Source organism: Chelonoidis abingdonii, chromosome 7 (genome assembly GCF_003597395.2).
Source record: "Chelonoidis abingdonii isolate Lonesome George chromosome 7, CheloAbing_2.0, whole genome shotgun sequence".
NCBI lineage: Eukaryota > Metazoa > Chordata > Testudines > Testudinidae > Chelonoidis > Chelonoidis abingdonii.
In genome coordinates this window covers 32,918,866-32,990,954 of record NC_133775.1, presented here as the reverse complement: position 1 = coordinate 32,990,954, position 72,089 = coordinate 32,918,866, and the positions used below count along the sequence as shown (strand labels likewise).

At 43.0% G+C, this 72,089-nt stretch overlaps 1 protein-coding gene across 2 annotated transcripts; it reads right to left on the bottom strand.

The window, feature by feature from the left end:
• Positions 1-12,032: 12,032 nt before the first annotated feature.
• Positions 12,033-50,598, bottom strand: ZNF326 (zinc finger protein 326). 2 transcript variants are annotated; one of them, XM_032778538.2, is made up of 10 exons: positions 50,449-50,596; positions 44,099-44,228; positions 41,571-41,976; positions 38,597-38,792; positions 25,182-25,296; positions 23,612-23,759; positions 22,309-22,408; positions 19,564-19,694; positions 18,037-18,132; positions 12,033-12,791 (listed from the first exon to the last, which is right to left on the bottom strand). In XM_032778538.2, exons 1-10 carry the CDS (start codon positions 50,462-50,464, stop codon positions 12,600-12,602), a joined length of 1,530 nt encoding a protein of 509 aa, XP_032634429.1. In that variant the 5' UTR covers positions 50,465-50,596; the 3' UTR covers positions 12,033-12,599. The 2 variants fall into 2 exon arrangements, with proteins under 2 accessions (XP_032634429.1, XP_074923885.1); XM_075067784.1 differs by lacking the exon at positions 41,571-41,976 and having other exon boundaries at positions 50,449-50,598.
• Positions 50,599-72,089: the final 21,491 nt, after the last annotated feature.

The following is a 72,089-nucleotide window of genomic DNA, read 5'->3' as shown; positions in this document are numbered from 1 at the left end:
GATAGAGAAGCTATACAACAGGGAGTACAGTGACTCTAAATCTGTAGGCATTATGCAAAAAGAAAATGCAGAGTTTGGTGTCAAGGGAGCTCTCCAGAAGCAATAGGACATTTTTGTAAAATCTCTAAAGAATAAATTTAACAGTTATTAAAGAACAACCCCCTGTTATTGCAGTCACTGAACTTTACATCACAAGGAAAGATGCAAGGGATTTTCAGGAAGACATCTGTCATTTAACAGTGACAGTGACCTCAGCACTGACAAGCAATTCAAATCTCCAGTGATGGAAACACGTTAACCCTTTGGTAAAGGATGAGTTGAGACCTCTAGCATTAGTGCTGCTGCATGTTACTACAGCACATTCTACTGAGGCTTTTAGCCTCAGAATAATAATAAAATAATAAGTAAAATAATAATAAAGAGTGTTAGAATATAGTTTAATTAAAATTGCTGCACACAAAAGATTATTCACATATTAATTTAATTTCACTTATACAAAATGTACTGCCTGATAAAGGGGCATTAGGATTTGATGGGCAGCATTACGTTCCTCATTCAAAAAATTTTATAAACGTGCTACTAAAAAAACCTGGACATGCACATTAAGGGATTGAACTCCTACATTAAAGTTAGCAGTTCAAAAATAAAAGACAATAATTTGTTACACTAATCTGGAATTCAGCCAATCAGATGCAGTATGAAGATGCTCTGTAGATCCTGATGGATAGCTGCACAGTTTTTTTCATTGGTAAAGGCTAAGATCCAGTGCTGCAGCCTAATCAGCACAAACTAACCCTTACACTCATGCAGAGTCCCACTGAAATCAATGGGGCTCCGCACAGGCACGGAAGTCTGCTCAGAAGTACCACACACTTGATGGATGTGCCAGGAAGGAATCCTTTCACAGGCCATGGAGGCTACCCTAACCCAATGACTCAAGTAGTCTCAGTAAGCCTTTGGCAGGGAAGGGCAAGAAGATCTGAGCAGAGATGGAACCTCCAGCCCTGCCCTCCCCAGGCCCACTCTCTGTGCACTATCACACAGGGAGCTAGCATAGACCAGGGCACCATGAAAGATATGCATCCTCAAATCCAACCCCCTCCCCCTCTTTAGGCAGCAGAATCATGCCACTTCTACAACCAAAGGGGATCCACAGCCAAAGAGGGGACTACTTTTTCCCCATAATGAATTCTGTTGTAAAATGACAGGTTTCAGAGTAGCAGCCGTGTTAGTCTGTATCCGCAAAAAGAACAAGAATACTTGTGGCACCTTAGAGACTAACAAATTTATTTCAGCATGAGCTTTCGTGAGCTATAGCTCACTTCTGTGCATCTGAAGAAGTGAGCTGTAGCTCATGAAAGCTCATGCTGAAATAAATTTGTTAGTCTCTAAGGTGCCACAAGTACTCTTGTTCTTTCTGTTGTAAAACTTAATAATGTGCAATTGGATAGTGCTTTCCTTCCAGAGATTTTAATGCACTTCATAAACATTGAGTTAACTTCATAACACCTCTAGGAGCCTATGGTTAAGTCAGGAATAGGACACAGGAATCACTACATCAAATTCTATAGCCTGTGTCATGCAGGAGGTCAGACTAGATAATCAGAGTGGTTCCTTCTGGATCTATGAATTTAGAGTAATCTGTCACTTGCTAAAATCTAGGGCAGCCTGCCTATACCCTACCAAGAGCTGAAGGCATGACCCAATCAATTTAGGCACCCCCACCCTTTCCCTTCTTGTGGGGTTCCAGAAAGTGGGTGGGCTTGTCTGGTAAAGGTCCCTCCCACAGCCTATGGGGAGGATCTATCAGACCCAGAACTCAAATAATTACTTGGGACAACAGAAAAAACAACAAGGACAAGTGTGAAGGTCAAAGGGTCAAAAGTAGGAAACCTCTGCTCTGTATCCCCTACAGAAACCCGGAGAGCACCCACTGCTCCTCAAAGGTGTCAAGGGAGCCAGCGGATGCCACCCAGAGGAACTCTGCCTGGATATGTGAGCGAAGGCAGGAACGGAAATAGGCCCCACAGTCGCAGGAAACCCCCTCAGCCAACCTCCTCTCCCTGGTGTTACAAATGGCTACTTTGGCCAGTGCTAGGAGGAGGCTGACGAGGAGGTCCTGTAACTTTGTGGGGCCACAGATAGGGTGTGCACATAGAAGAAGGTGTGGGGGGGAAGTGCAGCCAAAAACATAAAAGGATATCCACGAGGAATGGGAATAGGGGCTGCAACCCGGCACACTCATGGTAGATGTGCACCAGGGTCTCCCTCATGCCACAAAAGGGGCTGGCGTCAAGGCCAGGGCTGAACTGCGCCAAGTACATGCCTGTGCTCACGACTTCATGGAGGAGCCACCAATTGATATCCCAGCCGAGGGCTCAGGGAGTAAAGCACCTATTCTTACCCCCAGGGCTCAGGAAGAAACCTAGTCAATTTAAGTACCCGCCCTTTCCCTCAGAGCATAGGGCACTACAGGTCTGTGGAACCTTTTCCCAGTGAAAAAGCCTTACACAGTTGTGTTCTAAACCTCTACTTATTAGCAGCACACACAGAATATGTATACCAAGCAAATCTCTTATGCTCACCACTTTCAATATAAAGACAAATTTCACCCAATGGCTAGTCAGGATCCACTCATCTGGGGGTTCCCGGCGATGCCTCTGGATGTCACGGTCGTGCAGAGGGTCAGAGTTCCAGCAGCTTGATGTTGAACTGCAGTCTGGAAATGGTTCCCAAAGAGCATTGTTTTACCTATATAATGTAAATTAAAAACAGTCTTCCCTCCTTCAAATTTACTAAACCTATCACATTATCCCACGCTCCTAAACAACAAAAATGTTAACCAATTACACACTGGCAGCGATGGGTACTCCTTCCTACCCATTTTTTACATTTTACCATTCATGCCCAAATTGTAACTTAGTTATGACCTTGTCTGTTTATGCTGATGGTCAGCATAAAAACACTGGGTAGAGCTTATTTTACCATTTATTGAGTCTCTCTCTCTGTATCCTCCCTAATGTCCCAGCATCTGGGTGTGTCTACTTTACAACCTTGGTGGTTATAACTCTTGTTAGAGACATTCCTGAGGGGTGTGGGGGAGGAAGGGGGTGCTTTATCCACAGCAGAACATTCTTTTTTCAGTTTTGGTGATGAACTCCCTGAGTTTCACATAAGCCTGGTTTGGGGGGCAGGGTGGGGGAATTGATCAGGTCTCAGGCCTACAAATCCAAGTGAGGGCTTACCATTATATACATAATGGTACCGTATTTTCAGTGTAATTTTTCATCCCATTGCTTACTGCATAATAACTTTGTTTACTTTATTGGCCATCGCTGCACATTGAGTAGGTGTTTCATTCATCTCCCCACAGCAATGCCAAAATCTTTTCCTAAGTTGTTTTAGTTCATTTAGAACCCAGGAAGCTGTACAAGTAGCTCAAATTATTCATTCTAATGCACATTACCTTGCATGTATCCACCCTGAATTTTATCAGTCGTATTCTCCATTCCCCTAGCTTTGTCAGGTGTTTCTAAAGTTCCTCAGAATCTTTTCCAGTCTCGATTACCACCACAGAGATGCCTATGAATAAAAAAAGAAATCAAAGGGTATGAGAAGTTACATGACCAAGGAGGACAAATCGTTCTTTCCTGGCATTGGAACAAAGAGCCCCCAGAAGGAGAGAGATGTGCTTGGCATGAAAAATCAAGTTGCAGTGCAATGAAAATCTTAATACTAAGGGACTGTGAACTGAAGTAGGGAAACTATCCCAGAATTGTTAGTGTACTTGTATACTGTAAAAGCCCCTTGAAGGGTTACTGTGACCAGCTGAGGCACCCAAGCAAACAGTCCTCTGGCTTAAACCAGAAAGAACTCGGGGCAGGCTGTTCACAGGGAAGAGGACTTCGACTGTAGAATGATTTTTATTCCTTTTTCTACTAAGCCATTTGGTGACTTGACCTACAAGTCCCACTGTCGACGTTTATCAGTTTGCTCAGGCTTTTTGCAGGGGTAAGTTGAATAGACAGGAGAGTGCTTTTGTGGAGGGAGATAAGACTCTCTTTGGTTTTAGGCAATAGATCAATTTGTTATATTTTTATTATTTATGAAGAAATGTACCCCATGCTCTATATGCACTTGACTCTATTTAAAAACATTCAAAATCTTATTTAAACTGTATCATCCTGAGGTGTAGGTGCTCAGCTCTTCTAAAAATAGAATTACTTTTATTTATGTTACTGCATATGATTTGAGATGCCTAGAATTTTAGGCACTCAGGGCCGAAATTTATTACAATTCTTATAACTTAAGAGTCCATCTGCGTTACCTAACTCTCCTGACCAACAATGACCAAGCAAAACAATTCTTTTCGGTCACAGAATCTACCTGTTGCCAAAGAATTGTGCTCCAGTACCAAGCTAAGCTTTTATTTTAAAAAGTTTACAGTCTACCGGGTTGTGAAGGTAACCTTGAAAACAATAATGCAAACAAACACTGTGTTGTCTTCCCAAGTCATCAGACAGTTTGAAACAAATGCTCAGAGGTATGAACAGTCCCATTAATCTCCATAAGTTGTTGTCTCAAGCCTAATGACAATTAAAACATGAATATGAAACATTTTATTCCTGTTTCAAGAGAAACATTCACCTAATGTGGTTATCCTACAACCCCCACATAAAAAACTCCCAGACTGTCCCCAAGTCAGCTTCCAAAATCTCCAATTTCCCCTCCATCTTCTACAGTACAATCATGCATGGTCAGAAGAAAAGCCTGTACAACACTGAAAACTGAAAATGACAAAAAAAAATGAATTTAATATCAGAATAAACAGGAGCTACTATACTATTATGTATAATATAAATAATTCATTCATTTTCATATTTAATTCATGACAAATCTCCATTTTTATTTAAATGAATCTGCTGCAGAATTTCAAGTCGGTTACACCAGCATGCCACAAAAATTCAAAGGTTGTTGCAGATTTTAGACCCTACTCACTACAGAGGACACACGGAGGAAAAGAGACTCTGCTTCTGACTGGTATGGAATCTTTTCTGACAAAGGTTTTCCCTAGAGTTTTAACAACTGCAGCGTGCAAGACCACATTTAGGTGGAACAAACCTATCTGAAGAGAGGCTTTGTTATTCATATCCCAGGGTCACCTACAAAGAATATGCAGTAATAAGACAATTTCTAAGGTTTGCTCAGCAAATTTTTGCTTATTGGCTTCTCAAAAATATTGGAAGAATGGACTGATATTTGAAGCAGAATTGAATCTTCCTGAGCCCTTCCTTACTTTCTGGCTCTCCCCACTTCCCTGGGTTTGCCAGCCCCACACTCCCACCTCACAGGAAGTAAGCGCCGGCTCCAGGCCACAGCACACCAAGCGCGTGCTTGGGGCGGCACGCTGCGGGGGGCTCTCTGCTGGTTGCTGGGAGGGTGGCAGGCGGCTCCAGTGGACCTCCCGTAGACATGCCTGCGGCAGCTCCACCAGAGCCGCAGGACCATCGGACCCTCCGCAGAAATGCCTGAGGCAGGTCCACCGGAGCCGCAGGACTGGCAAGCGGCAGAGCGCCCCCGCAGCGTGCCGCCGTGCTTGGGGTGGCGAAATTGCTAGAGCCGGCTCTGCAGGGAGTAACTGTAGGCTACTTGCCTTTGTAGCCCTCAACACACCTCCCTTCTCCCACTATTAAACCATGAAGCCTCAGCTGCTCTCAACTCCTCCTGGGCATTATAGAGCCCCCATGTTCCTGTTCAGCTGAGCCTCGTCTAATTGACTCCCTGGCTCTTCTTCCAGCTGCTGTCTTGGCAATTAGTTGGCCCATCTAGCCACCTTAAGCCCATCACCATGCCTTATCTGGGATGGACACCCCATCACAAGGACCCTCTTGCTTCATTTGTTGGAGACATTAGGTGTGTGGTGAATGAGACAAGGGATTGCAGGAAAAGACAGTGTGGTCTCATGGTTTAGGCAGCTGAATGCTACCTTGGAAAACTGGTTTCCACCCCTATCTTTGTCAGAGTCCCTGGGTGACGCTTCACAAGTCACTTAAACCAAACTTTTCATGGGTGGTCACTGTGTGTTCCTCATTTTTTTGGGTGCCCAATTTGAGACCCTAGGGTCTGATTCATAGAAGTGCTGAGCACTCAACTGCAACTGGAGTCAGTGGGAACTGTTCTGAACATTTGCTAGCAAAATGGCAAGTACTTTGAAAAATCAGGTTCCATCTGTAAATGGCGATAATACCAACCCCTCGTGAGACAGTGGTGGTGTAAAAATAAATTAATGAATGTTTGGGAAGCACTCAGATACATTAGTGATGAGTGCTATAGAAAAGCTGATTAGGAAATTAACAATGCTGCATTTAGCGCAATGTGTTGATGGAGAACAGTAAATAAAGCTTTGGGCCACACAATTAATGAAGATAAAAATATTGAATAGCTACACATTCAGTGAACACCAGCTACCCTTCACATATCTCCCCGTACCCAGGGCAGTCATCTCTTGCTATTCAGGTGTTATGCTGAGAGAGATCAGTTTCCTAGGCTTGTGTCTAATAGGAAGTTGAATTGCTTGGACTAAGTGTGTGTATGGGGATGTGGATAGGGTCACATTTAAATTAATAATTCTTGCCCACTCCCAGCACAATCTTGTAAATTGCCCTAAACCAGGAAAGTATTGGAGAAAATAAAGAAAGCATCTTAATTCACAGTGCAACATCATGTCTACCCTGTCTGCTTCTCTTGTCCCTCTAAAGCTGCAAATCTGTCTTGCCATTGTTTCTAATGCAAACTAATCAGCCTGTAGTTTTCCAATCTTGGATACTGTCAATTGGAAGACCCAAGTGGCCTGGTGATCACTTTTCTGGGTGTTTTGTCTTTCAGCTGAGGCAAGGAGGCACAAAGGGAACTAAGTTGTAAGTTCTGGTACAGTTTGGTTCCCTTTGTGCCTCCTTGCCTAGTGGAAGATAGGTTATTATGGTGCATCACACAGTAGTGGTCGCCTGTACAGGCATGGTTGTATCTCTTTCAGAAGTCAGCCTCTTATCTCCAAGAGGCTGATGCTGCTGTTCTTTTTAAGCAGTTTGTGAACATTGCCCTTGTTTACTGAGGCAGGTATTGTGATAGGGTCTCTGAAAACAGGATATGAAGCCTCTGAAGACTCCCTCAGGAGCAATCAGCATGACCACTAGCACAAATAGGGTATAGAACTGTCTATCTGTAAACTAACTCTGTCTTGCACATATCGTTCCCCAAGCAACTTGCTGTGAATGAACCTTTAAAATGTTCTGATGTACCCACTGTCCAAAGTAGTACATGATGCAGCTTTCCCTCACCACCAGAAGAGTCTCAAGATCCTTGATGTTGGTTCTGGGATATCATGATAGTGATGATTGACTTTTGCTAGACCAATTTGACAGAACTCAGTTGATTTATTTCTTTCTTAACTGATTTAACTCCCAGTATGTGAACTGTTTGAGGCAGTACAATTGCCCTTTTGGGAACTGATGGTAAAGCCTTGTTTCAGAAGTGCTCATAGTTCTTTGGTTGGCGTCTCCTGATAGTTGACATCTCAGATATGTCATTTAGAAATGACTCCAAGGGGATGGTACACTCCTGTGTCTGACTGTGACCAGGACAGTTGTGAATGGCCGAGCTTTGACAGAGAACATGAAAGTAAACCTGAAGAGCTTCTTGTGGCTTTCTGATAGTGAAATGTACACATGCCTTCCTGATAGCTGTGTAAGTACTTGTGGTATATTCTAGGGTGGTGTCAGCATCTCCATCCCAAACTTCCTAGAGTTGTTTGGTTTATTTTTGTTGAGATTCTAGGACTAAAGTAAGCCAATTTCAGATTGGCACTCTTGGGGAAGTGTGTAATCGTACCAGCAATTTGCACTGTCTGGAGTAGGGGAGCCTGAAATCACATTCTGTCTCTGAGGTTCCTATCGCCGTACTTTTCCTCAGGACGGTGGAAGACCCATTTGATTGAATCAGACGGAACAGATACAAAAAGGAATCCTGTTTTTCATGGAAGGGCATGTGGCAGAGCCCACTTTTCTTTCTTTGCATTACACCTGCAATGACATTGTTGAGTTTTCTGAAGTTGGGTTGAGGCTGCCACTTAATGTGCCTCGTAGTTGTTTTCCATATACTGCCCCCCAATTGTCGCCCAGGTTCTTCATTGATTGCCACTAAGTTCAAAGATGCAAAGAGATTCTTAGAGTCTGTAGTGGAAGTGGCAACTAAGGAGAAAGATATTTAGAGTTTGTTTAGAAGGGTTTATGAATCCTTGCCCTATAACAGGAGCAGCTTCTTGACCTTTCTGAACCAGGCCAAGAATACATGTGCAAAGTACATGGCAGAAGATACTTACAGAAATCTATCAGCAGCACAATTCCTCAGTTTTCTTGTCAACTATCTGAGGAATAGGTTTTGACATGCTATCACAGTTCCTGTTAGTTTCCACCACTGCTTCTAAAGATTATTGTTGGAGCCTTTTACGAGGGGTCAAATTATTCTTTGATTGCCTGTTGATCCCACTTAAGCAGGGCCAATGGCTTGTAAGCAACCCCCCCCCCCCAAACGGTTACCTACCTTTCGTAACTGCTGTTCTTTGAGATGTGTTGCTCATATTCGTTACAAGGAGGTGTGTGCGGGCTGCATGCACAGTTGCTGGAAGGTTTTTTCCCCTTGTGGTAGTGCCAAGTTCAGCTGTGGACCCCCCTGAAGTCGTGCCTTAATGGCGGTGTACATAACTCCCTGACAATCCACCACCTCTTCAGTTCCTTCTTGCCGGATACTCTGACAAAGGGGACGCGGGTCGGTCTTGGGATGGACATGAGCAACACATGGCAGAAAGCTGTTTTTTCTTCAAGGGATTGCTCATGTTGACTGCAAGTAGGTGACTCCCAAGCAGTCCCTAGAAGGGGGTCGGAATTTACTAAGTTGCAGACTGTAGCACTGCTCTGACAAATGCGACATCATCTGTAGCCTGCTGTGTAATGAAGTGCGATGTAAAGGTGTGAACAGATGACCACATCGCCACCCTGCAGATGTCTTGAATAGGAATCTGCGCCAGAAATGCAGCAGACAAAGCTTGCGCTCTTGTGTAGTGCGCCATTAATACTGGGGCTGGTATCTTTTCTAGGTCACCGCTCGCCCTGATACATGCTGTGATCCATGAAGAGAGCCTTTGGGAGCACATCAGGAGACCCTTCATTTGCTCAGTAATCGCAATAAAAAAAAAAAAATGTCAATTTCTGAAACAGCTTTTTCTGCTCAGTGGTCAAAGCTAATGCTCATCTGATGTCTAAGGAATGGAGCATCCATTCACGGTTATTAGCATGTGGCTTAGGAAAGAAGACTGGAAGAAAAACGTCCTGGTTCACTCAAAACTGCAAGAGCACCTACAGGAGGAAAGCTGGGTGTGGCCACAACTGCACCTTGTCTTTACAAAACACAGCATTAAGGGGCCTCATACGTCAAGGCCTTGAGCTCCGACACCCTCCTCACTGATGTTATAGCAACTAGGAATGCCACCTTCCAAGAAAGGTCAAAGAGAGGGCATGTTGTTAGGAGCTCAAAGGGCGGGCCCATCAGCCTTGAGATTCTGTGGAGGAATCAGCTGCCTTACTTGTGGGTACAGTCTATCTAGCCCTTTGAGGAAGCAGCCAACCATGGGGTTAGCGAATACTGACCATCCAGCTGAAGTAAATACTTCAGGGTGAAGGGAATCAATGACTGCAACAGAGGAGTGCCCTTCAGCAGAGACCAAACTGAAAACCTTTTCCACTTAAGTCAGATAAATGGCCCAAGTGGATGGCTTTCTGCTGCCAAGGAGAACCTCCCTAACCCCAGTCTGAGCATGCAAGCTCTAATGGGTTTAGCCATGGAGTTTCCATGCCATGGAGGTGAAGAGACTCTAGACTGAGATGCTGGAAGAGACCGTGATCCTGTGTGATCAAGTCTGGGACTATGGGCAGAGTTAAGGTATCTAGCAGACTGACAGGTCTAGCAGCTGATGTGGCCACGCTGGTGCTATCAAGATCATTGATGAGTCCTCTCGTCAAACCTTGAAGATGAGCAGGAAAGGCAGAAATGCATACAGCAGGCACCCCTTCCAAGGAAGGAGAAAGGCATCCGCGCGCAAGCCTGGGCTATGATTCAGGAAGGAGCAGAATTGCTGACACTTCCTGTTGCGATGTGTCCCAAACAAATCTATCTGGGGAAATCCCCATCTTTGGAAAATGTTGATCGTGACATCCGGGCAGAGAGACCACTCGTGGCCATGAAGACTTGCTGAGGTGATCGACCAATTTGTTCTGCAAGCCCGGAAGATACACCTGACCGGAGAGAGCACCACCCTGTCTGTTTATATAGAACATTGCTGTGGTATTGTCTGTCAATACCAGTACACATCTCCCCTGTAGATGGGTTTGAAGGGTCTGGCAATTGAGGCACACCGCAGACTGCTCCCTGACATTGATGTGCAGCGAAAGTTCTGCCTGGGACCAAAGACCATGAGTCCTGAGTTTTCCTAGATGTGCCCCCCATCCCATTAACAATGCATCTGTGACTAGAGACAGCAATGGCTGAGGTCTGGAAAAGGGTATTCCCGCTTACAAGTCGAGCTACCACCGGAGGGACTCGAGGACCTGAGGAGTGTGACCAGTCTAGGTGGTCCTGGTTTGGCCTGTACACCCGGGCTAGCCAAGTCTGCAGAGGCCTGATCCACAGCCTGGCATGCTATACCACATATGTGCAAGCAGCCATAATCCTGTGTAGTCTTGGGCAACTCCGTGCTGTAGAGGTAAGAAATCTTCTGAGATCCTCTATGATGGAGTTTATGGTGAGGAAGCTAGATTCCGGGAGGAATGTTCTGGCCTGACTGGAATCCAGGAGGGCTCAGATGAACTCTATTCTTTGAGTGAAGGTTATGGTTGACTTTGCTACATTCAGCATGAGGTCAAGCCTGTGGAACGTTGTCCACAGGCTCATTTGGTCCTCCACTTGGGCCTGGGAGCAGCCCTTGATTAGCTAGTTGTCTAAGTATGGGAATACTTGCACCTGCTGCTTCCGCAGGAAGGCTGCCACAATGGCCATGCACTTGGCGAACACTCGAGGGGCTGCCAAGAGGCTGAAGGGGAGGGCCATGTTGCTGACCACGAATTAGCGGATCCGTCTGTGGCACAGAATTATGGACACGTGAAAGTACAAGTCCTTCAAGTCGAAGGCAGCGTACCATGTCCAGTGATACCTTACAAGACCCATCTTGCATAAAGTATATGTTATGTCATATCTATATAAAGATAGTTTCATAAAGAATATGGAGCACAGTGTCACAGTGTCAATGATCACGTCTTGAATATGTTTTAGTTTCACAGACCACTTACCTTATATTTTGCAAGAGTAACATTCTCTTTCAGCCAACCCCTGCTCACCTTTTCACTCCAGATTGTATCAGTGGTCTAGAAACTCCAACCTGGTCTATATCACATAAATTATCTCTTAGTTTCCACCATCACTAGTTTCCTCCCTCCTCCTCCTCAACTCCTTTATTCTCAACCTTGTCTGCAATATAAAAATGGCAGTGAAATAGCTACAAATTAACAATTTGTTAATGTGTTTTGATTAATCCAGTTCAAAAGAGGACTAGATCAAAGCATATTAAATGTTAATGCATGTCACAAAGGCCCACAAGGACAGATATTCCACAGCAGGTTAGCACAGGGCTTTCACCCCAACTGGATAGAACTGTATGCACAGTGTGCACAAACACACACACTCTCCCCACGTATACATACAAACCAGGTGGAAGCCTGGAATGCATATTGATAGGTGGGGACTGAAACTGTGAAGCATCAAATAAAGGATGCCATGTCAAGCACTGAACTGCAAATGGAATAGTAGGTTTGCAAATTGAGTTAGTAGGATTTATATTTGAATTTTTACTTACAGACATTTCCCCAAAATTACTGAAAAAATTATTTTTTGTTTGTATATAACTACACAAAATAAGAACACTCACATTTCTAAAACATTTTATTGCTACAAACTGGTACATTTTATCACAAAAAGCTGCAAGGCATGTTTATAACATGTACACTACTATACAGTGTGCAATACAGTCCAAAAAATAGCCACACTCACAGCACAATTTTTAAGTTTATGCATCGTAGCCCTAAGGGGTAAATATTATGAGCTGCATAATGTATTGTGTCACACAGCACTTGGAATATTTACCCTCAAACTACCTTTCTCAAGTGATTAGAACAAACACTAATAATATAGCCAATTTTCAACGCTAAAAAAGGAAAAAGAAAGCTTAAAAAAAATATACAACACAAAATGTTTTAATCAGCTCTAACAGTATGGTTGCTATAAAAGCTCAACTAAAGTCATCTTAATGTCATTTTAAACAAATGGGAAACACAGAAGTTATATAAACAAGTTCTCCGCATAATGGAATGCATGCATAGGGTGGTGATGCTACACAAGTCTCATCTGTGAAACTATTACAAAGTCTTACATTTAGCCACTTCAGAACAGAAATAAAAAGCTGTTTTTCAATTTGAATTTTTTTCATTTTCATGCATTTAGTTATCTTCTGTTTGGTCAAGGGTGAAGTCAGTTTGTTCTTCTGTTTCTTCCTCCTCCTCCTCCTCCTCCTCCTCCTCCTCTTCCTCCTCAGCAGGCTCGTCAGCCTTGTCTTCTTCTTCTTCTTCTTCTTCTTCTTCCCCTGCCTGCTGATCCTGAGACTGGTCAGTAATTTCAAAAGGATTTTCACCCTAAAACAGAGAAATTAAACTGTTTAAATATTTTGAAATGTAAGACATTAAAAATGAAACCTTAATTTTATTTAGCAAAAACATGCACCGTCAAGTCATGTAAGAGAAAAAACTGTTGAAATAATGCCCACATTTGTTACAGTATTTCTGGGGCACAGAGATCAAAAAATGGATTTTTGAGGTTCATGATGGACATCTAATTTTTATATTTTAAACAGACACCATATGAGTATAAAGTGAGAAACGAAGTACAAATCTCTAGATGTTAGAAATCATGATCTCAATACTTGGCTCCAATGAAATCAGAACTGGCACTTAACAGATTGAGCTGCTGCACACTGAAAGCACCCCAGTGTCAGATATGCAGATAAAACCTCAGTATCATTTCAGCATTAACAACTCAATAGATAAAACAGCATGCTTAAACGTCACAAAGAAGCAAATCTTCATGTAGCTCCAGCAGCTTTGCTCCCGGGATTGAAGGGTGAATTTGAAAAAACTGGTTTCCTTCTACCTTCTCTTATTCACACTAAGTCAGTCTATTCATTCTCAAGAAGACAATTCTATTCTATTAAAAAAGGTGAACTGTAAGGCAAAATTAAAACCAAGTTAAACCCAGAATTACAAACCTTTTAATGGTCACTGAAATTGTCTGATCTGAAATTCATATTCTTGGTTATCCTCAGTGAACCAGGAAGTGACAAGCAGATTTCAAAGACCGAAGTTTATTTTAAATAGATTAGTCAAAACTTAATTTTCTCCTGAATGCTCTCCCTGTTTAGTAGTGACATCCAATACAGAACATTTCTCTTTTGCTGTACACCTTTAAGAACTATGTATTAACAGTAAGCAGTAAAAACAATGGAATTACATGAAATGTAGACAGCTGTTTTGCACAAGCTACTAATTAAAGCACAACTAGTTTTCCAAGAGTATTACTTAAAGGTCATCTGAAAATGAAAAAAATATTGGGCTTCTCCCTTTTTTGCTTATGATATGTAAAGAAAGCCATATACATTTGGAGTTTATTTTTTAAGATGTTTTTCAAGCACCACAGTGTTATTCAAGGTCAACTTTGGAGGACAACAACAGACATGACTGGAACTTCATAACATCAATATTTTTAACTGTTATGAGGCAGACGGGCCTCCCTCCTCTGGGGTGAGTGAGGGAGCGTTACCCGCCCCACTCACCGGAAGGAGAAGGGTGGGGCCAGAAGCATAAAAGACCAGACCCGCAGCCCATTCAAGGGGAAACCTGCAGAGGGGAAGGACGTCCCGCTGGGTCTGAAGCAGCTAGAGGCAGATCCGCACCCAGCCCAGTCCATGCCCCAGACACGGACGATGACTGACCTGGAGTACCCACTGCTGTTTACCCGGAGGAGCTGGACAACGCCTGGACGCAGGAGGTACCCACCCCAGGAGAGGCAGAAAATGGCCCAGGGGCAGCTGCTGTAGGGCTCGCTGCAAGGCCCGGACCCCCAGCGTCAGCGTGTTGTGGCTGGATCCCCGCCAACCCTGGGGCAGCTAACTCTGCCCTGCCAGGGCCCTGGGCTGGGACGCAGTGGAGGAGCGAGGGCCCGTGTCCCCCTGGCCGTCTCACCCTGAAGAGAAGTGACCCCAGCCTACCTGTAAGACTGTTGTTTGCTGGCTGCCTGAGCCCTGCCCAGGCTACAGCCAGCCCTCTTAAGACTGTGTTGTGTGCTGGCCACCTGAGCCCCGGCAAGCCCAGTACTCATATAAACAGAGACAGGCCTGGAGACAGGCTATCGCGGCCCTCCAGGAACCTCCCTCCTCTGGAGTGAGTGAGAGAGCGTTACACTAAGGTTAAAAAAGCAACACTTGAGTCTGGATTTATGCTCCTTTTTTGAGATACACGCACACAGCCTGAAAACAGAGGTTACTTACCTTACAGTAACTGGAGTTCCAAGATGTTTTTGTCCACATGGATCCCAATGCAGACATGTGCACCTAAGACGTGGAAGTGTCCACTGGGGTTGTGAATGCACTCTGTGTACCTTCATGGATGGTTCTTATAGGAAAGGTATAAAGCAGCCCAAACTTACAATCAGTTCTTTCACTAATACAGAAATCCAGCTAAGAACTCTGTATCAGTGGAGAAGGCAGGTGGGTCCTGGGATCCATGTGAACAAAAACATCTTGAAGAACTCTGGTTACTGTAACAAGTAACCTCTCTTCTTCAGGCATTTATCCACATGGATCTGACTGTAGATCGAGCAGTTATCCTTCAAGGAGGTGGGTGACAGAGTCCTATCTAAATGACAACTGTAGAACTGTCCTACCTAACTTGGCATCTGATCTAGAACCTGTCACAATGAAGCAATGATTGGTAAATGTATGAACAGAACTTCAAGCAGCTGTTCTACAAATTTCAGAAATAAGAAATTTCTGAAAGAAACCACAGATATCAACTGCATCTTATAAGAGTGTATCCTATCTTGAGGAGGAAACAGGTGATTTATTCAAAAGAATAGGAAATTTTAATGCAGTCTAACCTATTTACAGAGACTGAGAGGATGCAGCCTGCCCCTCAGACTTATTACCAACGCTACAAAAAAAGTCTAGATGATTTACAAAAAGCCTTTGTTATGAAGAGATAAAAGGGCATATCCCTAAGTATGTCTAAATGTGTGGAGTTTAGCCTCCACAGAAGAGAGTCATGAGGCTTAAGAAAAAATACCAGTAAGGGAAGAAAGTGATTTATATGAAAGTCCAAAATTACTTTTGGTAAAAATCTTGGATGTAGCCTGAATGTAACTCTGTCCTTATGAAACAGCATATGGAGGGTCAGTCATCAAAACTTGAATTTTGCTCACCTTGTGTGCTGAGGTGAGCAAAATTCACTCACTTTAAACAGAGAGGCAATAAAAAGAAGATGACAAGTTCAAATGGAGGGTCCATTAGACATAAGAACCACGCTCAAGTCCCAAGTAGCAAATGGTTCCTTAATATTGGCGGAAATATATGAATTAGGCATTTTAAAAACATAGGGTGATGGGAAAATAAAATGATCATCAACATACGGATTATATGCTGATCTGCGGCTAGATGGACTCTAACAGAGCTAACTAAAAGTCCTGAGTGCTTCAAAGCCAGTAAGTATTTCATAACAATTAATTACAAATACAAAATAATGTATTACAAAATTATTTTATTTATTTTGGTCTTGATCATGTTTAGGCATCAATGAGGAGACAGAGTACCAACTAGTAGTTGAAGCTTTGCAGAATACCACCACAGAAATCAGGTTAGGTTTAATGAAAAGAAGGCTGTGGGGGAGATATGATTGCTCTCTATGAATACATCAGAGCGATAAATACCACGGAGGGAGAGACATTATTTAAGTTAAAGTCCAATGTGGACACAAGAACAAATGGATATAAACTGACCGTGAACAAGTTTAGGCTTGAAATTAGACGAAAAGTTTCTAACCACAGAGAAGTGAAGTTCTGGAACAGCCTTCCAAGGGGAGCAGCAGGGGGCAAAAAACCTAACTTACTTCAAGACTGAGCTCAATAAGCTTATGGAGGGGATGGTATGATGAGATTGCTTACAATGCCACGTAGCTCAGGGATGGCCAACCTGAGCCTGAGAAGAACTCAAGTTGGCCACCCTACTCACTATCACAGGCAGTTAGAAGGAACTGATGACAGTTGGTGCTTCTCCGCCTTTTATACCCTTCCTGTGAGAGGTGCAAAAGTACACTGGTTGCACATGAAGCCCAAAGTGACACTTATGGCTAAAAGATTTCAGATTTATGTGCACACACCTACAGTGAGATCTGTCTGCACGAATTCTCAAAGAAGTATAGTTTGTTTATTTTTTTAAAATTCCTTTGCAGGTCAACTGTAGGTTGCTATTATGTCCAGGTACAATCACAACTCATCTTTGACAGCAGTGAAATGAATATTTAATAAATCAGTAAGTGTGAAGTGTATATAACTCAAAATTCTTCTTTAAAATTGTTGTACATGTTCAATATTACCATCTGCAACTTCAGGGAAAGACATTTAAACTATTAGCTTTAAGAACTAAATACAAGAAAACCAAGAAATTCCAAGTTGAAAGTATAGAAATGCACTTTTAAAGTCACCTAAACAAATTTACTTCTATTCTCTCTTCCCGCCCTCCCCGCCTTAGCTTGCATGCTAGAAATGTTTTGCTAAGGATATTGAACTGTAAGTCCAAATTCTGTGTATTTGCAGAATTTAATTAAAGACTCAAGAGGCTGGAGCTCGTGGTTTCAACTGATGCATCCATGCTAACTCTCACAGCATCAGAACAATTTGACATTTTAAATGCTGGTTATTTGGCATATTGATTGCAATCTTGTAATTTTTCCTGAAGACTTTACTCTTGTCAGTATAGATTGAAAAATCTGTATTATTTTGACACCTTTGTACGGACAAAATGATGACTATTTTGACACCTACTTATAGTTACTCTCACTACAGTTTAAATCAAAGGAAGGTATATTTAGTTGATCCAGAAAATTAGGCATTATATATGAAACTCCATTGACAGGCACCCCAACAGATGCCCTGCTCAAGGGCTGCAAAGGTACTTTAATTCTAAGTTTATGGTGGCACCGACTGCTATCGGTAATGCTGATTTATTTGGACGCTGAAATAAACTATATCAGACTAGTCATTTTCTTCTGCAGCAAACAGAAGTGGAATAATCAAGTGGTCTCTGGACATATTAGCAAATTAGTATGACCGTTATGAGACGTGCAATGGAATCTTTGAATTTATGTTACTGATGAAGTAGGATATTTGGGCAAAAGGATCAGTGCAGCTTTAACACAAAGTCACAGAATCTGAAACCTCTGCAAGAGTCGGTGTCATACATACTGTTATTTACTAATAGAGCATCACACTGCACCTAATTTACAAACTCAACATGAATCTCTGCTTAAAAACTAAAAAAGAGACAAGACTGGATAAACTAGGTCACCCCAAAATGGGAATACAATAGGATTTTTTTTAAAGTGTTAATAGCTGACTTATTGGCATCACAAAATTTTTGTGAGGTACTTAAAAGAGGGTAAAGAGGTGGCTCAGTGAATCAAGAGGGGAGGGTATTCTGGGATTGGGATGGTCTGTAAGAAGGCAGAGGAGACAAACATGCACTAAGATTAGCATCAATGGAGGATGTAGAGAGAACAAGGTGACTCCGTAAACAAGATCAGAGATGACAGTATCATTTTTCCATTCATTTCTTACCTTGACATACAGCTCATATCGTGCCTTCACTATTGGGTTATTCAAGATGCTGGTAGCAGTCAGTACACTCTCCCTTTTTATTTGTTCTCTGTAGGCCTATGAAATGGATTTAATTGCCACTATTACAAACCTGATCTATTTAAACAGTCATGTAATACAAATTTAATTCATGATATATTGGTTAGGGGCTGCCACATTAGCTAATACTTTAGAGCTGTTGTTACACATTTCTTGTCAAAGCAGGAAACACTAACTCTTGGCATCAAAGGTCCAACCAACACAATAAATGAAATCAGAGGAACTGGGTACAACACAGCTGTATTTGGATGTGGGTGAGTGGACTAGCCCATGGCTTTAGCCTTGTTTAGGGACAGTTAAGCCCTCATCTACACTACAAACTGCAACCATGTAATTGGTTTCTCTGAATGTATTTAATGCACATTTAAACTGACATTGGCCACTAATTTTCTGTAATTTATTATTATAATTATTAAAAATACACACAAATCTCAGTAACTGTACAATGGACAAGGTATGTCCAAACTACTGCAGATTTATATTATTCTCCAAGCCCCACTCACCAGCTACCACCATTTTTCCAGTCATGTTCCTCTTTCAACCATTCACCTTACTAGATTAGTTAAATTAAAAATGCAGCATTTTAAGTTGCAATGGAAATTCTGTTTCTGTGGATCACTACTACTTCTCAACTGTTCTAATTCTTTCTATATCAGACTCTTCCTTCTGATTAAAAAAGTGCTTAACAATGACAAGAAACACCTTGGCTTTAAACAACAGCAAGGTGGCATGCATATGTCTATATAAAACCTGCAGAGGAATGATGGCAGCAGCAACACCCAAAATATATTAATGGAGTCCTTGCACTAGGTATACATTAAAGTCTGCTATAGATAGGAAAGGCCAATGAGCTATTAATGCAATATCACTATAAATAATTACCTAAATTAATGCTCTAAACTCCTATTTATAAATTTAAATAACTATTGTTCCAACAATTCCTTTCAGTTATCTCATGCATTCAACCAAAAACAGAACACCTGAATATTTAATGCAGTAAGTTTTCTTACTAGTTTCAATTTCTAGTAGAGGAATTTAATAGAGAAGTATGTCACCACTGATTTTCTTTTGATCCTTATTGGCAGCCTTAAGCACCTTATTATTAATGTATACACTGTTACCGGAAAGTTGAACCTTCGTAAACCATTACTTTCACTAAAAAAACTAGCGTATCAGAGTGTATACTTATTAGTCAGAATATAAATCTAAATCTTACACTGAATCACAACTAAAAAACCCTGCAGCTACAGATCACAAACTCAACCCTCTTGTCAAATAGAAAACTTACGTTACTGCTCCTCATCAGATGCCCAGTATCAAAACATAATATTCTAAAGTTAAAAAGGAAATCTGCATTCTATTTTCTCTTCAGATTAGACTGTACCTTCAGCAGTTCACAGAACAAGTAAAGAACTGAGCATTACATACTTCTAAAATACTAAATCTTACTTGTTTTCCCTTTGTGTGATCAGGAGATTTTAAGTGCTGTTGAACAGAACTGTGTAGTGCAGGAACATACACACTGCAAGCACTGCAGTGAACAGTCTCAACTTTCATCATATGGTCATCAGCAGTAACGCCTAGCAAAGAAAACAAGGCATTACCACAATTATGAGGCTCTATTGTCTATATCAATCATACACAAGCAAACATTTACAAAGCTCAGTTCATGCTAATTAAATTTGCCAAAGTAAGACACAGTTGCATAACTGAAAGTCATAAAGATGCTCCTGGTCAAATAAATCAAACTCACTTTAATATTTCAAAGATCCGATTTATTTAAAAAACAAAAATACCAAAGACTCAGGTCTAGCACTCTTAAATGGAGCTGGTGGATGACAGTCTGTATGTTTAGAAATCAGAACCAAAGGCAGTCCTGACAGATCCTTTTTCTTATGCATTTTAACCACATGCCCGGGGGTCTTAAGTGGTCCTGAGTCCTTCAGAATTGTGAGCGAAGGCTCACCTGACCTAGATAGAGTCAGGGAGAGGTCTCTTCTTTTAGGAGTAGACCTGGATGGGGATCTGTCCTTGTATCTATGAGAGTACCTCTCTTGTGCAAAGCCCCTGGTGACAATTCCTGGGCTTAGGAGCTCTAGGCTCCACTCTCAAGCTTGTCCTCAGAAGATTGCTGCTCATCAATTAAAGTCAATACACAGGGGAGTCTCCCTTGCCTGAATCCAAGTGAGATCTCATGGCCTTCTCCATGAGGTGTTTCCCCAAGCAGAACATCATGAGCATCACATATTCATAGGGGAAACAAATTTCAAATACTGCACTTTGCTGAGATATGCATCTTCCCCAGACAGCAGTGGCAGCACTAGTGCTAACTGCTCATGGAGAAGGAGCGAGGGCAAGATATCCAATTCTTGAACCCTGGGACACCAAATTGGGAAAAGCTAAGACAAACTAACTATATTATCACAAAACTTTAACTATGCTAAATATTAAAACTATTTACAATATATATTTACAAGCTGCTATGAAACAAGCTGGGGAAAACTGCGGACCCAGAGGATTCTGAGGGCAGGTCTTCACTACCCGACAGATCGGCGGGGAGGGATCAATCTATTGGGGATCACTTTATCACGTCTCATCTAGACGCGGATAAATCGATGCACGAAAACACTCCCTGTCGACTCTGGAACTCCAGCTTGCGAGAGGCAGAAGCGGAGTCGACCAGGGAGCGGCAGCGGTCGACTCACCACTGTCCTCACAGCCAGGTAAATCGACCTGAGATACGCTGACTTCAGCTACACTATTCACGTAGCTGAAGTTGTGTATTTTAGGATGACCCCCCCAGTGTAGACCAAGGCTGAGTCAGGTGATGGAGCAGTAAGATTGAACAGGAGAGATGTCAGCCTGCACTGACTCTTATGCTTTCGGTCTGCAGAACAAAGATAGCAACTTTGCATGTGAAGGCCACCAGACAATGCTTACTAAGAATTTCTGGACTCGGGTACACAGCATGCATAGGTACCCATGTGTGGAATACACCCAGGGACCAGCACTCAAAGAAGAACCTAATTTTATTTAGGGTACTTGGATATTTTTAAAGTTACAAAAAGAAAAAAAAATAATTTTCCATAGGATTGATCCTATTATAGTAGATGTATGAATTGCCACTCTGCCCTACATAAGGATATATGAATCCCCCCCACCTCCCCACAGGAAAACTTGCAGGACTCAAATTCTACTTAAAAACTTACAATATTTGCATTCAAGGTTATCTGTTAACAAGCTAACATGAAAAGGTTTTCCTATACACACACACACAAAAAGAATTTAAGGGGGTGACTTTTTAGAACTGCTGTAAATAATTTAATTTAAACTATTGTCAGTGTTTTATAGTACACTGTAATTTATACCGCATTTAGCAGATATGACATCCACTGGACCAAAGGTCTAAGGGCTTGCCTACACATGAAGCGTGTGGATCTTTGATCCAGTGGATGTCTTAACTGATAAGTGCTGTGCTAACTAAGACAAGACAAAGATCAAGGGTAAGATTCTGGCCACTATATGCTCTACAAAAGGGCCAGAGCAGCATGAGGGAGGATTCTTCTTAGTGCACACACTCTGGAAAACAGCCACAATGCTGCCTCCGGAAGACCCCTTGTAAGACTTGGCATAGAAGCTACACCTGGACTGAGAAGGGTGTTGGGGCAGGGCTGCTTACACAGCACCGCAGCTCATAAGGGAGGGAGGTCACTGTAATTCAGAACAGTCTCTAGGGCTAAGTTACATAAATGGCTTCTCTAGCCCCTAGGACAGCTACAACAGTGGCTCGGAAGTCATTTTAGCCCCAACACCTCCCCGAGTTGCGAGTTTAATGCTGCACTTCTTAAAGGCCCAGAACAGAGTCTCATCCCTAAAGAGGATGGGGGTGGAATAAATGATATATAATGTGACTCAAAATCTTAGTAATAGTACCTAGTTTTGGAAGGTTTTGAGAGCTTTAACACTACAGATGCACTGGAGATCAGAATTGTAGAACTAAAAGGAGGAGACTTGCCTTTGGAGTAAAGAGCTTTAAAAAAGAGTTCAGCAGATTTTATAAAGTGTACTGGAACTGATTTTAATCTAAACATCAGATCAGCATGTTCAAATGAGAATAAAATTAAATTAAAAGGAAAAGAAAAAAGACCTGGGTATTCCCAAAACATGTGCTTTCATATGGAGTCTGTTACTTGCCTTCCATTACATCTTTTTCAACAACTTGGACATTTTCAGTTTGGTTGTTGGTCTGCTGTTTACGCATAGCTGTCTTTTTGAATTTATTCACCATACACTCCTAGAATGCAGGAAACACAACATCAGTTTTAAATCAATGACATATTTTATAACCTACACAACACCCCAAATCAGAAACATACTAAATTTTGAAAGTTACCCAGCTGTTTCTACTCTTGATTATTAGATGTGTATATACCAACTATTATTAGTTCCAAGGGAATGTTCTGGCATAGTGACTAACAAAGACATTCAAAACTATTAGCTTCAATAATGGCTTATTTTGTTAACTAGCTGTGAAGCAATGCTACTTGTCATAAATTCTGAACTTGCCTTTCTGTTCAGTAGTGTTTACTGTGGACAACCCTTTTCCTAAGTGAAATGATCTAATGAAAAATTAAATACATGTTTTGAAGACAATAAATGGTACAATTTAATTTAAACTCCAATATGCAAGTGACCTACAAATCAAGATAATTTAGATGTATTCAAGTTGGTAAGGTCTGACAAAATTCATCCAAGGGTATTCAATCTCAGAACTATTAACAATTACCTTCAAGAAATCATAGTGGACAGAGCCCTTCCCCATTATCTCCCCTGCTCCCTCCCTGTCCCACCACCACTGCTTCCCCTACTCCCTTCCCCCCCACCCATCAGAACCTTTCCCTGCCCCACCGCCATCGCCTTTCCCCACTGCCTCCTCTTTTTCACCATGGGAAACCGCTTTGGCAATCCAGGCAGCTGGACACTACACTACTAAAACTTGAAGTGTAGACATGGGAGGCACGGCACAGGCATGTAGAGAGCCATGTAGGGTATATATCCTAGGGGTTCAGGGCATTTACTCTATTCTACCTAAGCCAGGCCTCACTGCATACACTGTATTTTTACTGGTGCTAGCTTTGCATGCTGTGACTGAACTCTACATACCACTGTCAGTGCACATATAAAGAGGACCACAATTAATTGTTCTCCATGTCCACTGAAGGTAGGACAAGAAGTAATGTGCTTACTCTAAAGCAAGCAGAGAGGTTTAGGTTAGATGTTAAGAAAAATGTTCTAACTGTAAGGGTAGTTAAATTCTGGAATATCCTTAGGTTGTAGAAGAGTCACTGGAGGCTTTCAAGAAAAAGCTGGACTAACACCTGTCAGGGATGGTCTGGGTTTACTTGGTCATGTCTCAGCACAGGAGGCTGCGCTAGATGATCTCCTGGGGTCCATTCCAGCCCTATATTTCTATGATTCTATGAACATAATGACTTACATGCAGAAACTCCATCACTACTTTGTCAAATTTGGTTTGCTTCTGAATATGATCCAAAGTTTCCTGGTGAGCAGCACTTTCCAAATGAGCTTCAATGTCTTTCTCTTCAAAGGTTCGAAATTTACAAAACGAGCAAGTGAATGCCATTCTAGCAGGAGAAACGTATGTTAAAGGTGTTACGCTCAGTAAGTTTGTGTGGTTTTTTTTAAGTCAGTGTTTTTCAAGAATAACCTACATGGCTTATGTGGGGACATAAATCCAGTTAAATCCAGTCACCTGTGACAAGTGTCTATTTGAATTTTCAAACAGCCATGTACTGAACTATAACTCAACATTTTGTTAATTGTAGAACGAAATAGGTTGGTTAATTTTATTGCTGATATTCAAAAATTCTGTCAGTGTTTAGCAATAGCAAAACTATCAGGTGTGTCAATCTCATATTGGTGGGAAAAGGTACAGACAGGAGGGACAGAAAAGAGGACCAAAAAAAATGGAGACAGTTTGAGGAACAGATGTAGCCCGAGAGCTTTTCTCTCCTTCCACCCATATAATACATAATCCTATATAATCACAAGACTACCCAAAAAAAACAAAAAAACAACCCTACTTCAGAATAAGATCACATCAGGGAGATCTCAATTTATTTTTACTACAAAGCTGAAATCTCACATCAAAATTCCCCTTGCACTCTCGAGAGTTTGAGATCCCGGTATAATCTTAATGAATCCATTTTCCTGGGGCACAGTTTAGTGGAATATACTTGAAACTGAATACTCCCCTTATTTACTAAAGTATTCCATTTTTGTGTGAAAACCAGGCCTCCTAGATAATTTGGCACTTTTGTAATGCTTAAAATGGAGACAAATGAAACACAGAATAAGATCAATCCCTATCCTGAGGAGCTTAAGAAGGATAGCAGGAATACCCTTTCAGCATGTAGATTCATCTAATTGCTCTAGAAACATATGGTGTAGTACTGGAAGATGGTACTACTGTAAAAGATGATTATTTGAACATCTCATGAGCATAGTGGTGTGCAATAATATACTTTCATAAAAATTAATGCTACTATATCTCCAAAATTGCTCAATTAGAGTACTTGAAACATCTCCTCTCCTCCAAGAGAGATTGTTTCTTTAAAAAAAACTGTTGTATACCTAGCACCCTTTGATGTATTCTTCTATAGAAAGCACCCAGCAAAAGGTGCTACAAGGGCAAGGATGGGCAACCTTTGGCACATGGCCCATCAGGGTAAACCCCTGGCGGGACAGGGTGGTTTACCTGCAGCATCCACAGGTTTGGCCAATCGCAGCTCCCACTGGCCGTGGTTCATCACTCCAGGTCAATGGGCACTGCGGGAAGCAGTGGCCAACATATTCCTCGGCCTGCGCCGCCTCCTACAGCCCCCATTGGCCTCGGATGGCGAACCGCGCCAGTGGGAGCCACAATCGGCCAAACCTGCGGATGCTGAAGGTAAACAAACCATCCCGGTCGCGTGCCAAAGATTGCCGATCCCTGTACTGGGAATGATGATATATGTTAAATAGAAAACAACACCAACAGCACAAACCTGTACCCATCACCATATTTTTCACTGTTTTTCTCTCTTCTACGCCTCTGTTTCTCTCTTCTTGCCTCAATTCGGCGTTTTTCCTCCTCTTCACTTTTGACCTCTGGTTTGGTACCTTAACACACAGTGAATTGAGTTAAAGACTTTTTATCTCCAAAATCCAGAGAGTAGAAAGTGGAATGCTTGACTTCCCCTATCTCTTTAACAACCATCTTTTCTAGTCCCAAAATGTGAAATAAATTCAAGTCATAGTGATTCAATGGCATAAGTTTTGGGCATTTTTAAAATAAAAAAAAAAATCAGTAAACATTAATATGCAAGTTTAGCGGTTAAGGGCCTGAATTAAACTCACAAAAGTGAGGAAATTCAGAGTTAAAGCCAGTCCAACCCCATTTTGCCTAGACACTAAAGGCATCTGCAAGTAAGCAACCATGAGGGACACTGGAAAATTGCAATTATTCCAATATCCCACAATTTTAGTGTTTTATGGCAATATTTGCTGTTGCATAAAACAATTTATCATCAAAAAGAAATCAATCTCTAGTCAGCCCTTTTGTTGTGAAGATAGCTTATACAATGAAAACAAATACAAAGATGATCTACAAGGAAAAAAAACAATTGTTAATGTCTCTTTTTGATTATTTATGATGTATAGGCACTGAATATCAATTTTTAAATCTTCCACCCCACACTTTTGGCTTATACTTTATATTTTAAAGATAAATAATATATCTTCCTGATTTTTGCTAGAGGACTAGAGTAGTGGAGGATGAATTTTCTTAGCAGGGATAGTAGAATCTTAAGCAAAGAAATTCTGTAAAGTGTTTCTTAGGCATTTGAGTAAGAATATGTTACCAAGTAACTAAGTTTTTAAATGTCTGACTAAAAGTCCCTTCCTTTCTTAACTGCTCAGTTTTCAGTCTTTTACCAATCACAATAGTTCTATATTTCTACTCTAGGATTCTATGAATAACATGTGTTTAGAAAAAAAAAAAAAAAAATCAGTCAGGCCACCGTTCGCAAGAAGTAAGAAGGTATAATTTGTTTTTCCTTTTGCAGGTCAACTTTAAAGAAAGGTCATTTCCCCTAAAACGTGTGTCCAGCCAAACAATAGCATAAAATGTGTACACACCCCCATGACAAACTCATCTCAGTGAAGAGAATTTCAAAAAGCTAGCTTGGACCAGAAGTAGTATTAAGTGTTCAAAACATTCATAATTACTTTAGAAGAGCCGTGCTTCCCTATTGGCCTCCAAAGACATTTTGTATTTTATTTTGTGTAACAGGCTCTTCACCTTCCATATAGGACCTGAACACTACTCTGCTCCAACAGGAAAGAGAATATCCCCCACCTGTATCATTCTTTTTACATTTCCCAATAAAGCGCTCCAAGGTTAACATTTTCAATGTGGTACCTTACCTTCAACCCAGAAGATGGGCAAAGAATTTCTTGTTTAACTGCTGCATAAATCATCTGCTATGGAGTTTTGTGGAGTGAAACAGTCTGAGCATCTTACCCTCAAGATCAGTAGATACCTTTAAAATGCCCAGGCTCTCCAGGCCAGGGGAATGGAAGCCTGAGTCCAGATATGAACTTGAGTCTCCCATTTTCCTGTATGACATTGCATTAATTTAAAAAGCTGCATAAATTTTCACATGCATTTGCTAAAGTGGCATTATTGATGGATCCAGAGATTTGGAATGTTTCATACAGGACCTCACTGGAAAAGCACACCTGCAAAATAGTAACTAGCAGTCCATTCTGTACAATTTACTATTTAAAGTAAATGATTTGCAGTATTATGCAATTATTGAGTGAAAGTCTCAGAAATGGTTCTGCAGATTTCAGTTGGTCTTGTAAGCAGAGTAACTACACAAACAAAAAGGTGTGTTATCATTTAATGGAAAGTCCATTACACAGTATAAAAAGTATGCCCACAGCATTCCAAGAAAACAAACTTTGTACAATTTGCAGCTATTTTCCAGCATTCCTTGCTATCAGACAAACCATATATACAATAGCAAGGCATATCAGAAAAGGGGATTTAGGACAGAGTTTCAGCCTCAAAATTACTCAGACTTATAGACTTTAAGGTCAGAAGGGACCATTATGATCATCTAGTCTGACCTCCTGCACAATGCAGGCCACAGAATCACACCCATCCACTTCTATAACAACCCCCAACCTATGTCTGAGTTACTGAAGTCCTCAAATTGTGGTTTGAAGACCTCAAGCTGCAGGGAATCTTCCAGCAAGTGACCCGTGCTCCATGCTACAGAGGAAGGCGAAAAACCTCCAGGGCCTCTGCCAATCTGCCCTGGAGGAAAATCCTTCCCAACCCCAATATTGCCGATCAGTTTAAACCTCCGAGCATCGTGGCAAGACTCACCAGCCGGCACCAGGAAAGAATTATCTGATAGTAACTCAGATCCCAACCCATTACATCCCATTCACAGCCTCCACTGCATACATACTGCTGATATCAAAGATTCAATTGCTTAAATTAATTGCCAAAATTAGGCCATATCCCTCACACATTCCCCTCCATAACTTATCAGCTTAGTCTTAAAGCCAGGGGGGAAATTATGCTTTTGCCCCCACTACGTCCGCTTGGAAGCTGTCCCAGAACTTCAACTCCTTAATGAGTTAGAAACCTTCATTAATTTCAAGTCTAAACTTCCTAGTCCCGGATTTATATCCATTTGTTTTGTTGTCACATTCGGTATAAGCTAAATAAAAAAAAAAAAAAAAAAAAAAATTTTCTCTCCCTCCCTGATTTATCATCCTCTGATATATTTTAAAGAGCAATCATATCCCCCTCAACCTTTCTTTTGGTTAGGCTAAACAAGCCAAGCTCCTTGGAGTCTCCTTTCGTAAGATAGGCTTTCCATTCTCGGATCATCCTAGCAGCCCTCATCTGTACCTTTCCAGTTTGAATCATCCTTCTTAAACATGGGGACCAGAACTCACACCAGTATTCCAGCATGAGTCTGCACCAGTGCCTTGTACAATGGTACTAACACCTCCTATCTTGCTGGAAATACCTGCCTGATTGCATCCCCTAACAACTGCATTAGCTTTTTTAAAGCCATATCACCATTGGCGACTATAGTCATCCTGCGTGATCAAATCCTCATATACCATCTCGCAGCGTGATCTACTTACCTCTTTTGGCTTATGTATAGCTTGTCAATCAACTCAGCATGCTAGTCCACCACCTCTGATGTTTGTTAGAAACTAAAACTTGAACTAAAAATCTTTGTTGTATATAGTCCGCTCCATACATAAGTGAGCATACATTGTTTGCTCTGTCACCACCTGAATACTAGTTAGGTGGCACGTTCATGATGTGTTTAGGGACCAGCAATATGCCAATAATAATAGTAGAATAAATTGTGAGCAACGGTGCGATCTCAGGATGTTCATGTGGTGTAAATAATCCGCGGGGAGAGGCGAGTACCTATCCTAATGAAAATTTAGCCCTAACCCTTCCGAGGCCTATCTGTTCTTCGTTACTAATCGCGGCCGCCCTCGCTCTATCACTAGAGCAGCGTTATAAATCTTGTCGTAGTGTGTTGGATGTCAGGCCTCTATCCAAACCTAGTGCGCAAGTAATAGAGATGTCATAAGTGAAGAGGTAGGTACCACAAAATAGCTAATGATGAATATCGGCTGAAGAACCTTCACATGCTGATTGGTTTCAATCCTTCCTTCAAATGTCTACAAGATCGTGCGTTGTCACTCTTCTACTGCTAGAGTACTTTAAGTAACAAGCAGCTCATCCGCTCAGTACATTCCGTGGTCTGATCTATGGACTTTGCTTTAATCGGAAGTGCATTTGTCTAATCTATACTATCTCCAAATTTTTGTAGCGTATCCCATCTTTCCAAAGTATACTACCTTGACCTATGAGTTAATGACGTATTGCGTAGAGAGACACGTATGTTGTCATACTCTATAGAACACTTTGCATGAGATACAATTGTGTGCAGAAATAGATGTGTGATAATTGGTCTAGATGTTCATCTCATCTGGTCCGTTTTCACTCCTTGTAGACCTCTTTTGACTCAACTCCTTTATGTCTCACTTCTTAACAAAGGAATGAGGAATTTAAGGATTTAGGGTTTTTAAGATGTTCTGAAATCTTCTCCTCCTTACTGTTAAACCATGTTATTTAATTTCCGCTGATCCTTCAATGATAACTGCTGATAAATGAATCCTCAGCCGAATCCGTTTACTACTCTCTCCGCTTTCACACAGTTTCTCTCTCTTAGTAACATCTCCAGACGAGAGTTATTGCAGCTCATGCCCGAACTGCACAATCGCAGTCAATTATTGAGAATCACCATGTTCGCACACACATCATCAGTGTATAGTGTCTCCCCGTATGATCTTTATCATACTACTAGCATTGGCAGAACTCATGTTAGCCAATCTTATCAGATCACAATGACTCTCAGAGTACACCTGTGTTTACAAGTATTTTACCTCAGCATTACACTATTCTATTCATTGCTTACATGAGTGTGTGTACTGTCTGTGCATCCATTCACTATTTTTGTATCTATATCCCCTGTTAATAAAAATAGATTTGTTTGGACGTGTAAGTATTATCTTCGTTTACCCCGTATTCACGATTTTCTTGCGAATCGCACTGCTTGGCTGTGCTGTGCGGTGTGGGTAATGTACTCTACGTAGAAGTTATTATTGGGTTAATTATGAGTGTGTGAGCAGTCATCAGATAAGATTCATCTAGTCTCAATATCCTTATCGTTGTTCCAACATATATACAAATATTACACCTGCACTCACCTGCCGGCGTCAAAGACACATCTCTCGCAATTACACAGATTGTGCTATGTGTGCCTTTATATAAACTAATGAACTGTGGTGCAGCGAAGGGTATGTCTTTATTCTAGAGTTGTCTTGCGATGTCGATAGGTATTATAATCTCTTATTATAAGCTCCCATCTGAGTGGCGCTGCTCCTCCCAGCGAGTTTACTATAGTAGGTCACCGCACCCTCTCTCTCGTTATTTACCTCGTGTATGTCAATGTCGTCTCTTATAATATTCTGGTGTTAATAGGCCTCGTAGATCCCATTAAATCTATTCCTTTCACCTATGAGTACTCCGTCTTGATGCAAGACAGGTCCAGTCGTGCGTGACATTGAGGCCTAATATCCCTCTCCAATGCCCATTTGCCATCCTCCTCATTGTGATTACCAGCTTATCAACCTTGTAAAGTGCTTAGCGATACCTGAAATATAACAAGTAATAGATAAAGCTATTAATCCAGTCTGGTTGAAAAAAGGTGGCTTGCTGAGGTGTTTATGATATTTGACTAACATGATTTATTTTCCCTTGGGCTTCTCTGAAGGCGTTTAAAACTTTGGCAGATATGAGAGAATAACACCCACTAGGCTGAAGGGCCTTGCCTTACAAACTTGGCAGAACTCCAGCGGAGGTAGCGTAGGATATATCATGTGTACAGTCAATTGTGAAAAAAGAGTCGCGTTCTCTCAATTACTCAAGTGAAACTTGAGAAGTCGGCAATTTAATTAAAACTTCTGATATTTGCTTATGAAATACTCGACCTAGATATATCTTTTGCCTCCTTGTAGAAGAAGGATTCTATGCATATATATCTTACATCCAAACCTCCTCTGAGTTCTATGCTTAACTACAAACCAGAATTACAATCCTGTTTACTCCCAGATCTTCGCCTACATTGGGTTCTCTTGTCTGTCCCTTGCACCTCTCTATCTATTTGGGAGAGCATTGCCGTGACTTATTATAGTTATTGCCTGTTTGTCATAGTACTTAGGACACTTATGATTGTTTTACAGGAAATCCTGTTGCCCTTTTATTGACAATCCTGCTATCATATGTATATTCTATACTTCCCATTGTCACGACTGCTAAATTCACCACTAACTAATCTCTCGACATCTAATACTTAAATTCTCATAGTTGCCGTAGTATTATCATATACAATCTATATTAATACAAAACACAGTATTAAATAGTGTCCTCTCAGTTCTGATTACTATGATGTAATACATTCATTAGCGTATTGAGCATGTACATGAATTTCGCTCTTGCATGGATCAATCTCACTTACTAGGCATTGTTCGCACTTATTAACTCCTACTTATCTGTCTGTTCTAAATGAGACCAATTGATCATCAACTCACATATCCTCACTCAAAAACACATACTGCATAAAATAGAGCAATATTCCTCGCCTGCATTGATTTTGTGTTCTTCTACATCTACGTTAAGAGTAATGACATTTCCTCAAATACATACTAATCATACCTACGCATCTGCAGAAAGTCTTATCACTTTCGCCACGATTTTGTTTCATTTAGTACTAGCACCTTGTCCTTCCAGTTATATCTGTGGAATTAAAGTCTCCCAGATCACACCATTCCATAGTGTTAAGTCATTAAAAACATTAAAGAGGTCTCTTATCCATATCCAAAAATCAGCTCCCGGCTGGTCTGTAGCACACCCAAAGCACTATCTCAGGGGAGGCTCTAGTTAGCTTTCTTTCCCGTGTGATTTTTTTCAGGATAGAGTTGTCTTATCCATTCATCACTTCTTACTTTCTTACAGTCTACCTCATCATTGATAACAATGCTAACTCCACCACCTTTGCCTTTATTTCTGTCTTTCTAAACAGCACATAGCTCCAAACCTGCTACTCCAGTCATGACTACTATTCCACCATGTTTTCTTGTTATCCTTAATATCCAGTTGCCACTTCCTGCCACCAGAGCTCTAGTTCCTCCATTTTGTTACCTATTGCTTCTCGATTAGTGTTACAGACATTCTTAATTTTTGCCGTTTGGCTTCACTGACATTCTTTACCCAATATGAGGCACAGACATTCGTGTACCAACCCTGTCAGCTAGTAATCTATCCTATATTTTTAAGGAGATCGTGGGATATTCTACACTCCAGATATCCTCACTATATTCTCCATTATTTTGTCTCCGTGGAGTGCTGTAGATGTCTGTCTATGGTAAGGCTACTTGTTATTGCTTACACCTGAAGTCTGCGAGATAGGTTTAAATCCCTCCGCGGTGGGAGATAACCTGGACATCCTCCCCACCATCTTCCCCCAAATTCCTAGTTTAAGCTCTCTTAATCGTTGCGAGCAGGCTCAGTGCGTAGACAGTCTATGTTCCTCCTATCCTCGAGGGTGAAGTCCCAATCCAAGAGAGAACAAGATACTCGTGTCAATGAATAGTTTACCCAGTGGCCGTTAACATCCCAAAGCCCTCCTTACAGCATCACTGCCTGAAGCCATCTTAATAGCCATAATCTTGTCACACCTTTGTTGCTCGCTTCTCTAGGAACAGGCCAGAATCCCATGAACGACCCTAGCCTCGATTTCCTTAAGCGTCTTCCCCAGTTCTGGCCACAGTCTCCCTTGATATGTTCCAGCGAGAATCTGCCTTAATCATTCGTTCCCACATGAAGCGGCAATTCAACGATTCTTTCCTGCTCCCATTAGGATCCTTTTCAGCCTCAGGTCCACATCCTGTATCTTAGCATCCGGCAGACAGCACACTCTTCTGTTCTCCGGATCAGCTCTAGTTACAGGCCTGTCTATTCTTCTCAATAAGGAGTCCCCAATCACGTAGACCTGCCTTTTCCTGGTGACAGTGTGATTCTCTGGTCTATCCCCCGCTCCCACTGGCTGCAGGTCCTCTAGATTCCTATTCACCCTTGCAATCCTCCGCAACCCATCCCGTATCCTCCTGGGACTCATATTTGGTGTTGTCTCCATTGACTCTTCCTCTCTTTCTGTAGGACTAGCTGCTCTTCTCTTCTTCCTTGCCCTCTTACCTTCAGCGACACCTGCTGCGCCTCTTCTTCATTTTCCAACTCAGCAAACCTGTTCCTGAGCTCTATTTCTCCTTCACTGGCCCGTCTTTTCTTCTGTCTGGTTCTCTTAGTCACATGCTTCCACCGTCCAATTTCCTCACCGAGCAGTCTCCCCTCAGAATTCTTTGGTCCTGTTTCCATCTGCAAGTCTGAGCTTATTCCTTCAGCCTCCTCATATCTTTGCTCCATCATCTGCTCGAATCCCCTTCTAAACTCAACCAGAGTTTCCACCTGCATCTCCAGTCCTTGGATCTTTTCTTCCATCAGCTCCATCAGGCAGCACTTCATGCAGACGAAACTCTTTTCAGGTACCCCCTCCAGGATCATGTACATGCCACAGCTTCCACATCCAGTCAGCCTCATTGTGTCTTTCACTGCTGCCTCTGTATCGGTCATAGCCTTCCCACCTAAAACCTGTTAGTCCAAGAAACACAAACCAAAACAAACCCCCAACAGGCACCAGAACACTGGCAGACCACCACCCACTCCCTTCACTAGCCTGTCAGTTCCTCTGCTTAGGTCTCTAAGTCTCCCCTGCAACCTCCCCCTGTAAACTCCCACTGAAACTCCCCTGTTAACAGCTCTGTTTGCTGGCTGCTGTGCTGCTGCTGCAGCTATGCCGCTGCCTGACTGGCTGGCTACTTTACAGGATCCCTAAGCAGGGAAGCCCCACTCCCTAAACAGGGCTCCGCTTCTCTCCCAGCACACTGCCCCTACCAGCCTCCACACATACAAACTGCAAAATACAAGAAACAAAATACAAAAACTTGCTTCTTTGTGTGTTTGAAAATATTGTGGTTACAATTTAAGCTGAAATTCATTTAACAGAAATCAATTATTTACCTGTTTCAGTAATAAGATTATATCAATACAGTAGACATAAATATTTTTATAAGAGCAGCTCTCAGTTAACTAATCCATTATTTTTATAATCAACTCACCTAAGATTTAATGCAACATTCAATAAGTACAAATATAAGGATAACCTACCGGTAAGACAAATAAAATGTAAGTGACCACTAAGTCTAAGATACCAAAAGAACCAAAATAAGCATAACATACAAATATGATCAAAACATAATGAGGTGTCAAGCATATAAACACCAAAAATCGTGAATATTTTCCAGTTAGACAACCACGCTCACTAACAAGGAACATATGAAGACTGTCATAGTGGACATCACAGTTCCCTCTGAGACCAGGACCCCAGCCCTCTGAGACGCCTAAGCTCAAAACGTGGTGAAATATACCCCTCTGGCTGATGCCTCAGGAGCTAGGGGTATGAGGGTCAAACACACGCTCTGATCGTCGGAGTCTTGGGCGCATGGGACCCCAGTAATGAGCAAGTGCTGCAAGAATACAGAATCGGTCGGTGCTACACTCGGATGATGTGGCAACTTATGGTGTTGGATTCCATTGGGTGGTTAAGGGACATCTATTTACAACATATCACCAGACATCGGCAACATAAGGAGAGATGGGCTGGAGTGTTGCTGAGAAGTGAAGTCAGGAAAGTAACTGAAATATTTCTCTGATCGATTGTACTTACTGAGGGACAATCTATCCTAAATTCTCAATTACTGAGGAACAATCTACAGTCACTGCTACATTTGCTTCCCACAAGCTACTCTTAGTATAACTTTTTATGAGTGATGTACCTGAATATTTGGATGCTAGTATTTTAACTGTACTGTTAAATGTATTAGCCTTAATTTGGGATACTGCAGATTATGTACTATATGTATTTTATGGCTTTTAAACCAAACTTTGTACTTTTGGATAATTTAAGCATTATACCCAGATGTACAGAAACTCTTTCCTTGTGTATTAGATAATTTTAACATTAGCTTTAATAAAAAAAATTTAATCTGCCTCTTTAAGAGGGGGGTGGCAAGAAGAGTAACTGTGCAGAGCTGTGGAAGAAAAGACTCAGGCAGATATACTCCAGACTTATTTTTGCATGACAGTGTTTTTTTTTAACTCCATCTCCTGATTGCCTCTCATTTCAGTCTCTTTCAAATTAGTAGAATCTCTGCTCTCTTGAACTTCTGTAAGGATGCCAGTAGCAGAATGAAAATGGTTAGGGCTGCTCAACTTTCATCTCTGCAATCCTGTTGCCAGCACCACTGACAGATTTATTATGCAGATATGATCACAGGGATCAAGCCTTTAACCCAAATAAATGGAAAAAAATACAAGCAGGCACAAGGAAATGTGGGCTCAGTAACCTATCTGAACACCCGGAAGGAAAGAGGTAGCAAACTACAATGGAAGAAATTATTTTGAAATTTAAAGTATATTCTGACATTTATAAATTGTGCCCTGAAAACAGTTCAGCTAGAAAAAGATCCATAGGGATTTGTAACCAGAAAACACTTTTCCCTACAAAAGGAACTACAACATTTTGAATATGGCGCATATACCTGAATATTTGAATACAGCATAAAAGAACAGTAATTAAGGGAAATGGATGTCTTAGAAAATTGTTAATGAACAGGTCATAACTTAAGGTCAATAGCTTGACTGTCACTACTAACCTATCCAGTTACCTGATGGATGTTTTGTGGCCTGTATAGTTTGAGGATTTCTAGTTCCAGGTGTATAAGTCTTCACATCACAATAGTTACTTTTTAGTGATTCCAAAAGAAGATCACAAATTGAATGATCAGAGAGAATGAATTATTATCCAACCTCTAGATAAAAGTCCTTCAAGGTCAAAGTACAATGGCAGGGCCAGTGTCTGTGCACGTGCGTGTAAGTTTTCAATGTTGCTGTTGTATCTGTTCTTCAAATAGTGCACTTCACTTTTCTAGTGTAGTCAGTATAGTATCTCTCAAAACACTAGACTTATTGATTTTTGTATGTTTAAAAAAAAGAACGCTTTATCATTCTTACAGTGCCACTTATCCAGCAATGCGATGAATATCTACAATCGAGTCACCTCCACAAACGCCAGCTTAGCACAACTGGGCTATGTAGCTCCAAAAGCAAATTAGGAGATCTTTAAAATATACAGCACAGCTTTGAAGTACCTGAATGTGTATTTTACAGACCCATTCTGTCACATCAACTTTGGACAAGTTAAGCAACACTGTCTCCTATGTAATGCATACAGGAATGTTTCCTCAGCACTCACTGCAATTAGTCCAGAAAAAGTTTTACAGTATTCCTGAAAGGAAAGGCAAGGGGACAAATATCTGTAATACTCCATTGTCCATCTAGAGCTGTGCAATTCACAGTATTATTACAAAGTCAATAAATTAGAAAATGGCTTGCATGTGGAAGTTTATCCAAAATCTGCGTATTAACTTTACCTCACAAGTTTATAAGGCGATTTTTGAACTTATTTTGCGGGTGTAGTTTGAAAACAGGATTTACAGAACACATTGCAGATCCATCAACAACACTTAATTAGCAAGGATACAATAACATGTATGCAATTAGGACTTAAAGTTCTGGTGTAAGAAAACTGACTGCTGGGCATATAATTTAAGATTTTTGATCCTTAAATTCATGTGCTGCGAAAGCAAACAATTCATTCAAGTTGCATTAATAATTTTCTGTCATTACTTGTCATAAACAAAGAGATAAAGGTAACATAGAATCCCTCCTGGGAAGCTGTTCTAAACCACTTTACTTGTAAGGGCTTAAGAAGCTCAAATAACCTGTTTGGCACCTGACCAAAAGGACCAATAAGGAAAGAAGATACTTTCAAATTGGGGGCGGGGGTTGTTTGGGCTTTCTTTGTTGTTCTCTTCCTCCTAAAGACCAGGCAGGTAAAACATCTCCTAAAAACATACCTGAAATAATCCATCTAAGATTACAAAGATTGTAAGTAAGGGCAAGGAAACGTGTTAGATTATCTTTTGTTTTAGCATGTGAATTTTCCCTATGCTAAGAGGGAGTTTTTCGTAACTTTGAAGCTGAGTCTAGAGGGGATTCCTCTATGTTTTAAATCCTTTTATTACCCTGTGAAGTTACCTTCCATCCTGATTTTGCCAGTATGATTCTTTTACTTTATTTAAAGTTCTTCCTTTAAGAACCTGATTGACTTTCAGTGTCCAAGAGACAAAGGATTGATACTCACATTATTCTCAAGCCTCCCCAGGAAACAGGGTGAAGGGGCTTGGGGCCTGTCTCCTTTTCCTTCATTAATGAATTTCTTCTTTTCTCAGCCACAAACATCTTCCCTTCCCATTTACCTTTTAATGACTTTCATTACTTCCTCACTCCCTTTTTTCCCCCCTTCCCTCTTCTTCCCCATCCATCACCTCTGCTACTCTTTCAGTTGCACTGTAGATAAGTTTCCTGTGGTGTGATCAAAAGGGATGCTCAGGAGTTGCTAACGAGGTAGGAATAATAATAATAATAATTGGAGATATACCTATCTTCTAGAACTGGAAGGGACCTTGAAAGGTCCAGCCCCCTAACTTCACTAGCAGGACCAAGTACTGATTTTTGCCCCAGATCCACAAATGGCCCCCTCAAGGATTGAACTCGCAAGCCTGGGTTTAGCAGGCCAATGCTCAAACCACTGAGCTATCGCTCCCTCTAAGAACACTGTAGTAAAGAACCAGGGGGACTTGGTTTACAGGGAAGCAGAAGCAAACTGCTTTCATCCTTGTCAAGTACATTAAGAAAGAAAGAAAAAAGGGCACCCTGAAGCATTAGTTATTGCAACTGACAAGAACTAACACACAGTAGAAAAATTCAAAACTGGAATCAAGTTTCTATTCCTCTGGCTTATACAACAATGCACTTTTTAAGACTTGTCAAGTCTCAACATCTACAATACAAAATCTGATGGAATAGCAAACATTTATCATGCTTCTTTACTGAACTTGTAGCATCTGAGCAGGCACTGATACATCACACTGCAGTTTTTCCAGAGAGGATTGTATACTGGGAATATGTTGTTTTAAAACAAGGATAAAGGAATACACAGCCCCATTCTTACAGCCTCAGAGCCAGGCGCGAAAAAGAAACCCAAAGTAAGGTTCAATACTTAAAACAAATGCCCAAGTTCAAGTCGAATGTCATACTCTCAGGTTTAATATTTGCATTTAAGTGATCCTGTGATCTGAAATTACTTTAAATAATGAAGGGGGATTATTTAATAACAAATTTGCTGTGATGCTCTTTGTTTACAGACAGTCTTCTGCAATACTACTTTAACACACCAACACGACACTTATTCTCATTTGATAAGCTATCTTCACAATAAAAGAGTGAGAAAGTATATTTAAATAAACAATTTGTTGGAGAAAATACGATACACCTGAATAGATTTATCTTCTACCTATATCCATTTCTACCATGCCCATAATATCTACATACCAACGTGGCGATTTGATCTAGTTTTTCAAGCCCCTAGTTAATAAAGCTTTGACCTGTGCCAACATCAAGCCCTAGCAGAGAACTTCAGTGCTGAAGAATGGCAAAACATTACAAATGCCTGCGTCTAAAAAAAGGAAATTAAACAATGCCATTAGTAGTATTTTTCATTTTATTACTTACTAGGTAGTTTATTCTGGTTCATCATAATAGGTTTTGTCAGTTTGGGTTTCTTGATAAATGTCCCACCAGGTTTGTTATATGGCTGCTGTATAATTTTTCTCTTTATTCCTCTTGCAGCAACTGCTGCAGAACTGGGTTTGTTATGATAGTCAACAACAATTCCAGGTCTATGCATCCCTCCAAAGTCTCCCATATGCTGGAAATTTGTGAAATCAACAGAAAGTATTAGTATATGAAAACCAACAGAAACAACACAATTGCTACATGTAAATATTTGTAAATACGTTTAAGCAGATAAAAATCTGCTCTCTGGAACAAAACACTGCTAAATTAAAACACATCAAAACGGGTGCTAATGACTTTATTGATGCTTCACTAATAGACTAAATGTGCACCTATGAACTGGGTTTCTGCTTATTCAGAACCATTAGTCCAGGCTATGAGTATACTTATCAGAATTCATAGCTCAGTACACCTCAGCTCCTTCTCTTTAGAGTCTCTAGTTGATACTTCTGTTCTCTTCTCTCCTGAGGAAACCATCCAAGTTCTTTAGAACTCAGCTGACAGTCAGAACAGATGTTTTCTTTGTGGGTTTGGGACAAGGAAATAGAGATGACCATCAAGATTCTTCTATTTTGATGGTAACCTAAAAGCACAGAAGTTGTCTGGTGTGGACCACTGACTACTGGAGAACACCCAACATACTCTAGCAACTTTATCCTGTCAGAAGGATTTAAGACAGTTAACCCAGTGAATTTAGGACTTCTTTACAAAACTGCTTTTGGAGGCAAAAACATCCACGCAAAAAGAAGCTGAACAGGTCAGCAACAGGGACATGGAATTGGGCTAGATGACAAATCCCTTAATTTCTTTCTGTCTTATCTCTGAAAGAGACTGTATAATGGTGCAGAAATCTGGAGAGTTGTATCTGTGACAGTCAACTCTTTGGAGGCAATGGAGTAATCTGAAGAGGAGGAACCAAGGCGTAACAGCACAAAACTGATCTCCTATTGGCTCATTTACTTGATTAACAGAGGGTAGACAGGAAAGTCCATGTGACTGGATGGATGAATCAGATAAGCAGAAATACCTGTACTGTCACAAAAACAAAACTAAATGTTTTATTACTCAAATTAAGAGTACCTTAGAATCATTTAGTGTAACGTACTATATGAAAATATATATATTCATAAACGGTGAATACATTTTAAACACACATGACTGGAATACGGTACATATTTAAAATAGGTATATTTACAGTTTAAAAAAATAAAAGTCCATGCACAAATGCTCAAGTAATTCCAATTTATCTATGTAATTATCAAGGTACTACTACAAAGGTATCTAGCACGTGTGTTCAGACTCCATGTATTTAAATTTGATGTGAAGTACACACTTGAATAAACAGTCTTTCCAGGTGATCCACATTTTTACAAGCAAATATTTCCATCATCTATTAAAGGTGCAATGCATTTTAAAAATGGTAAGTTGTTTAGCTTTTATATTGTCCTCAAATAAATCTTTTATGAAGGCAAAAACTGACAACATTAATTTTTAAGAAAAAAAGTTTAGTTAAAAGTACTATACTATATTTTTAGACAGAACTTTTAGCTCTGAAACAGGTCTAAAAGGAAGGCATCTGATTTTAAAAGCCCATCACTTTCAGTTTGACAAACAGGGATACAAAAATTAGAATCTCTTTCAATTGCTAAGCTGGACATTAGCTAGCAGCTATGTGTAGGTTTTCTGGGCTAAATTGATAATGGCAGCTATATTACTTAAGAATATTGGTTAGGAAACCTTTTTAACAAAAAACCAAAACACACAGGCATTTAGAAGACCCAATACAAATTATTCTCATCTACATTTTAAGCTACAAATAAGGTATATAGTTTACTATAACAAAACTGCTTCATAAAAGACCATGGTATGTTTACAAATTGTATAAGACAGTAAGTTCTCTCTAAAGTATAGGCAAAAAATGTTCAATAGGTGAACTATTTGCATGAAAAAAAATCAAGGATGGAATTATAAAATTAAGTTAGAGACACCATCAACTTAAATATCAATTCTGTCTGGATATTTTTCCCTGTTATAACATCTAAGATTAAACAAACTGAAAAATGTAGAGAATGTTTCTCCAATCTTTCAGCTTTTCTACTTTGTGCAGTCAGTTTCACTATTTCCTATCTGCCTGGCTCTTTTACAAAGCAACATGGGAAATGTGTAAGTAAAACAAAATTGGCAGAGGTAGTGGGATAAGTAGATGTAGTATATGAAACTCATTTTAATTCCTTTTAAGATGACTAGATTTCAAGCTGATAACACCCTTTTAAACAATACTTTAAATTTAAGAAAAACCACTATAACTGCTTGCCACCTACCTTTGACATTTCTGCCCCTTTCCCCAGATACAGGTTAGAGTAAGAACTAAGTTAAAAATGAGACCTCCTGCTTGGTCAAGCATGTGATTAACAAAGAATTAGCTAAAATTTCACCTGCCCATATGAAGAAGAAAAAAAACTGTTTTATGGCATACAGAGCCTAACGTTTTATTTTTACATATACATTGCACCTTTAACCTACTCAAAACTTCAAAAAGGTTCAAGTTAACCTTTCATAATTATCCAAGAACTTTCCCACCAGCAATTATGCTAGTGTTTACAAGGAAAAAGGCAACTCCTTTTAACCCCTTTTAGACCAAACCTAGTACTTTTATCTTCACCTTTCAAACAAAAGGAGAGATTTAACAAAACCTTTTCAACTAATCTTATATTGCTCTTTACTTCCAAAACAGAGGGTCTCGTACTTCTTCATAAATCAACTTCAAAGTGATTACCAGGCTGATTGACCATGACAGTTTGCTTGGTCAGAAGTACACTGTGATGAACAGTGTATTAGTTTTACAGCTGTGGTCTTGAAAGGGTTTAAAAGAGTGACTAGTGAAAAGAATCTGAAAAGATTCTGTACTTACTCCTCGGCCTCGGCCTCTGCCTGTTGATGGTCCTCCAAAAGCATCATAGCTTCTGCTTCCAAATCCACTTTCAGGATAAGCAGGCGTTCCTCTCCCCCGAGAGCCTACAGGTGCAGGCTTCATATGGGGTGAAGAAAAACTGCTGTAGGAAGAGTAACTCTCTCTTCCTCTGTCCTCCATAAACCCAGGCCTCAATTTTGAACGTGAGTAAGGTGCTTCCCAGCTAGACCCGCCCTGGTTTCTACCTCCGAAAGAGTCAAGGCTATTCCGGTAGGAGCTGTCAAATCGACCACCATAACTACCTCCGAAGCGGCTTTGTTCGGGTTCATTATAACCATAGCCAGATCTGTACAGATCTCGCCCACCCAGAGAAGACCCGGAGTCGTAAGACTCATAAGGTCCAAACCTGGAAAAGTTGCACAGTGGGGAAAAAAAAAAAAAAGTAAGCTTACTAGTGTTATACATTTCAAAAGACAAGTTATCAGTTGACATTTATCAACTAAAATCAATGTATACTATACTGGTTTGTACGGTTGTGTTACTGTTTTTATCTTGATTAGGGCTGGGCAATTCAAGCTGTGACCAGATAGAACACTATCTGAGTCATTTTCTGTACAAACAATTCTAAAGTTCAGTATGTCTGAACTTTGTTCAATTTAATTTCTCAGCAGTATTTACTAAACATCATTTGAGCCCAGCCCTAGTCTCAGGAAAATAATCACCTGTAGAAGCTCACAGGGTAATCAAACTGTTTCTTTTTCAAAGTCATTCCTACATTTTAACAATTAAACAGCATTTAAAATAGCTTAATTTTCAATTGGGAAAATAGGCCAAACTATATTTAGTATTTATAATACAACAGAGGTGATTTTTACACCTCCATAGTTTTACTTTAAAAAACAGAAAAGAAGTACTCATTTGTATTTTTGGACATTCTTCTTATAAAATTTAAAATTTTCCAGTCACAGAGATCATGATCACCAATACCCCTCCATCTTTTACTTGTAGACCATTAAGTCTAGCAACTTCAGCGTTTGGAAAATCTGTACAAATATGTACACATTACACATGGAGATGGTCCATGGGAATCTCAAGGTAGAGTGATAAGTAGCAGAATTCTTTAGTTATTCACTGGGGTTTGTTTTGTTTTTAGTTTTTTGGGGTAGGGAGGAGGCGGGGCAAGGAATCATTATAATCTCTAATCATGTTGTGAAGGGGAGCTCATTAGTCTCCCCAGAGAATTAAAATAGGGCAATTCCACAGAAATAGGGAAAGGCAAGCCCTTTACCAACAGAAATACAAACTAATAAACCGACTCAACTGCTTCCCATGTCTATGGTAACATGAATGCCTTCATTTTAAAGACTTTAGTCTCAGAAGACCCAAAACTACACACAAAATGACATTATTTACAGAAACAGTCCATGCACAATTGCAAGGTTTTATGGCAACAGACATTTTAATGTGTTTCAGGTCTCCAGTCAACCTCAATCATATACAGATTACTAAATGGTAGGTACATCTTATTCCTCGATCTGTGCACAGATTTTAATTGACCATAACATTTATCATTTGCAAATCCTAATATCGCTCAACTAGTAGTCTAACAAAACTGCAAAGTATATTTTCTCTGTTCTCCCTGCTTGCCCAATGACACTGCAATGGTATTTTCTCTATTCTCCCACCTGTCCTTGCCCAACGGCACTGCAATGGCTACATACAGTTTCTATACAGTAGTCCTGCTACCTCCAGTCGAGGATTCAACTGTGCAAATGAGGATACCAACAAGTTACTATATTTTCTTCCAGCTTTATTTTGTCCCAGTTGAAACTAATCTGCACAGGATTTTAAAACCTGAAATAAACCAGTTGGTATATACTGTATGTGTAAATTTAGCCTGAAAGAGTATCAGGAACACTTAAGCATTAAATATGCAACATGGCACCATAAATTTTACTTTTAGACCAATGCATCTTACAAAACAGCCCAGCATACGCAATTTTGGTGTAATTAGTACCTGCCAGTAAAATAATCTGGACATGACTTTAAGTCATAATACCAGTGAACATTCTCATAGTTTACATTAGAATTGAAGAGGTAAACATAGATCCTAAATGTTCCTTGGAAATGGAATGTTGATTCTATTCTTAGATTCAATCTAAAGCACTGAACCAATTAAAACATTTTACCTATAGACTGCTAAATTAAGAGACATTAAATTAAACCGGTCTAAATTTACTGATCAGCCACAGATTGCTGAAAGTCACTAAATACAAAAAGAGCATCATAAGTTTTAGTTAAAAAAAAAGTAAGTATGTTGTTATGATTGCAAGAATTATTCACAAAGGTACTGACTTGGACTATCAAGATGCCAGAGCATAACTTTTACAGTCTTTATTAAACATGAAGAATGGAACTCCATATATATCACACAACATGCCTAAGGAACACTTAAGTTGGAAAAAGATATACTTCAAAATTTTAACTGGATTTGTTAAGTTCTTGAGACAACTGAATGATTATTTTACCTGTTACCACCTCCTCCTCCTCCACCGCCACCTCCTCCTCCATGACTCTCCATTCCGTAAGACTGATTTAGATAAGAGTCCATGGACCTTGGGCCACCATAAGCTCCATGTCCATAGTCACGGTCCATTTCTTAAAAGAACAAGAAAGAAACATGTATTAGAAGTTCTCTTTTATTTTGAGAAACAGGTAAAGTAGAGCTGCATGTTGGTATCCATAGATCTGGTAGAGCATGCAGCTGACATGCAGCTCATCTTTTTGATCGAGATTGTCATTGCATAGTGTCCTTGCTTGCTTACAGCCTGTCAAAGACCAATGCTTGGATGACAGCCGGCTTGACTAGCTAGGTTCACTCTGGGTAAAATGGAATTACTGGTTGTAAAAAATACCTGGAATATGGCATTGACAACCCAATAAAGGTTGGTCCACCCGTCACTTTGAAAAATTCTAAGGAAAACATTTTACAAAATCAAAAAGATGTTAACCCTGTGGACCACAACTTTATCCAGCTCTGGGATTAAGAACCTGTTGTCATAAGAGTAATTTTTAAGTGATCAAGTTCTATGTTGATTGTTAGAGTGACTTCCATATCATATTGTTTGCAAATCAAAATTAATTCTTGCTACCACCAAAAACTTCTGTGATCTGTGTTCTCATTCATCATAATCATTAAAGATTCTGCAAAGAGAAGTGAGCAGAAAGTTTTGTTATGATGACTGGGCATTGTTAATCAGCCTGGGGATACATACATCTGCAGTCTCCCTCAAATATATATTTTTTTCTTATGTTCACAGTGCTTTCCACAAAACGTAAATTTACTTTAAGAAGTGTCTAATCCTTTGGTCACATAATCTTCCAAGTGTGGAGAGATGCAGTGAAGAGTCTTCAGACAGACTGGAACACTGGCGCTAAAAGTGCTGTGGACTTCCCCCATTTTGCTGCCTGATTCAATGTCAATTTCAACTTCAGAAACATCAAGTTAATGTGCTTATTTGGTGTGGTCAAACGCTCATTTGTATGGAATATCCATTCAAAAGAATAAAGGTTTCAAAAATTAAATGTGTAGGGTGACAAAAACATTTACCATAGTGCCGAAACTGATGATATCAAATGCAAGTTATGTCCCACTTTCAACATAATCAGCTGGCTAGCTGACAAATCACCCACAGACTGACCATCACTCCCTGCCTGCGCTACCCAGGAGAGGCCCTCCTTCATGTTTTAAGGTTTATTTAAACAAAGGCAGTGTTTACACAGATATTTCAGCAAGTCTCCCAACAGTGCTTTAGCACTAGTGCAGGTTCACCAATAGAAGCACTAACACTGATTGGGTGATAACATTTATTATATTGCCTCAGGATACCGTGCCCATAATGGTGGGAAAGGTATGATAACACGCAAGTACAACAAGTGTTGGAAGGAAAGCTGTATGTCAATACATTTCCAATGCCAAACTCAGGATCTGGAGTGCACTTAAAAGCTCAAGATAAAAAGCTTTTAATAAAAATCTTCTGCATAAATTTACTTATGCACAGTTTTGTTACTGTTTTAAGAGTTTCCTAGTCTAGCATCTCCCTGTTGGAGGCAGTGAAGTGGTCCACAACTAGGAGGAGCATATGCCTTTTTACAATCCATGGAGTCCCTCCCTCACCCCTGCAGGAGAGGTATGAGTAGTGGGAAAGCAATGGGAAGTTAAGCAGAGAATTACTTGGGGGAGATTGTTAGTCTTGCATCTAGAATGGTGCACTAGTGTCCCTTTTTCTGTTCCTAGAAGGCTAGAATTTTCAAAGGCAGCTCCCCCACTATTGTTAGCTATTGGTATTGAATTCTTGAGTACTAGTCTGCATGTCTGTGCTTGCTAAAACGTTTCTGTCCAGCAGACTTTATATTTCCTGTTCTTTATTTACACACAAATCATTTTGCCTACTTTATTTAAAATCAAGAAGTAATTTAACTATTAACACAACATTTTATTGAACCTTTTCATGTTGGCACTTTTTCATTCCTGCGGGAGGGAGGGGAATTTCAAGAGAGTCAAGACCAGATAAGGATCACTCTGGCTGTTCCCCACCCTACCACAACAGGGCCAAATGCATAATTAAGTTCCCTCTAAGCTGTGCGGCCACGCAGCTGCCTATTAAGCACCGTGCAAGCGGTCAGTGCTGCAGTGGGAAGAGATGCCTCCCCCCAAGTCCCAGATCTGCTGCAACGCCTCTCCCCCAGGCCCAACCCAGCCCCAAACTTGCTGTGGCCAGGGGACCAGCACCCCTCTGCTGGCCCCAAACCTGCACAGCAAGGGGACAGGCACCACTCCCCCAGCCCAGACCGGACCTGCCACAGCTGGGGGAGAAGTGCTTATCCCACCCAGTCCAGGTGCTTCCATGGGGAAAGAAAACAGGTGGTGGGGTCCTCTCTCCACTGTCACCATGAGGAATTCCACCGCACCCCAAACCCCTCATCCCCAGTCTCATCCCAGACCCTGCACCCCCAATCGGATCCCTCACCTGCCCCTGCACCCCAACCCTCTGCCCCAGCCCTGAGCCCCCATCACACACTCTGAACCCCTTGACCCCACCCTGCCACATGAATTTTGTTATGTGCACCAAAATGGAGGTAATGTGTCACCTTCATATTGGTGCACACAACAAAATCCATTCTGCACAGGGGTGGGAAAAATTAGAGGGAACATTGATGCATGTGTGTGATAGGGGACAAAGGAGGGAGGGCCAAGCTGAGGCAAAAATCAATGCTCCTAGGACAGCACAAGTTATATGTAAACTTTTTTTAAAAGTTAATGAAAACCCTGTAATAAAGCAGTATTCCAGAATACCACTGAAAACTGAGCTGATGTTATTCTTTCAGATTATTAATTTATTTTAAAGCTCCTTAGAAAAGTTAGCCTTTCTGACTTAACACCTGAAAAAAATACCTAAACACGTTTCAACTTGAAATTGCTATTCCATTATTTTCTGGGGCTTTTTTTTTTTTAAACAAACACCCACAAATCTGCTGAGCTAATAAAAAGCTTAAGAGTCTGTGAATGCCCAACTAACGTCATCCCTAACAGAAGCTTGCCCTTTCAAAGCATTCAACATAAAATTAGGAACTACTATAAATATATTTAGAACCAAAAGGACCAGCATAATTTTCAAGCACAGATAACTAAAGAATAAAGTCAAAAGAATGAATAAGAAACAGAGACAGAAAAAGAAAGTTCTTGCTAACACTGATTTGAAACAGCTAATGCAAAAGAAAAACCTTTTTGTGAATAATTTCCATGCCATCTTTAAAGAAACTATCTTTAAAAGGAAAGTTTAAAAATCTAAGCTAAGGTATTCCTCTTGACTGACAATTCCTGTATGCAGTGTTGCTGTAGCTGTATTGGTCACCAAATATTAGAGGGGCAAGGTGGGTGAGGTAATATTTACTGGAGCAACTTCTGTCCATTTCAGATGGCAAAATTCAATATCTTACCATTTTACAACCAGAATTGCCTATAGTAATCTTAAGTCTTGGTTGTGCAACAATAAGTCAAACGTTTTCTGGCAAAAATTGTGTGTTAAAGTTGACTATGTCCCTTTTAAGGCCCCTGTCCCACAATTAGATCCAGAAAGTCACACCTCTGTGCATAAAGAGCCCCACTCAAGTCAATGCCTCATCTATTCATATAGATGAATTTATGAAATGAGGATTTATGTGCACATAAAACATTTAGGAACTGAGTTATATGTACTGACATGAGCATATTTAAAATGTGTAACAAGTAACATTCAGGTATGTTCTAGAACATGTATGCACCTAGTTCATTTTCTTTCCAGATTAAAATTAAATTGATTACAGCAGTTTATAGTAAATTAATGTAAATACATAGTTTTAGGTAATTTATTCCACAAAGCACTCCAAGTTTTTACTGTCCCTTCCCAATTTCAGACCAAGCTATAGGTCCTAGAAGAGTTACAGCAGTCACCAGGCACCCTTTAAAAAGTGCTTAGAACTGGCTAAAAAAATTCCATCAGACAGAAACTTGCCAAAAACTCAAGCCAGAGTTAATTGAGGAAAAGGTAAAAGTCCATTTACTGTACTAATATGCAGTGTGTGTCCTCTATTGCCACCTACTGGACATTTACAATATAACTTTCAATCCACACTGCTTGTAGGGTAGAATTGAACCAATCAGGATGTAACAATGGGTTACACATCTCCTTCTACAGCACACATGATAAGGATTAAGGTCTGATCCTATACAGTGTGTCTGGCATCACAACTCATTTCTTTTAGTACTTTTTAAAAGTGTTCTCTTTTATTTTAACTAATGTAAAGTGAAGCTATTTTAGAAGCACCTTAAAGTTACATTCTAATGATATGATATACACAACTGCCCTTCATTCAGAGAGAAAACTGATTTTGGATTCATTTTAATAATGATAAATAATACCAACCAGATCTTTCACAGTGTTTTTCAGCAGACAGGTTTTAGAGTCATCCCATTTGGTTAATGAGTTTACTGAATGTTTCAATATTTTAAATGCCCATATAAAAATTGCATTTTTCATTCCAGTCTCTTCCACGGACAATGCACTTTCCACTAAAAAGCTGAAAATTACTAAGGATGGGCATTTTAACTTAATATCAAGATGAAAGATTTTAAACGGGTTATTTTGGCTTCTATAAAAGACAATCAAACTTTGGATTTATTGGGAATACATTCAGCCAAAGGCTGAAAGACCACACCATAGGAACTGCCACGCTGAGGTCTAGTATTCTGTTTCAGATAGTGGCTATTTAGAAGTGCTGACAAAAAATCCTATAGGGAACAATTATGAAATGATCTGCCTATTGGGGGAATCAACTTTAAATTCCCAGTCTTTTAGTGGATGTTTATGTACTGAAGCATTAGGATTTAGAAGACCTAATTCTTTTTTAAAAGCCATTCTAATGTAAGGGTGGATACAGTTAATGAGAATACTGCTGTTTCACCCTTTTTTGAATCATTGTATCATCCTTGTAGTTCTCCTAGAAATGAATTCCATACATAAAGCTGTGAGTCTGTCATGGAAGTCAGGGATTCCATGACTTTCTGGGACCTCCATGACTTCTGCAACTGCAGGGTGGCTGATCCCAGAGCTGCTGGGGCAGTCCGGGGGCCAGCCACTGCTCCTGCAGACCCAAGCAGCTTTCCCCAGGGGATGCCAAAGCAGGAGCAGTGAGTGTGCCCCGGGCCACTCCACCCCCTAACCCCCCTTTCCCCAGAGCAGGCGTGGCACCCTGGAGCCCCCTAGACGCACCTAAGAGTTAGTCAGGGGCGTTTACAGTACAAGTCATGAACAGGTCACAGGCCATGAATTTTGTTTAGTGCCCAGGACCTGTCCATGACTTGTACTAAAAATACCTGTGACTAAACGTAGCCTTAATTATGCATCATGTTAACATTTATTACTTTTACCACTTAAATCTGTGGCCTCATTTTTAAAATCGTTTTCCATAAAACAAGAACAATTTGCCTTCTCTGAACCATTTATTATTTCAGACTCCTTTCAAGTCCCTTCTTACTCAAGTCATCTCTAAACTACGCAATCCCAATCTTTACTCATATGGAAGTTCTTCCAGGCCTGCTCTATTTCTACTATATCATTTGTGATATAGAGTAACAAGAAGTGAGCACAGTATTCCAAGAAAAAGCATTCTATTTTCTTCATTATTTTCCATCCCATTCTTTGCATAACTCAACATTTTATTCCTCCCCCCCTTTTTTTTTTGAACGAGCAGAGGTTTGTATTGATATGTCCAGGCAGACATGCAACTCCTTTTCATGGTTTTTTATTACAATTAATCTAGATCCAGATCATGTGTACAGCCAGCGCATGTTATACTCATTCAAGCAAATAACCTTGTTATTATCACCAGCGGCTTCTCAGACAGATCGCTTTGGACTGGATTTGCTGCTCACACTTGAAACTGACCCGCAGTGTACAGTCACACCATCTCGCAAGGAAGTGTCTGGGGAGCTGCAGCTGGGACGGGTGGGCCAGCGTGAATGCCCTGGTGCTGGGCTGCCACGAGGCAACTATTGCTCCTGTCACAAGCTCGCACCAAGGGCCCTTCACTCCCCTCCGGCGCGACCTCTACCTACGCCGGGCGCGTACCCCCCACCCACTGCGCCGAGGCTGCTTCTCGGGGCCCGCTCCCTGCTCCCCGGGCACAGACCGCGCCGCTGCCCCAGGCCGGGAGGTGGAGCCGGGGCCGCCCGTTCCCGCTGTACGACACAAAGCGGACGCTGCTATTTTAAGAGAGAAGCGGGTCCCGAGGAGGCAGCAGCGGCCGGACTCTCCCCTCGCTCGGGGGGCGCCCTCACCTTCCCCATAATCCATGACAACGGCGGCGGTGCCCTGTATCCGGGCTCGGCGGGGGCCTCCTTGGGACCACGAAAGCAGCGACTCTAGCGTCTCTCAATGGCGCCTTCTACCAGAACGAGGCTGGGCGGGGCACGGGAGCGACCGCACACAGACGTCGGTCCTGGATTGGTCACGTTAGTGGCGTCACGTGACGAACTGTGGGCGTGAAGACCATCGAGAGGGCATAGAAATGACAGACAACGCAGGGGGGGAAGAGCGGTGGGTGCCGCCATATCTGCTTCGGGCATCGTTTTTTAGGGCCATGTAGGTCACCGGCTGACTAGTCGGCGGTCGTCTTGGTTTCTGGTGGCGGCCATTTTTGAGTCTGGCATATAGCCGGAGCGCAGGTCTTTGTTTATTAAACCACTTTTAAATGCAATACAATGGCGTGGTTAACTTTTTGTAGTTTAAGGTATCCAGCCCAAGGAAGGTAGCTGTATTTAATAAAAAATAAATAGGGTTGTGCGTGCCTTTTAATTTCCATCCTTATAAAGCTTGACATTAATCACACATAATCATTTAATAAACAAGCAGTGCATCAGTCACCATTTTCTAACATAACTTACATTTACTCAAGTCCTTAATGTTTACATTTGTTAAGTTATATAATTCCTTAAATAAATACATATATAATGTATCCTCTTGGTTAACAAAAAGAAGTATCAAATTTAGTGTACAGGCTAGATTTAGTTGCTAACCAGTGATCAACCATTTTAGAAAATGACTAACCAGTACAAATGCAAAACAAGATTAAAATTGATTTAAATAAAATTCACGCTGATTTAAATCAGTATACACTGATTCTCTTGCTCACTCCCTGAAACTGAAGGAGACAGTCAGTCCCGTGTTGAAGAACTGCAGAGCTGTTTGGACAGTGGAGTGCTTATTTACCTAATATCTCCATCTCATATACTGAACCCAATGTTTTTCAACACCGACTTGTCTATGAACCCAAGGCAAGTTACTCTAGCGTATTACAGGAGAGAGGAAGATGAGACTAACCCACAACCAGGCTCCTTTTTTTGTCCTAAACCAAAAACTAGGTTTTAAAGCAACTGTAAGTATGTTTTCTACCCTCAATCTCTGCATGGAGGCAATTGAGAATACTCCTGATCTTGATCTTTAGAAATGGTGGACTGAGAGGGTTACACACTATAGCTTTTCTTGTAGAGCAATCCTGTTCTAAAAATCTAACCTCCTTTCTCACCCCTGCAGAGGTGTGCGCAGAGAGGATGAAAATTTTCTTCCAAATGGAGCCTTCACCTTGGCTCTATCACAGAGTTCTCAGCCAAAGATACATTATTCTCAGGGAGAGCCAAGTATACAGCATGCAGTCTGTGTACATATCCCTTTGCACATGCAGCCCTATACAAGCAAAATATTTTTTGTATTACTTATTACTATTACTAATGTATGTAAAGGATAGAAATAATATGTAGGTTTAAACCTTTTTGATAAATTAAGCACAAATACATTGTGCACATCCATTATATTTTTTTGTGTGCACAGTGATTTCATGTGTAGAATCATACACACATATGAAGACCTCATTGAAAATTTGTCCCTAAAACATCACTACCTAAAACTCAACATACAGTTCAGGATGCTAAAGAATTCACTGAGTACATACAGTGAATCCCCACCAATTTTCCAATGAGCCTGACTGGGCAATTGGAGATGCCTATGTAATGTCAAAAAAGACATCAAGAGGAGAAAAGAACAGGAGTACTTGTGGCACCTTAGAGAAAGTAACTGCTCAATATAGGTAGCTTTATGGTCGCATAATCCAGAAAGGTTGCATAGCTCCTGTCGATCAATAGGTGCACAAATCATTTTCCTATGAATAAAGTATTTGAGGACTAATATAACTAAAATAAAGTTTCTAGTTTCCACGCGGAAGGGCATAAAATGGACTCCATAAACACCTGATGAAGTAGAAGCAGACTACACAACAGCCTATTACAATCATTCCTTTACCATGTAATCCTATAGTTGGGAGTATTCCATTTAACAGCAGACAATGGCCCAGATCCTCTGGACTGACTAAGCTGTGTTCTGCACAAGTCTGGAAGGAACAGAAATAGAACTGAGACACCTCTATGGCTCATCAATCCTGCGGTAAAGTGGCCTTGGTACAAGACAGAATAGACTTTCTGCAAATATTTTCCATTGTTGTCTTAAAAGACACTGTCTCTGAACATTCCACTGACAAACTTATGTGCTAGAATACACTGGACAATTAACACAAAATGGACACAAACAGTAAATGAAATTCTACTTAACATTCATAGAAATAAATTCGCAATGTCCACCTAGTTCTATTATGTTAATTTCCCTGCTATCTTCTAGCACAAGGGTGGGCAACCTTTCAGAAGTGGTGTGCCAAGTCTTCATTTATTCACTCTAATTTAAGGCTTTGTGTGCCAGCAATACCTTTTAACATTTTTAGAAGGTCTCTTTCTATAAGTCTATAATATATAACTAAACTATTGTTGTATGTCAAGTAAATAAGGTTTTTAAAATGTTTAAGAAGCTTCATTTAAAATTAAATTAAAATGTAGAGCCCCCCAGACTGGTGGGCAGGACCTGGGCCGTGTGAGTGCCACTGAAAATCAGTTCGTGTGTGGCCTTCGGCACACGTGCTATAGACTGCCTACCCCTGTTCTAGCACCTCTTCACTCAAATCTAGTCTCCATTGACAAGAGCACATAATTCTCTGCTGTTTGCTATTGAGATTCATGAGATCCCTATCCAGCATAGGAAAATTCAATTCCAAAAGGATAGAAGTAACCCACAGAGACAATCAACATCATACAAAATATGTCTATAGTGCAAGGGTAGGCAACCTATGGCACAGGTGCTGAAGGCGGCACGCGAGCTGATTTTCAGTGGCACTCACACTGCCCGGTCCTGGTCACCGGTCTAGGGGGCTCTGCATTTTAATTTAATTTTAAATGAAGCTTCCTAAACATTTTAAAAACCTTATTTACTTTACATACCGGTATAGTTTAGTTATATATTATAGACTTATAGAAAGAGACCTTCTAAAAATGTTAAAATGTATTACTGGCACGCAAAACCTTAAATTAGAATGAATAAATGAAAACTTGGCACACCACTTCTGAAAGGTTGCCGACCCCTGCTATAGAGCCTGATCCAAAGGCCACTGAAGTCAGTAGAAAGATTCCCATTGACTTCACTGAGCTTTGAATGAGGCCCATCCAAAAAAAGATTAAAAGTTCAGCATAATTTAAATATAAAACACAAAGTTCTGACTAGAATTATTGCTATATACATTGGGGTCATTTTACATTATAAAACGATTACTGACAGATGAAGAGACTGTCTTGGGGACAGTGATATGTCTCATTAGTAACACACTGAAGGGATATATGACACAAAAAAAAATGAACACAGAACAGTAACACAGAGGTGCTTTGAGCACTGAGCATTGCCCCCAATAAGCTTGGGACTTAGAAAATGATAGAGTGTGCTAAGAAACTGGACCTGAAGGAGATTGAAGGTGCAGCAGGCGTAGCACACAAGTCTTTCAATTCAAGATAAACAGGCCAATACAAGTGTAGCCTTAATTAAGATCAATTGGCTGCTGTTGGTTTGACTCTTTTTAAAACAAAGGCTCCTTTTTTAACTCCCTGCAGGATTCCCAAAAGTGAAAAACAAAGCAAAGAAAAACAAATGGAGAGACAAAAGGGGAGCGAGAATAGAATAGTACTGTGCTTTATGATCCAAAACGTGAATGTTTTGGCTAAGCACAGAATCCCCCTAAGAATTCTTATCCTGTTCTTGAATTTATGTTCTATTCCATCCTTTATTTTACTGGCGTTTTTGTCAATTATTTTGAGCAGTCCATGAATAAGAAAATGATTGGTCGTCTAGTCAAGCATCATTAGAAGCAGTGAGACTATTATAAAAATCTCTCTCTTTTGTAGTTTGATAGTATCACTACCCAGATTTTCTCTCTGTTTTGGATGCCGTGTTTTTTGTTACTTTCTGTACATTCAGAATATTGCCTAAAAACTGAGGAAAATTTGCAAAAAGTTTCTACTGTTGGGTCAGCTCCACTGGTATTAGCAATGTTGGGAGCCCTCCTGTGGACAAGTCATCAGAGTTTTAAGCATTGTGGGCTTGATCTAAAGCCCAGTGAAGACAATGAAAGTCTTTCCACTGATTTTCATGGACTTTGGTTCAAGGCCCTGTGTCTTCTAACCCTATTTAGAGCAGGTTTAATTGACAAAAAGATTTCCAGGCCTCTCTCTCTATTCCCAGGGCCCAGTGCTGCTAACACCAGTGGATTTGAGTGACATTAACAAAGGGCTCTTTCATTTAACACTTTTAGGAGACCAACCACTTTGATTTCTTCTCTCACATTTCAATACAATATTCTGGGGGGTGCGGGGGAGAACTGGAATCATTCTTATTTCTAGAATTTGAAATGTAATTCCTTCATTACAATTATATATAAGCAGACCCTGATTCTTCAAGCAGGCAGACCGATACAACCATCCAAAGCCCACTGACTTCAGTGGGCCCAGATGCACATGTGGCTCTAATTTCAAGATTGAGCAGAACCATAGCCTGGCATTTCCTAGACTGCTATATTACTGCCTTTGCACTACATTCAAAAAACTAAATCAGACACTAGAGTGGGAGGGAAGGGTGAAACCCAGTCTGTGATGGGATGGCCACACAGCACATAGTGTGGGATGGCCAAAATCAAACCCACAGGAGGTAGACAGAGAGCTCAGTAAATTCCATGAGCTTTTCCTTCCCATGCTCCCCTCTTGAGGAGGAGGGTTGGGAGTGTAAGACCCACAGAACCCAGGGATCCTCTGGGAACTATTGCACACAGCACCACAGTTCCTGAAACTTTCGCCCTGCTCCTTCCCTGACAACACAGTTCCTCAGAAATAAATAAACAGCATTCATAAATCAGAAGAATAATTTGAAAGAACACTTAATATAACAATAGTGAAATATACTAGGGTGGCAGTCAGAGTTATTTTATTCACCAGTTCAATTTTGATATGTTTTGCAGTATGTGATTGGCAATATATATATACGGAATGAAGACTTAATAATCTCACCTCCCTAGAACATGAAGATCTCTGCACGGCAGCATATCAGTAACCACCAAATTACCAATGAAGTAGAATACTTTTTCAACATGCAAATACCTCATTAATTAGGCTACGATTTAGTCACAGGTATTTTTAGTAAAATTCATGGACAGGTCACAGGCAATAAAAAAAATTCATGGACCATGACCTGTCCATGACTTTTACAAAAATATCTGTGATTAAATCAAGGGAGGTGGTGCTGGAGGGCAACATCCAGGGGGCTGCTGCTGGGAGGACGCTGGAGAAGGGGACACCCGGGGCCAGTGGCACCAGCTCCCAGGAGCTGCAAACCACAGCTACTTCGGCCAGTTGCCCAGGGACCAATGCCCTGAGCTACAGACTGCGGTTGCTCCGACTGGCCTCCCAAGGACTGCTGCCCGGGGCCATGGACCTTGGCTGCCCCAGGACCACTGCTGGGGGCTGCCGGAGCAGCTGCTGGTGTGGCTGTCCCCAGAGCCACTCCAGCAGTGGTTGGTGTGGATGTCCCCAGAGCCTACTTAGGTGGCCCTGGGGTCAGCCACACTGGTCCCCTACAGAAGTCATGGAGGTCACAGAAAGTAACAGAATCCATAACTTCTGCAATATCTGTGACAGACGTGGAGCCCTACTCATTAACAATTATGCTTACTGCTTTTTAGATTTACAACTGGCCTTCGTTTTCCACAATCTGGATGTCAACTGCAGTTATCTGATCTGTAGATCAAAGTGCCTTTTCAGATGTACAGGACTCTGGCTGGACTGTATGCCTTGGCTACCCCTCTTCCCTCCATGGTGGACCAGGGAGAGAAAAAGGGATCCTAGCTGTATTGCTGTCCTAAGCAAATATAGGATTTGGAATCCTGCCATTGCTCCTTATTCTCTTCCTAGCAGCCACCCACCAGTGCCTTGTATCATTTTTTCTTTCAGTTTGATGTTACAATTTCTGCTGAGTCATATGCAGGGGAAGCCTCACTTCTTTCCTAGGAAAAATGCAAGTGGTGAACTAATAAATAAAATGCATTTATGTATAATATATATTTTCACATGGGATTTTTGTGGTTTGTTTAATATACTTGTCCAATTTAAAAAAAAAAAAACTCCTTAAAACAGTGGTACTGGCTGGGATACAACTGGGAGTGATGACAGTAGAGACCAATACATAGGCCAGAGTAAGACCTGAGGGAACATGTCTCCCTTTAGTGGCTAGCACCAAGGATACAAGTCTCCTAAATACTCATAACTAGGACTCCGTGTTTGTCACAGAGGTTGCAGAAGTTATGGATTCCGTAACTTCCTGCGATCTCCATGACTTCTGCAGTGGTCAGTGTGGCTGATCCCAGAGCCACTCAAGCTCAGGCGGCCCTGGGGACAGCCACACCGGCTGCTGCTGGAGGCGTTCTGCAGCCAGCCACTCAGGCAGCGCCGCAGCCAGCCACACCTGCAGCAGCCCGGGGCTAGCCATACCGGCCGCTGCTCTGGTGGCTCTGGGCAGCTGGCCCCGGGAACTGCCCAAGCAACGACCATGTGGCTGGCCCCAGAGACTGCCTAAGCAGTGGTCCCAGGGGTGATGGGAGCAACTGCAGCTCAGTGGCTCCTGGCAGTAGTACTGGGGCAGCCAGAGCAGTGGCTGGCCCCCCAGGGCTTCTCCTCCTTCTCCCTCCCCCCTGCCAGCTGGTGCCATGGGCTTCCCCACCCCAAGATTAAATCAGGGCTATTTATGGTATAAGTCATGGCAGGGCCAGCTCCAGCTTTCTTGCTGCTCCAAGCAGCGAAGTGAAATGAAAAAAAAGATAAAGTGGATTGACGGCACTTCAGCGCCAGCTCAATCATGCCACTTCATTCTTTGGTGGCAATTTGGCGGCAGGTCCTTCATTCCCTCTCTTCCTCTTCAGCGGCAGTTCGGCAGCAGCTCAAAGAGGAAGAAAGGGACTGAGGGACCCGCTGCCGAATTGCCGCCAAAGACCTCAACCTGCCGCCCCAAGCACCTACTTCCTTCGCTGCTGCCTGGAGCCAGCACTGAATTATGGACAGATCATGGGCTGTGATTTTTTGTTTCTTGCCTGTGACCTGTCCATGACTTTTGCTAAAAATATCTGTGATTATATCATAGCCTTGCTAATGAAGTTATTTGTTTAGCTCACGTAGTAGAGGCTTCTGCTTTTGCTACTGAAGAGCCTGGGTTTCCACCCTGCTGCTGAACATCGTGTCTGTGTATATAAAAAAACCTTGAGTTTGCTACAGGAGGACAGAAAGAGAAGAATGCAGCCTTCCTGAGGAAAGGGGGCTGTTTCTCAGGGAACATGCTACTCCAAAGACAAAAGTCTCTTCCCATACCAGTTGGTCTGGGTGGAGCAGAAGCAACCTATCACAGGCAGCTTTGCTCAATCTACTGTTCTGCCTTGGTTCTCTACCTATTCAACACTGCATGGCAGTGTCCCTGTTACCCTCTTAGTCTGTGTTTTGGGGGAAGGAGGAGGGCAGAGGCATGCTTCCTAACTCTGCTCTCTGTTAATCACTTCTCCATTTCAGACTTTTCTCCATATTGACCTAAGTTGAAAAGTAATTGGAATGCAGTATTGCCAACACACAGCATTCAAGAATTATGAGTCAGGGTCCTGACAATTATGAAATTGGCTTAAAAACCATGAATTTTTTAAATGTTATTTTTATTTGCATTCTAATGTCTAAGCCATTAGGATGCACTTGAGTGAAATTTTCAAGCTTTTCTCTGCAGCCATGAGGGCTATAAACTTTTTTAAGCTGAAATTCTCTTTCAGGGTTTGTCTACACTATCAAGTTTTGTCACCAAAACTGCCTTTTGGCGACAAAACAGTGAGTGCGTACACACTGTGATGCGACTTTTGTCAGGAAAAATGCCCGGGTTTGGCGACAAAATACTTCCACCCCTACGAGAGACTTTTTTTCTTTTCCCTTCCCTTTATTATCGACAAAGAGCCAGTGTAGACACCATGCATGCTTTAATCGCTTTATCTGGGCTCCTGGAAGTGTCCCACAATGCCCATCCTGACCGCTCTGGTCAGTAGTTTGAACTCTGCTGCCCTGCAGCCAAGTAAACAACAATCCCCCCATCCCCCTTGTAAGTCTCGGGAATTTTAAATTCCATTTTCTGCTTGCTGGCTCAAGGAGGGTCTCATCACGTCTTCCCAGTGACCATGGCTAGCTATTGCACCAAACACTCTGGCCTGGACCACAGCAGAGCTGTTGGATCTGATCAGTCCATGGGGAGAGGAGTCTGTGCAGTGCCAGCTGCACTTGACCTGTAGGAATTGGGACCTATGGGCACATTTCTCAAGGCTTGGATGAAAAGGGCTATGATTGGGACATGCTGCAATGCAGATCGAAGATAAAGGAGCTGAGGTAGGTGTACCATAAGGCGAGGGAGGCAAATGGTCACTCCAGTGCTGCACCTAAGACCTGCCATTTCTAGAAGGAGCTGGACGGTATCCTCGGTGGTGACCCCACCTTCACTGCCAAGAGCCCCATGGATACTTCAGCGGGAACGGAGGCAGCGGAAAGAAGACCTAACCTGGAGGATGAAGTTATTGATGAGAAGTGGAGCTAGATGAGGATGTGGAGCTCCCAATAGGGCAGGCAGCCAGGAACTTTTCTCTGCTCCTGAGGTGCCCAGCCAGTCTCAGCAGTTGCTTTCTGGTGAGCAAAAAGCAGGAGATGAGATGCCTGGTAAGCAGGGGTGGTGAGCTGTATGGACCCATGGTGCCCCTGCTCCAGGAATATTCAAGAGCACGGGGGCCCGGCTCCACAGATGTTTGGGGCCAAGTCTCTCCACCACCCCCACTTGCTGCCCCCATGCGCCTCTCCTGGAGCATCTCCCGGCCGTGCCTGCTGCCTCTGGGTGATTTAAAAGAGCCCAGGGGCCCACACCGCTGCCACCAGCAGTGCAGCAGGGCTAAAGTGGCTTCCTGCCCACCCTCAAAGCTATGGGGGTGGTGCCTGCAAGCAGTGGCATGCGGAAACCTCAGGCCCCTCCGCCTAGAAGCCACTGCCAGAGGGATGTGTGGGTTGCTTTTAGGAGCCACCTGATGTAAGCACCGCACCCCTCACACCCTCCCACACCCCTGCCCCAGCCCAGAGCCTGCACCCCGCACCCCTTCAGGCACCCAAACTCCCTGCCACAGACTGAACTCCCTCCTGCACCCAAACTCTGTCCCAGAGCCTGCACACACTCCTGCACCCACCCCTGCCCCAGCCCAAAGCCCGCACCCCTCACCCCTTCAGGCATCCAACCTCCCTCCCAGAGCCCGCACCCCCTCCTGCACCCCAACCTCTGCCCCAGCCCAGAGCCTGCACCTGGCACCCAAACTGCCTCCCAGAGCCTGCACCCTTCCTGCATCCTAACTCCCTTCCAGAGCCTTTGGCAGGTGTGGGGGCTGGGACGGGACTTGGACCTGTTCTGGGCACCACCAAAAATTACACAAACCTGCTACCCCTGCTGGTAAATGGCTGTGGCTTGTGTAGTGTGGAGGTTGGTTCAGGGCATAGAAATGTGGGAGGCTGGCTGTGTTTCTGTGAGCTGGACGTTTCCCCTTGTAGCTAATTGGTACGGCAGAACAGGGTGTTGATGTGCACTGAGCTCTCCCAGAAATCCTCCACAGAGATCTCCAGGAAAGTTTCCTGGAGGTACCCAGTAATACTTTGCCGCAGATTGCGTGGCAGTGCAGCTTTGTTCCTTCCCCCATTGCAGGGCACTGTCCCACACCATTCGGCAATCACTTGTGCAGGAACCAAAGCAGCACATAGGTGAGCTGCACGTAGAGCAGGCTGGAAGCCGCGAGCATGCAATAGATGTACCCTGTACCCTGCTCTGCTAGAATGATCTCTGCCTGCGGATAATTTTAGAATTATTTCCCTGTAAAGCTGCATCACAACCCCTGCAAAGACTGTATGTTCTTCTGTCCAGATGCAGCACCCCCTTCCTGCCCCGACCCAAAACTCAGCATGTTTTGGGTGTTTGCAGAGATGTGTGCCTGAGAAAGTGATCGGTACGTTGCAAAAGGTGCATATAAGTGAAATGTTTCAATACTGTGCTTGAATTTAACAATCCTGCTTCTGTGCACTGTCCCGTACTTCACCAGATATGACCATCAGGAACACCCCACACATCCCTGCTGACCATCTCTGCCAGATTAAAAGAGGCCAAGATGCAGCAAAGAAGACATGTTCTGGGAGGTACTGAAGTGCTCCGGTACAGAGAAAAGGGAACGAAAGGAGTGCTGGGAAGCCAAAAAGCAGGACAAAAAAGAGAATCAAGCATTTGCTAGGGACGCAACTGAGCGGATGATAAAAGTAATGGAGGAGCAAACAGAAATGTTCAAGTCTTTAATAATGCTGCAGAGAGATCAGGTCTGGACTCGATCTCCACTGCAGTATATGCAGAATTGTTTACCAGCCTGCCCCCCTCCACCCGCACATTCCTTTCCACTGTCTGAGACTCCTCAGTTTCTCCATCACTCCACCTCCTCGCACAACTTTTATGATGACAGCTGGAGCTACACACAGTTGTGAGGATCTGCCCTTTCCCAGTTCCTCCTTTCCCAGCAAGCATCTATGTTTTGGTGAGTGTCATTGTGTTTTTTCTTGATCAATAAAAGCCAAGTTTTATAATGGTAAATCATCTTTATTTTGTTTTCTACAAATTCACATTGCAATCACTACGAGTACATGTACAGACATTTTAGTCATTTTCTTACTGGGCTATGCGGCCCCAAATGTCAACATAGCCTCCTAGAAAAGAAACATGGAATGCACCATGGAAGCTACTCTAAAGATGTACGTTGCTACTGTCCATTGTCAAAGTGCTCCCTCAAAGCCTCCCTGATTTCAGTTGCTGCCTTTTGGGCTCCTCTGACAGCCCTGGTATCTGGTTGCTCAAACCCAGCAGCCAAGCGCTCTGCCTCAGCACTCCACCCCTAAGCAAACATTTCACTCTTAGATTCACAGAGATTATGCAAAGTGCAGCATGCGGCTATGACCATAGGAATATTCTCCTCATAACCTGCCACAACGCCAGCGCACCTTTAATCTGCCAAAGACACATTCAATTGTCATCCGGCACATACACAGCCTGTTGTTGAAATGCTCCTTACTGGTGTCCAGGTGTCCTGTGTAAGGTTTCATGAGCCAGGGCTGAAACGGGTAAGCCGGGTCTCCTAGGATCACTATAGGCATTTCCACTTCCTCCACTGTAATCTGGTGGTCTGAAACGAAAGTCCCCACTTGCAGGCCGGTGTTCCTGAAAATGCATGTGTCATGCACCTTTCCAGACCACCTCCACCTTAATGTCTGTGAAATGCCCATAGTGATCCACAAGCGCCTGCAACACCATGGAGAAGTTCCCCTTCCCATTGATGTACTCTGTTGCAAGGTGGTCTGGTGCTAAAATTGGAATGTGTGTGCCATCTATCGCCCCTCCACAGTTAGGGAAACCCATCTGTGCAAAGCCGTCTACAATTTCATGCACATTTCCCAGAGTCACGGTCCTTCATAGCAGGATGCGATTTATTGCCCTGCACACTTGCATTAAGAGAGCCCCAACAGTAGACTTCCCCACTCCAAACTGATGTGCGACCTGGAGCAGTCTGCAGTCGCCAGCTTCCAGGCAGCAATTGCCACACACTTCTCTACCGAGAGGGCAGCTCTTATTCTGGTGTCCTTGCACTGTAGATCTGGGGCCAGCTCAGCACACAGTTCCAGGAAGGGGGCTCTACACAGTGATGAGCTGCCAAAATATTAATAACTGGTTCCCTTCTCCTCACCCCATGAGGGGGTCATGCCCGCCCCCGGGACTCCTGCCGCATCCAACCACCCACATTCCTTGACAGCCCCACCACCGGACCACTGCCCCATCCACCCCCCTTCCCTGTCCCCTGACTGCCCCCTGCCGCCCCAACAACCCCTCCTTCTTCCTGACTGCCCCCCCCCAGGATCCTTGCCCCCATTCAATCCCCCTTTTCCCTGACCTCTGACCGCCTGACAATACTCCATCCCCGCAACTCCCGTGCCCTCTAATCAACACCCCCTCCATGCTCCCTGCCACCTTACCATGCTGCCTGGAGATGGGAGCCAGGCCGGGGCTGGGCTGGGCTGGGCCGGGCTGCTCGGGCGGGCTTAGGACTGGAGCCAGGGCGCCCAGCTGGCTGGGGCCAGGCTGGAGCCGTGGCATGGGGTCGGGGACCAGGCCGGAGCCATGCGGCGCATGGAGCCCTCCTCACACCTCCACCCCCCTGCCCCAGCTAACCTGCGGGAAGCCGCTGCTTCCATCTCAGCTCTCCCAGGCTTCCTGTGCGAACAGCTGATTCGCGGGAAGATGGGGAGGGGGAGGAGAAGCCTCAGGAGCATTCAGGGGAGGAGGTAGAGGCGGAATGAGGTAAGCTGGGGCTGGGGGAAGGGCAGGGAGCTGCTGGAGCTTTTGTTAAATTTAAAAGTCCTTTTCGAACCGGTTGTCCCTCGTAAAACAACTGGTTCCCGTGAACCAGTGGGAACCGGTTCCAGCTCACCACTGCCTATGGGTAGGGCACTTGGAGCTAGGGTTTGGGTTCCTATGGGTAGGACTTCCTGAGCTAGGATTAGGGTTCCTAAGGGTAGGGCATTTGGAGCTAGGGTTAGGGTTTCTATGGGGAGTGTGCCCCGGCCAATGGTTAGCGTACCTATGGGTAGGGCACATGGAGCTAGGGTTAGGGTTCCTATGGGTAGGGCTTCCTGCCCTAGGCTTAGAGTTCCTAAGAGTAGGGCACTTGGAGCAAGGGTTAGGATTCCTATGTGGAGGAAGCCCCGCCATACGGTTAGGGTTCCAATGGGTAGGGCAGTTGGAGCTAGGGTTACGGTTCCTAGGGGTAGGGCACCCTGCCCTAGGGTTAGGGTTCCTAAGGGTAAGGCACTTGCAGTTAGGCTTAGAGTTCCGATAGGTAGGGATTCCCACCCTAGGGTTAGGATTCCTAAGGGTAGGGCACATGGAGCTAGGGTTAGGGTACCTAAGGGTAGGTCACTTGGAGCAAGGATTAGGGTTCCTATAGGTAGGGCTTCCCGCCCTAGGGTTAGGGATCCTAAGGGTAGGGCACTTTGAGCTAGGGTTAGGGTTCCCATGGGGAGGGAGCTGCACCATACTGTTAGGGCTCCTGCGGGTAGGGCACTTGCAGTTAGGGTTCAGATACCAATGGATAGGGCACCCCGCCCTAGGGTTATGCTTCCTATGGGTACGGTACTTGGAGCAAGAGTTAGGGTGCCTATGGGTAGGGCATCCCACCCTAGGGTTTTGGTTCCTAAGGGTAGGGCACTTGGAGCTAAAGTTAGGGTTCCTATAGGGAGGGCTTCACGCCCTAGGGTTATGGATCCTATGGGTAAGGTACTTGGAGCTAGGGTTAGGGTTCCTATGGGTAGGGCACCCCACCCTAGGGTTAGGGTTCCTAAGGGTAGGGCACTTGGAGCTAGGGCTAGGGTTCCTATGGGTACAGCTTCCCGCCCTAGGGTGAGGATTCCTAAGGGTAGGACACTTCCCGCCCTAGGGTTAGGGTTCCTATGGGTAGGGCATTTGCAGCTATGGTTAGGTTTCCTAAGGGTAGGGCACTTGGAGTCATGGTTAGGGTTCCTACAGATAGGGCTTCCTACCCTAGGGTTATGGTTCCTAAGGGTAGGGCACTTGGAGTAAGAGTTAGGGTTCCTATAGGTAGGGCTTCCTACCTTAGGGCTACTGTTCCTAAGGGTAAGGTACCTGGAGCTAGGGTTACAGTTCCTACGGGTAGGGAACATAGAGCTAGGTTTAGGGTTCCTATGGGTAAGGGACACCGCCTATGGTTAGGGTTCCAAAGGGTAGGGCACTTGGAGCTACGGTTAGGGTACCTATGGGTAGGACACTTGGAGCTAGAGTTAGGGGTCCTATGGATGGAGAATCCCACCCTAGGGATAGGGTTCCTATGGGTAGGGCACTTGGAGCTAGGGTTAGGGTTCCTATGGGTAGAGAACCCCACCCAAGGATTAGGTTTCCTATGGGTAGGGCCTCTCCTCCTAGGGTCAGGGTTCCTATGGGTAGGGCACTTGAAGCTAGGGTTAGGGTTCCAATGGGTAAGGCATCCCGTCCTAGAGTTAGGGTTCCTATGAGTTGGGCACCCCGCCTTAGGATTAGGGTTCCTAAGAGTAGGGCACTTGGAGCTAGGGTTAGGGTTCCTATGGATAAAGCACCCCACCCAAGGCTGAGGGTTCCTATGGGTAAGGCCTCCCCTCCGAGGGTTAGAGTTCCTATGGGTAGGGCACCCTTGGAGCTAGGGTTAAGGCTCCTAAAGGTAGGGCACTTCGAGCTAGGGTTAGGGTTCCTATGATAGGAGCACCCACCCTATGGTTAGGGTTCCTTTGGGTAGGGCACTTTGATCTGTGGTTAGGGTTCCTCCGTATCTGGCACTTAGAGCTAGGGTTAGGGTTCTTAAGTGTAGGGCACTTGGAGCTAGGGTTAGAGTTCCTATGGGTACAGAACTTGAAGCTAGGATTAGGGTTTCTATAGGTAGGGCCTTCCCTCCTAGGGTTAGGGTTCCTATGGGTAGGGCACTTGGAGCTAGACTTAGGGTTCCAATGGGTAAGGCACCCCGCCCTAGGGTTAGGGTTCCTATTGGTAGGGCACTTGGAACTAGGGTTAGGATTCCTAAGCCTAGGGCATTTGGAGCTAGGGTCAGGGTTCCTATGGGTAGGGCTTCCCGCCCTAGGGTTAGGGTTCTTAAATGTAGGCCAGTTGGAGCTAGGGTTAGGGTTCCTATGGGTAGGGCCTCCCCTCCTAGGGTTAGGGTTCCTATGGGTAGGGCACTTGAAGCTAGGGTTAGGGTTCCTATGGATAGGGCATCCCACCCTAGGGTTAGGGTTCCTATGGGTAGGGCATCCCACCCTAGAGTTAGGGTTCCTATGGGTAGGGCACTTGAAGCTAAGGTTAGGATTCCTATGGGTAGGGGCCCCCCCCTAGGGTTAGGGTTCCTAACGGTAGGGCACTTGGAGATAGAGTTAGAGTTCCTATGGGTAGAGCACCCTGCCCTAGGGTTAGGGTTCCTATGGGTAGGGTTTCCCTCCCTAGGGTTAGGGTTCCTATGGGTGGAGCACCCCCCCCTAGGGTTAGGGTTCTTCAGGGTAGGGCACTTGTAGCTAGAGTTAGGGTTCCTATGGGTAGGGCTTCCCACCCTAGGGTTAGGGTTCCTAAGGGTAGGGCACTTGGAACTAGTGTTAGGGTTCCTATGGGTAGGGCCTCCCCTCCTAGGGTTAGGGTCCCTTTGGGTAGGGCACTTGGAGCTAGGTTTAGAGTTCCAACGCGTAAGGCACCCCACTCTAGGGTTAGGGTTCCTATGGGTTGGGTACTTGGATCTAAGGTTAGGGTTCCTATGGGTAGGGCACCCCACCCTAGGGTTAGGGTTCCTATGGGTAGGGCACTTGGAACTAGGTTTAGGGTTCCTGTGGGTGGAGCACCCCGCCCTAGGGTTAAGGTTCCTATGGATAGGGCACTTTGAGCTAATATTAATGTTCCTATAGGTAGGGTTTCCCACCCTAGGGTTAGGATTCCTCAGGTCAGGTCACTGGAAACTAGGTTTAGGGTTCCTATAAGCAGCGATGAGCTGACAAAATATTAACAACCGGTTCCCTTCTCCTGACCCCATGAGGTCATGCCCCCCCGAGACTCCTGCCCCATCCAACCCCCCACATTCCTTGAAAGCCCCCTCCCGGACTGTGGCTCCATCCTCTCCCTTTCCTGTCCCCTGACTGCCCCCTGCTACCCCATTCAACCCCTGCTCCTTCCTGACTGCTCCCCCCCGGGACCCTTGCCCCCATTCAATCCCCCTGTTCCCTGCCCTCTGACCACCCCTATACTAATCTACCCCCCCCAACTCCCCTGGCCTCTATCCAACACCCTTTCCATGCTCCCTGCCCCCTTACCACGCTTCCTGGAGATGGGGGCCGGGCCAGGGCCAGGCTGGACAGCTCAGCCGGGGTTGGGACTGGAGCGAGGGTGCTCGGCCGGGGTTGGAGTCTGGGTGCTCAGCTGGCCAGGGCCGGACCGGAGCCACGCTGCCCGGCCGGCTAGGCCTCGAGGTCAGGCCGGAGCCGCACCACCCAACCAGCCGAGGTCGGGACCAGGCCAGAGGCACGCCGCCTGGGGATGGGGTCGGGGGCCAGGCTGGAGCCATGCGGTGCCTGAAGCCCTCCTCGCACCCCCACCCCCAGCTCACCTGCGGGAAGCCACTGCTTCTTTTTCAGCTCTCCCAGGCTTCCCGCGCAAACAACTGATTTGCGGGAAGCCGGGGAGGGGGTGGAGAAGCCTCGGGAGTGTTCAGAAAAGGAGGCAGAGGCGGAGTGAGGTGAGCTGGGACCGGGGGAAGGGCAGGGAGCTGCTGGGGCTTTTGTTAAATTTAAAAAAGCCCTTTTCGAACCAGTTGTCCCTGGCGGGACAAACGGTTCTAAAAGGGCTTCTAAATTTAACAACCAGTTCCTGCGAACCTGTGGAAACCGGCTCCAGTCACCACTGGCTCTACACATCCCAAAGTTCTGTAACCACTGCTCTTCATCTCACACCTGCATGATGATGCAATCCCACCATTCAGTGCTGGTGGTTTACCTATCCCAAAAGTGACAATCTGTGAATGCCAAAAGCAATATAAAGTTGCTGCTATCCATATGATGCAGAATCTCAGGCACCTGTGACTATTCCTCTGTCAATAATTTCACGATTAACAGCACTGCCAAGCACGATGTCCTCATGACACTTAACAGAATATAGGACAGAAGTGTGGGATCCATCCCTTCTCACTACAGATGCCGGAGCTCACAGCAAAGAATGGCCATTGAAAAAATGGTGTGAAAGAAAAACGGAAGCCAGTGGAGGGCTGGAACATAAAGCAATGCATGATGGGACATTTGGCAGAGTCCCAAGATGCACCGCAATTGGCTCTGACTTCCCACAACTCCTAGTGACAGAAGGTGTCACCCTGCACTGCGGGATACATACCCACAGTGCATTACTCATACTATCAATGATGGTGCCCCCAATGTGGACATGACCTGTCACCAGAGGGGGCTAGTGTGAACAAGCTTTTCAGATTTTGACTAAGTTGACTTTTAGGTGTCAATAAGTGTAGTCGACAAAAGTTGGTAATGTAGACAAAGCCTGAGCTTCTTTATTCTAGCAGCTGGGGCTTTAAGAAAAGCACTAACTACTGCAAGACTCATGATAAAATTATAAGAGTTGGCAACATAGGAAGCTGCCAATATCTTCAATATTTTTTATTTTTATTTCCATTTCTCCCTTCGCTGGAGTAATTTCAGTCTGGTACCTTGCCTCCAGCCAAGAGAATGCACAGTTTCTCCTTCATTTAATTTAGTGTTATGAGATGGGTGAAACCTTGTTAGCAATTGAGGTGGATAGGTGTGAACTCACCCTTTGACTATCATAACTGTGAGCATATGCCCCACCTGAGAAAAAAGATGTGTGTGAACCCAGCCAAGAGCTTTTGCTGAGTATTGTTATGGGAAGGGGCATGTGTGCAGGAAGGCATAACACAAAAACTCAGAAGAGACAAGAAAGAAGTCTGGGAAAGAGAAAGAGCCAAAAGGAACAGCTGGAAGTACAGTGGCTGACTCTCAAAAAAAAAACAAAAAAACCAGAAGAGGTTTTTGTGTCAGGACTGCAGGCTGAAAAAGAGTGCTCTGGGTGTTGTGAGCAAAATAAATTGATTTCTTCTGTGTTCAGAGACACAGGATTTTGTACATTCTTTGTAAATAAACAAAATTGCACCTAAGAAATACCTGACTATCACGACTTTCTACTCTCAGCTGGAACATTCAGAGGAACAACATTACACCCCTGCTAGATACTGCTGAGGGAGAGGGGCTGCAGGAGGGACTTTTCACAGATCTTGGAGAAACTGCCAGCTGAATTTACCAAGTTTGTTTTGTACTGTAGTTACACAGTGCACATGTTTAAGATTTTAGGTTGCAATTTATTGGCAAATCATCTCCATTTTACAGACATATTACTACAAATGTAGGCAGAATTCGTTGTAACTTACCATATAAGAAAATAGCTACGTTTTCTCACACCACACACACAATTTTTCTTTTGCTCTGAGGAAGGCACAAGTTGCAGCAGACAATTTACTATTCAAGAGAAGTAAAACCTGCATATACAATACCCGTTTCTGAATTGTTTTTTCCAGTTGTGGTGTGTTTGTGTAAATTTAATGCTGTTGAAAGTAAGAAAGAGAGAAGTATTTGCATGAATCAGACTAGTTCAATCATGGACTCTGCAAGCTTAACCTCACAGTCCTGCCATGGCAGGTCTGTCCTTAAGTGATACGCTCCCATTTTTCCAGTCTGTCACCTCTCTTAAGTCAGAGACTAGCACACGTGCGTGCAAAAAAGTGGGAACCAGGGAGGTGATGTGAACTCCCGTGTGTTGTACCAAGGGCTCTGGGAACAATAGGGAAATCTCAGAATTATAAAAACAGCCACTGTGTGGTGCAACACTCTTGTGGAAATTTGCACTAAATAGCAACCTCAGTATGCATAGACACCAACATAACAAAGATTTAAAAGAGCACCACCCAAAAACCCCAACTCAAAAGCCCAGAAGAAAACAGTGTGGTGGTGGTAGGGACAAATCATCCCAGACAATAATATTTCCTTTCCCCCTCAAAAGAAAAAAGACAAGCCAACAAACCAAACACATCTGGCTTTCTCAAAAAAGCCAAAAAGACAAATGGCAAATTAAAATTTTAACCAAACCCCATAAGTAAGAAGGAAACTAAGCACAATAAGTCAATGGAGAACTACTTTGAAATGAACACCATAATCACCAGTTTCCCTTTGGCAATAGTGCCCTCCTTGTCCACAGCACAGCCACGCCAGGTACAGCTATGACTTATGAGGAGAGGCTGAGGGAACTGGGAGGCCACAGTGAAGATGAGGATTTTCCAGTGATGTGCTCAATAGAATTGTATTGCCATTGCCCATTTCAGGACATAACTAGATGCTGCTGTTTTTTACATACCTGGAGCTGAATCTTCAGGGAAATTGGTCTCAGCTGTTAGTTTTGGAGATTCCCACCTCTTTGTGCTTCATTCCCTTCTCTTTTCTGGGCAATGCCTTCCCTCCTCCGCCCTTCGCAAAAGTCTGTTAAAATGTGTGAACTCTCCGAGATACACAAAGAAAAACATACCCATGGAAGAGCAAAATAAGATTGTCATCCAAGTTACACAGAAGATTTGCAAAATTCACCTTTGCAAAAGTCTTGAGGTATTCAATTGTCAAAAGCAGAAATCCCAGTGTGTCTCTATAGCCAAACAATAGAAAACTAAATGCTATGAAATGTGGTCTTGGCTGGCTCAGAGGGTTAGTAGTAGGACGTGGAGGTTTTGGACCAGATCTTCAGGTTTGGTCAAACTGTATTTGACACATAATTTGAGGGGAGACAGGGAAAAAGTGACTTAAAGCCATCTCTGAGATCCCCTGATCCTGAGGAGGCTGGGGACTGGTTTGGTTTCCAGCACTTAGAGAAACTTCAAGACTGTTTGATCTAAACTTGCTGTAACAGTGCCTCAGGCCGAGACCGTTCCACCAGCCCAGGATCATCCTTGGCACACTTGTACGTCAGAGGGCTGGACAGGAGAGGCATAGAGGCAGCATATTTATTATTATTATTAATTAGTAGTATTACTGTAGCACCTAAGAGTCGCATTCAGGGACCAGAACTCCATCGTACCAGATGCTGTACAAACACAGAATAAACATCTCTACATCAGCTTGAGATTTCCCTAGCTACCCATTTAAGGCAGTTTTCTAAGACTCTGTGTCTTAAGGGAAGTAAAAAATGGCCAGATCAAGTCCTTTCACATCTAAGTCAGTAATGCAGATCATATCACCAGCTACCACATATTCTTACTATCTAGAACAGAGGTGAGCAAACTATGACCTTCCTGCCCAACCCCTGAACTCCTGGTCCGAGAGGCTCACCTCTGGCCCCTCCCCTGCTGTTCCCCTTCCCCTGCAGCCTCAGCATACCGTGCCGCTGGTGCAAACGCTCTGGGCGGCCGGGCAGCGCAGCTGCAGAGCCACGGCTTGACCCGGTGCTCTGTGCTGTGCGGTAGTGTGGCTGGCTCCAGCCGAATGGCGCGGCTGTAGCGCCGGCAGCTGCTGGTGCTTCAGGCAGTGCGGTAAGGGGGCAGGGAGCAGGTGGGGTTGGATAGCAGGTAGGGGAATGCGGGCGTGTGGATAGGGGTTGGGGGGGGTCAGATGGTGGTGAACGGGAGGGGGTTGAAAGGGTGCAGGGGTCCCGGGAGGCAGTCAGGAAGGAGGGGGATTGGATGGGGCAGCGGGCCGCAGTCAGGGGCAGGGACTCCAAGGACAGTCAGGGAGAAGAGGTGGTTGGATGAGGCAGGGGTCCCGGGGGGGGGGCAGTCAGGAATGAGAGGAGACGTTGGATGGGATGGTACGGGGCAGTCGGGGTGGGAGTTCCAGAGACGGTCAGGGGACAGGAAGCGGGGGGTGTGTGTGGATGGGGCAGGGGGCCTGGGTGGGCCATCAGGGGGTGAGAAGCAAGTGGATGGATAGGGGGCAGAGGCTGGGCCAGGCCTGGCTGTTAGGGGAGGCTTAGCCTCCCCTAACCAGCCCTCCATATAATTTCCCAAATCCGATTTGGCCCTCGGGCCAAAAAGTTTGCCTGCCCCTGATCTAGAAGCTGTGCAATGGCCTGCTGGATGTGAAATAAATTGACGGTCTCAGAGTAGTTCCCAACAGGCTGGGGTCAACATTACAAACCTTTGTCACAGATGGCACTAGCTGGCACCCTTCTTGGCAGCTGCAACAAAGAGGAGTCCACGGGTAGAAGGAATGAACTGTTCTAGATATGGCCTCTCTTCAGTTCAGAGGTGAGGCCCAATGATGGCAGAGCATAAATAGGGTACCACCATGCCGCACTTAATTTGTGAATAAAATGGACAATGTTAAATTCATATGTTGTAAACTCATTTCGTAGCCTATGTTACTAATTGCTTCTTTGGCTTTTTAGAACAGAACAATTTAAACCCCAAATTACAATCAACGCTGGACTCTTTTATTTGCTCTTTGAGTTGCTTGGACAATAAGAATTAATTAAGTCAGTTTCATTTAGAAAGATGCAGTGCTTGACCAGGAAAAAACTCCAGGCAAATGTTTATTTGTTTCACAAACAACAGTCTCCACTGAAATAAAAAGACAATGGAAACATTTCCATTGATTTTAAGCTTTGTAAAATTTGTTTTTACAGAAGCTATGTGGCAGATTGTGCAACTCTTACTCACAATGGTGAATACCTTCTTGGGCAAATAATTCCATTGAAGCAAATGTGGTGGCTTTCTATTCCCTAGCAAATTAGACAATAATTAAATCATGGTAATTTTGCCACTACCTCAAATTCTGAAACTATGAGATTCCTGAAGCTTCTGATGTAG

Bases quoted from the DNA above. Each gene is read 5' to 3' on its own strand.
- ZNF326 (XM_032778538.2), bottom strand. The intron at 19,695-22,308 runs GCAAGTAACAGA...TTTCTTTGCTAG, and splicing joins TGAAAAAGATGTAATGGAAG to GCGTTACTGCTGATGACCAT. The intron at 18,133-19,563 runs GTAAGATTTAGT...TCCATTTCATAG, and splicing joins ATCACACAAAGGGAAAACAA to GCCTACAGAGAACAAATAAA.